Source organism: Gadus macrocephalus, chromosome 4 (genome assembly GCF_031168955.1).
Source record: "Gadus macrocephalus chromosome 4, ASM3116895v1".
NCBI lineage: Eukaryota > Metazoa > Chordata > Actinopteri > Gadiformes > Gadidae > Gadus > Gadus macrocephalus.
Window position 1 is genome coordinate 16,933,989 of NC_082385.1, and position 67,171 is coordinate 17,001,159.

General features: G+C 43.5%; 3 protein-coding genes across 4 annotated transcripts; all 3 read right to left on the minus strand.

Annotated features, from left to right (window-relative positions):
- Window positions 1-2,033: 2,033 nt before the first annotated feature.
- LOC132456253 (proteinase-activated receptor 2-like) lies at window positions 2,034-6,577 on the minus strand. The gene is made up of 2 exons (XM_060050579.1): window positions 6,145-6,577; window positions 2,034-3,339 (listed from the first exon to the last, which is right to left on the minus strand). Exons 1-2 carry the CDS (start codon window positions 6,218-6,220, stop codon window positions 2,276-2,278), a joined length of 1,140 nt encoding a protein of 379 aa, XP_059906562.1. The 5' UTR covers window positions 6,221-6,577; the 3' UTR covers window positions 2,034-2,275.
- Window positions 6,578-7,510: 933 nt separating this feature from the next.
- Window positions 7,511-9,753, minus strand: LOC132456251 (proteinase-activated receptor 1-like). The gene is made up of 2 exons (XM_060050578.1): window positions 9,492-9,753; window positions 7,511-9,145 (listed from the first exon to the last, which is right to left on the minus strand). Exons 1-2 carry the CDS (start codon window positions 9,556-9,558, stop codon window positions 7,878-7,880), a joined length of 1,335 nt encoding a protein of 444 aa, XP_059906561.1. The 5' UTR covers window positions 9,559-9,753; the 3' UTR covers window positions 7,511-7,877.
- A 5,222-nt stretch (window positions 9,754-14,975) lies between these two features.
- On the minus strand, window positions 14,976-43,319 carry LOC132456254 (synaptic vesicle glycoprotein 2C-like). Of its 2 annotated transcripts, none has more exons than XM_060050580.1 (13): window positions 43,159-43,319; window positions 37,807-38,654; window positions 33,031-33,211; window positions 32,091-32,242; window positions 24,375-24,508; window positions 23,672-23,761; window positions 23,461-23,571; window positions 22,951-23,039; window positions 21,588-21,752; window positions 19,715-19,848; window positions 18,810-19,013; window positions 18,096-18,255; window positions 14,976-17,778 (listed from the first exon to the last, which is right to left on the minus strand). In XM_060050580.1, the coding sequence occupies exons 2-13, from the start codon at window positions 38,420-38,422 to the stop codon at window positions 17,595-17,597; spliced, it is 2,220 nt and encodes a 739-aa protein (XP_059906563.1). In that variant the 5' UTR covers window positions 38,423-38,654; window positions 43,159-43,319; the 3' UTR covers window positions 14,976-17,594. The 2 variants fall into 2 exon arrangements, with proteins under 2 accessions (XP_059906563.1, XP_059906564.1); XM_060050581.1 differs by having other exon boundaries at window positions 37,807-38,651; window positions 43,159-43,312.
- Between the last annotated feature and the right edge of the window lie 23,852 nt (window positions 43,320-67,171).

The following is a 67,171-nucleotide window of genomic DNA, read 5'->3' on the forward strand; positions in this document are numbered from 1 at the left end:
TCACTGAAGGAGCTTTAATAGGAATATGAGTTCCATCGATGCACCCGATGACACCCGGTAAACCTACAACATTACAAATTAATTTATTTGATTAAATAGTGCACATTATTTATTAAATTAAAACGTTCCAAGAAACAAATAGGCTACATTATTGCTACTATACCTGCAATTCTGTAGAACTCTTCCTTGATTGTTCGTATGGGTCGGTGACTTGGAAACATCACAAACGTGTAAAGAAAACGTTTCAATGCCAAAGTCACCTTTGAAATGTGCTCGGCGTCACCGACGTTGTAAAGAAAGCTGCCATTTGCAAAAAAACGTAGTGCCACACAAATCATTTGTATTGAACTTAAAAGTATGCCCCCGGTGCGTCTGACAGTTAAAAAGGGGGCTGAGAAGGTGGGCTGAATAAATGATAGATGGCGCTGAAAAATGATTGCGCTCGTGAAGAAAATTATCAGGAAAAGAAAGTAGGCCTATATCCAACCGGGGTCTTAATAATCGTTCCTCACGGAGATTCCTTCTGAGGATCGCAGCCTCTACGTCCACGGGCTCTCGTAGAAAAGGACATGCCATTTCTAACACTTCCTTCTGTCGGAGAGCTGCCTTCAGCCTTATAGACAACAAACTCAGAGTAGGTCTAACCACCTCCCGACTCAAGTAGGTTAGACCCACGGCGTATGTTGCCGCAGCAACTAACGGTTGCGCTGAACCTGCTACCTGAAACGGAAAACCCAGAGTTTCCACTAACTCAGAGCGAACAAACTCGGGGTTGCCTCAAAACCAGCTACCTGAAACAGGGCTCTGGGCTCACCCTGACTGGTGTAAAGGCCCCATAGCATTTGTAGGGCTTTTCTGACGCCTCTCTCATCACCAACGATAGGCTTTTGTCATCGAGGAATTGAATAACTCTGCGTAGCATTCTCTGTTGTTTACAGGGTCTGGATGGGCGGTGGAGAGTATTGTGTCCTTCTCAGGTGGCCGAAAAACTCTACTTCCCAAAGTTCATAGTTATTTTCATCTCCATCAATAACTAACCTATGCCATCTTCCTCCTGTATCACGCCTGGGGCCTTAACCTGTTGGGCTTTCCATTCAGTTCTCCTTATCATGGAGGAATCACAATGTATTTTCTTCATTCTTTAGCGCTGGAAAATGTTGTCGCATGTTGACTGATGATTGTCCTCAGACAACACCCTGATTGCAGCACGCATCTCAGAATGTCCGGCAGACGTCAGCCCTTGGACGACTGCCCATCACCTTAAACTTTATCTCAACAAGACTGAGCTCCTCCTAATGCCAGGGAAAGATTGCCCTCACATGGACCTATTGGTCACTGTCGAGATCCTCACTTCTACATCAACTGCCAGATACCTCGGTGTGGTACTGAACAATCAGTTGTGCAGCAACAGCTCATGTAAATATAAATTCCTCTTCTTCTTTAATAGGTGGGCATCATGTTTGAACCAGAACCTATTTCTTATATAGAAAACAAGATGTGAACAAGAAGCTATCCAAACTCTGGTCGTAAACCACATAATACAGGAGCATATCATTTGAACAAATAGATAACTTGACATATAAAAAAATTTAGATTTAGAATTAAGCAGTAGATTTACATATAAAGATTTAGATGTGACATGTTGATATATGAAAAAATGAGCAGTGTTTTTCCGTACTCATTGAGGTACGAGTCCAAGGGCTCGTCGGTGGGCCTCTTCTCCGTGCATGTTAAGGCCAACTCTGGAGTGAGGACAATGAAAAGGTACCACCCCTCGTCGTACGATGACAATTAGTTTCCGGCCCATAGCGTCATGTTTGAATGCTTTTCAATTGTTATTGAGCCTTAATGGTTTTAAATACATCATTATTCATTTATTTTGTGGATAGAAAAAAGGGGCAATTTCAATTTTACAAGTGCATTATCGTGTATTCAATCGTGTGTCAAATAACGGAAACCAAACTAATAAGCTAATTTTCCTTATTGGTGTTGACTATCTGAAACAAAAAATAAAATCAAACTCACAGAAGGAATCTATTCGAGCAATGTGTTTTATTTAAAAGAATATCACATATTGGGGTAAAACAGAAACAGAAACAACATGCCTTATTTAGACAATATACTGCCAGTCGGATACCAGCAACACCAGGGACCTGATAAAAAACAAACAATTCAAATTCACAGTATATACAAATTCATAGGAAAACAAGCTCTTGTTAAAAAGTGTGCCGCGTTGTGAGGCAGCACCCGCCAAGTCCAACACGCCCCCCCGCGGTCAGCAGCTGCTGCTCTGGGTCTTCCCAGAGCTGTCAGAGCTGTACGTACTCTTCTTGGAGTTCTTGAGTGCACTGAAGGACACGCGCATGCGCTCTGCCTTGCGCTGGCTGCGGCAGATAAGCGTGTTTCGTACGTGTTCGCGGAAGTCCTCCGAGATAAAGTAGTAGACGAAGGGGTCGATGCAGCTGTTGAGGCTGGCCAGGCACAGGGTGGTAATGTAGAAGCCGTAGCCGTTGTTGGTCCTCTGGGCCAGCAGGAGGCCGTAGTGCACCAGCAGCATGATGTTACTGGGACTGAAGCACACCAGGAACATGACCAGCACGGTGATGATCAGCACCACCGCCTTGCGTCGCTTCTTGGCGATGGCCTCGTCCGTCATGGAGCTCCGCAGGGCCTTGAGCATCAGCACGTAGGCCACCACGCACACCGCCGCCGGCACTACGAATCCCAGAATGCCCATGGTCAGGAAGTAGCCTGCCGCCAACTCCCTCTGGCTAAGACGGGTGACGTCATGGCACGTAACGATGTCCATGTTGATAACCCTCACCGTTTGGTCGTACAGGAAGAGGGGCGTTGTTAGGACCCAGACCGCCAGCCAGATCACCACGGAGACGGCCACGCTCACGGCGTTGTCCTTTCGTTGCCGGGACAACGGATGGACGACAGCCCAGTAGCGCTGAATGCTTATGCAAGCGATGAAGGCAGTGGAGCAGTACATGTTGGCGTAGAAGAACCCCACCAGGACCTTGCACAGACCCTCGCCGTAGATCCAGTTGTTGCCGTTGAAGTGGTAGGCGATCTTCAGAGGGATCCAGATGACAAAGAGCAGGTCACACAGCGCCAGATTGGCCATGAAGATGGAGGACGGGTTCTTCTTCTTGGTCCGGAATAGAAACACCCAGAGGGCCAGAGCGTTGGCAGGCAGACCCACGACAAATACGATGATGTAGACGATGGGGAGGAAGACTGTGGTCAGCGGACTCTTCAAGACTGTCTCACCTCTGACGCCGATGCTCACACCTGCATCGTCCTCCACTCCAATGAAGCCTCGGATGTCGGATGCTGGAGTGAAATACAAAGGAAGTATTAACTTTGTGTCCAACTGAAAAGTTCCACTATAAGACACATGTTCACTACCTTAGTACTGGACAATCAGTTGTGCTGCACCGCAAACATCACCGTGATAGCCCAATCCTGCAGGTTTGCCTTCTACAACATCTGCAGGATCAGGCCATTACTCATGAGGGAAGCAGCTCAGCTCCTGGTCAAAGTGCTCGTCATCTCCTGCCTCGACTACTTCAACTCCTCGCTGGACTCCCTGCCTCCGTTATTGAACCTTTGCAGCGTATCCGGAACGCTGCAGCGCGCCTCGTGTCCAACCTGCCTAAATTCTCCAATGTGACCCCCCTCTTCAGGGACCTCCACTGGCTCCCTGTAGCAGCTCGTATCAGAGTCACGATGATGGTACTGGCATACAAAGAGGTCAATGGAACTGCCCCTGCCTAGCTCCAAGCGTTGGTCAAGTCACTAATCTAAGCTCACATACCCAAGCCCAAGCAGACCCAAGTGCGCCGCCCAACTACCTCAGCTGCTCGTCTGTTTTGGCAACACAGTGGTGGAATCAGCTCCCTGCCGATGTCAGGACTGCAGGGTCGCTCACCAGCTTCCGCAAAAAACTCTCTTGTACAGAGCTCACCTAGACTCTGCATAGCCGGCCCCTTCAACCCCTATGCACTTATTGTATGTCGCAAGTCATACAATGGGAGGACTTAATTCTGTAGTATCTTATCCTAGATATCTTTGTTGTGTAATGGGAAGGGGTTAACCTTACAATTGTTAGTGCTTTGCATAGGTTCTATGAACATCCTTACTGTACAGAAATATTGTTTCTCCTTCTGACAAATGTACTTATTGTAAGAAGCTTTGGATAAAAGCGTCTGCTATATTCCCGAAATGTAAGGTCAATGAAAGACAAGTTTTATTAAGATCGTTTACAGATCTCTCTTAAGTCAACAGACGGCAACAAGAGGTGTGAAGAATGGCCCAGTAAATTTTTTCACAACATTATGGCAACAACACAAACGGAAATTTAACGCACACCAAGTTGCAGGAAATAAAAAGAAAATGTCCAAACCACACGCATGCAACATTTGTATTGGCATGAAGCAAGAAATGGCATTAAGTTACAGTCAACAGTATATTATATTTCACAGAGGGTTCCACGAAAGACCGACTGAATATTTTATCAGGAACTATTTAGAAATATTTATATCATCTTACAGTTTTTCTCAGTCGCTTTGGTACATTTCTCAGATCAGAATTGAAATTCTCAAAACTACCTGTTCAATCTTCACATCATTGTGTCGTTTGTGCGCATCAAAAAAGCAGTTTCTCATTTCTTTGAATAAGTTGCAAATGCTTTGGTACATTCATGCAAATGATTATGTACAATTCTCTGCTCTTTCCTACATTATCAATTGCTTATGTCATGTTGATCAAAATGTATGGTAATGGTCTATATTGAATAGTCTCACCCCCACAACATTTAGGCATTAGTTCATTGCATAAGTCTTTGCATGCAAAATGGTTGAACAAGTTGTCCTAATATGTCAAGCATATTTCTATACGTTTCCATTAGACCTTTTTTCTAAATCTGTCCTGAATTGGTAAATTGCTACCAGGTGAATCTTGACTTTCTCTAAAGAAGGGAAAAGTGTGAAGTGTTAGATCAACCAACGATCAACCAGTTTTCTGGAACAGCTCAAAGGTGCATCTCCTGAACCATGAACGTATATATATAGCTGGAGCACAACACAATGTTACATTGTCTGAGAATTTGTGGCCCAAGAAACAGGAACATCAGGAGGATGACTGCACTGTAATTCCTACAGCAATGCATGTACAGTTTACCCTAAGGAGATTTTCCTATGTTCACATTTCTAGCAATGACATGGTCCGTCAACAAATTACAGTACAAACAGTCAAAGCGTAAATGTGAATCTTGTCCAGTCTCTTGCAATCAATCGCCCACATACACTAAGGTGTAACATACAATTTACAATAATCGTCTTCAAAACTTTAGCCATGGTTTACATCAGAACATCCCTCCAGAATACACTGTTATATTGACAACAGGGCTAAACTATTTGACTGTCTCATCCGTATACAATGACACAAGGGCTTGTCATTTTGATGGCACTGACTTGTTCGTTGACACAGATATTTACTTTGAGAAACAAACTAAGGATTTTGAGCGAGAGACTTGCTTTTGCAAGAAATCCGTGGTGTTTTGCTATTTGTACAAATTGTTTTGAGAAATGCACTTACTGTTTTGCAAATTTCAATTCTGATCTGAGAAATGTAGCTACCAAAGCGACTGAGAAAAACTGTGAAGTCAGCTAATAACCTTTCTAGGAAGGACTCCAGATTGGGGCGTGGTCTGAATCCCCGCACCACACCTGTTTATATTGGGTGGCTTGTACTCCCACACATGCAAACTAATGAGCCTTACTCAATCTGCCGTAAATTGGACACCGTCGTTTTTTCGTCATCTGCTTATTGTCACGAGGGACTACTCATCGATTTTATAGTCTTGAAGGAATTTGACAAACGAAAATAGGGCGAGATAGCAATGACTGATAGGACATCGTTTCACTGATGCACTCTTCAAAACAGGACCAGAAGTTATATCCGGATCACATTAATCAATAATGACGCAGATCAATGATATAGGCCTACTGTAAACAATATTTCCACCAATCACTGAGCATCGACACGGCCTGACTGACAGCCGGCCGGGTAGATCTCTGCTGGTTTTCTCAGTAGGTCTACTCAGGAGAAACTTAATCAGCCAGGAGGGACACTTACCATGATCGGCCATAGACTTTGATATGTTGAGGAAAAAACATAGTACCAGGAACTTAGAAACACAGCCAGGCTTCATCGCTTGAGAGACTTTAACCAGAGACTTTTAACATAAAAGCGTTCGATAATCAGAGGCTCTGTTCCGGTCTTCCGCAGTTATCTTGTTTCACAACTTTACCTGATCTATATAAGCGTGATGTCACTCAGTCAGGTGACCAAACGTTGACAATACCATCTACGCCCAGTTGCTGGAGATGTTATTTCATGGATTTAGAATTCAGACAAATAGTTCCTCCAAGTTTGTTTCCCACAGAGGGGAAACAAATTCAGCATGGCAATACACGATTATGAAACAATAAAGCCTACTTATTTCAAAGTTATGTTTTGAAGATATGTTATTATAAATAAACTTTAATCTTGGCTAAATTCTGGGTGAAACCATGGGTGAAACTGACAGACACGAATGGAGACACCATAACATCGTTTAGTACATGGCACGTGACCACTACGTCGTGGGCCCTACCTACTGGCAGACATGATGATTGACAGGTGGTTCAAGTAATAAACACTATACTGTAGCAGTACCCTCTATTGAAAGCAATCAGTCTAAAGCATTTCATTATAAAGCAATCAGTTTAAAGCATTTCATTGTAAAGCAATCAGTTTAAAGCATTTCATTGTAAAGCAATCAATTCAAGAAAATACAGTTTTTGTTATAAAGAAAAGTAAAATACAGGAATCATGTGTTCCGTGTTTTTTTGTAATGATTTGATTTTTTCAGCTAACTTCAAGCCCTATTAAATAAAGTTAGGATTATGAGTGCATGTGGACTTTGTAAGAGTGGCGGCTTGAGCAGATGACGGCCAGCAATTCTAACGATGCAGCTCCCTCTAGCGATGACAATGATAAGGTACCGCCTCTCGACGTTCTATGAGTTTCCGGCTCATAGCGTCATGTTCGAATGTTTTTTTAATTGTTATCGAGCCATCATTAATTTATTTGGCATATATTCTGGGAAATTGAAAATGGATTTCGTTACTGCAATATTTACATTGATATATCCAATGGCGTGTCAAATAACGGAATACCAAACTGATTTCCTAATTTGCGTTGACTATCCGATGATTGTTCAAAAAAGCAAAAATCCAGCTCTTGGAAGAAATCCATTTGAGCATTGTGGTTGATAAATAATAGGATGTCATATATTGGACTTGGAAAACAACAACATGCTGCATTTACACGGCTTCCGGTTGGATTAGCAGAAACACCAGGGACCTGATAAGTAGTTTTCTGTTGGTAGCTTTAACTCACTCACTCACACACACACACACACACAGTTTTAAAGAAGATAAAATACAGGAATCATCTGTGTTACATGTTTTTTTGTAATGATTTAGTTTATTCAGCTCACTTCGAGTCCTATAAAATAAAGGAATATGAGTGCATGTAGACTTTGTAAGCGTGCAAAACTAATATCGAGGGTCCATAGGCAGGAAGGCCTGAATAACGTGTATGACGTAGATACTTATAGGTAGATAAATAGAAACATTTTCAGTTATCTTTGATAAAAGCTTCTAATAAGAAAATAATACTTTGGTTTAATCACATTTATAAATCAAAGCAAATTTAATATATACAATCAATTCACTTTTTTACAGGTTCAAAGCTTTGTTTTAATTTCCTATGTAAAAGCCTTTGTGCCGGGGCTAACCAATCCTGTACATTCAGGTTTTGATCTAAACAAGAAGCTTCTTGTACTGGCTTTCGAGGCTGGCCTGGAAAGAGTCCAGTTTGGCTCCCGGAGGTTTGGCCTTCAGACTGGTGAACCCGGCGTGGCTGGACCTCAACACAGTTCTGGAGGAGGTCTCAGAGCATGAGTATCTGTTCTTCCTGCCACTATCAAGCCCCTTCCGGCAGCCAAGCGTGGCAGAGAGCTGCTGCTGGCACTGAGACGAGCCAAAGTAGTAGACCAGAGGGTCCAGACAGCAGTTGAGGCTCCCCACACACAGGAACACCAGGTAGGCCACGTAGGAGCCGTCGGCGCCACCCCCCAGGGGGCTGAACTGGAGGTAGTGCAGTAGCAGCAGACAGTTGGTGGGGGCGAAACAAACCAGGAACAGCATCAGCACGATCAGAGCCATGGACATGGCCCGGGCCTTCTTACGCGAGTGATGGCCCACTTTGTCCGGCACCCTCCGCAGCGCCCAGATGACGAGGGCGTAGCACCCCAGGGTGACGAGCATGGGCAGGAGGAAGAGAGCGACGGCCACGGTGGAGAAGTACACCTTGTAATACCACTGCAGCTGCTCTATCTGCTGGACGTCGTGGCAGGTGGTGATGCCCAGCTGGTCCAGCCGGACCGTCTGCTCCGTCAGCGCCAGTGGGGCGGAGCCCACCAGCGCCAGGGTCCAGGCTGCACCGCAGGCCGCGGCGGCGTAGCGCGGCCGGCGCCAGCCCAGCGAACGGATGGGGTAGACGACGGCAAGCAGGCGGTCCACGCTGATGCAGGCGATGAGCAGCACGGAGCAGTGCATGTTGCAGTAGAAGCTGGCCGTGACCACGCGGCACAGAAGCGGGTCGAATGTCCAGTCGTTGCCGTTGAAGTGGTAGTGGATCTTGAAGGGCAGCAGCAGAGCAAAGAGCAGGTCCGCCCCGGCCAGGTTCAACATGAAGACCACCGCCGGTTTGACGGGACGCACCTGCCGTGCGAACGTCACGAGGGCGAGGCCGTTGAGGGGCAGGCTCAGCAGACACACCAGCGTGTAGAACGACGGGATGAAGACCGTGGACAGAGGACTGCTCAGAAACTGCCGGGCCTGCTGTGAGATGTGTTCGCTCGGAAAAGTCTCGTTTGCTGAATTGTAGGAGTTGTTTTGCAGCTCTTCCGGTGCCCAAATGACGAAATGTTGCCAGCTTGTGTCACCGTACGAGTCCGAGTCAAAGGGCTCGTCGGTGGGCCTCTGGACCGTGCGTGTTATGGCGAACGTTCTCACGATGGAGCTCCCTGCAGTGAGGGTTTAGATCATAAATCATATGAATAAATGTAATATATTATATATGTTTTAAATAAATTTAAATAGTTCAGGTTTAGACCTTTATTATAAATCAGTTTTATAAGTGGTCCAAATACATGAATTGAGGATAGGGTATTCAAAAAAAATTTACCCATGTTATACCGAGTTGGCAATATCAACAACACATTAGTAGGCCTACACCTATTTAGTATTAGTAACTACAATGTATCAGATAAGACAAGACAAATCCACACACAAGCTAGTCATTGAATTCCACACACTAACTCAAAAAGCATTTAGCAGATCACCGAGGGCGCGTGCGTCACCATAACTCACCGTTATGTATCGCAGTCGAGGCCACATGCGCAGACACCAGGAGCAACCAAAAGGTTGTACAAAACATGCTGGCCGACTATGAAGTTGGGGAAAAAAAAGCACACAAAAAAAGATGTGATTTGTACGGCCACTTAATTCCCTGTTTCTTCTTAGTATGCTACCTCGGATCTTGGGACAGTTGTTTCTACTGGGAAACCAGTGCGGTCGAACCCTCCTTAGCCTCTTGCTTACACTGTGAAGCAGAGCGCGCAGTGCACGCGCATTCCACCCCTGTGATGTCACCTCTCCAGCCAACCCGTTTTCAGACCTTATCTCAACTTTTGATTCTTCCAACAACTCATGTTATGGCTGTGACTTTAACTCGTTTTTGTATCCCAGACATGGGAGTGCTTCATATGAGATAGGTAAAAAAATAAATAAAAATACGTAGGCCTAATTGTAAAAACTTAAAGGCACCCAGTGCAACTTTATGTAAACATTCAATGAAAAATAAACATTCAATTTCTAGTCTTTTTTACACGTAGTAAGTTTCAATAACTCCATACCATTACATATCGACATTCAAGGAGCAAAGATGAGACGTCGTTGTGTGGTGAGAACTGATAGAAAATCGTAAACAACAACAATCGCCGGTGGGGAGAAGCCATTTTTCCATTGACTGGAAGCCTGCTTTATTTATTGTAGGTTACAAAAAATAAAGAAAATGGCGGCATTGTTGTTGTTATCGATTTTCTATCAGTTCTCACCACACAACGACGTCTCATCTTTGCTGCTTGAATGTCGGTATGTAATGGTATGGAGTTATTGAAACTTACTACGTGTAAAAAAGACTAGAAATTGAATGTTTATTTTTAAGCCTCGAAAGTTGCACTGGGTGCCTTTAAATACGTAATTGTCCTGAGGAAGAACTTAAGCAGTAAAACCAACCCTAAATCTGTGTAGGCCGTCCTAGACCGACGATCTAAACGCGGTAATACTAATAAACGATGAAAAACAAAACAAAAAAAGGGGCTAGGGATCATCAGGCTTATTATTTTATAGTAATAGGCTAATAATTAGGCTAAATACACATTTATGTTTTGTAATTTTTATAAAAGCCTACACATTAAACAAACAGAAAATGGGACAAAAAATAATTATTCCCCAAAGTTTTTTTTCTTTATTTATCCTCTGTTAAGTACAAATTGAGTTTATCAGTTGAAAGATACAGGGTATCCTCAGCACCAGAAAGATGCAGGTTGGTTTATGGCCACATTTTGTTGACCATACTTGTAAATGAAGACACTTTATGTAGAAAACTCCAAGGCTATTGGTGATTCAAGAGGTTTATCCTGAGGTGACGCATCTTAAGAAGGTTTATATTACAAGGTATTTGTTATGAGTATCCAGATGCATCCCCACTCGGCTTCTCGTTCTGTTTGGGTCTCGTTTCCCTGTAACGTCAACCAGCTGGGTTCGGTTTCATTTAACGTCACAACGCCTCCCTGGAAATCCCAATGGTAAATGTTTTTTCTGTATGACAACACACCAACATCCTAGCGGTCGGCTAAGTCTCCTTTCAAGTCCCATAGATATGGACTTCCCCCCTTTGTAGTATAGATGAGACCTACATCTTTTTACTTCATGACTCCTTTATGTATGAACAACTTTTGCAAAATTCCTCATTACCAACAGGGATTGCTTTCCTCCTTATTTTTGTTTAGATTGTGGCTGGGCGTCTACAAACAAATCACATTTCCCTGGGCTTCATTTTCTTTTTATTTTTTAACCACTTTCCTGTTGTTGTTGTGGTTGTGTTGGTTCCCTTGTTAAGCACATAGGGTCAAGCACCTTGCTGTTTTGCACAAAAAAGTGCTCTATGAATAAAGTTACGAGTTGATATCTAAAATATGTCGTGGATGTTCTTCAACTACTAAAGTTTATGCTTTTAAGTGGAGGGATCGGAGGGGGCCCTCTTGGAATGTTTAGACACTGAGAAAAACACTGGCATGGATCCAACCAACGGGCTGTTCCCGAGTAGGCCTACAGGGAACATGTCTTGGTGAGGTGAAGTGAGGTGTTCACAGTTTATCTGTGGATACCTATTGTTATTGCCCGAATTCCTATTATTGTTTGGTAAAGTAAAAACGTTTGGAAATGCGTCCATGATATTTGTATCCCGGAAGAGCATGGCCCATTCGGAGAGTCAGCTCTCCTAACCTTTATGCCACCTTTCCTTAACCTTTGTGTATAAGGTCATCGGGTCAAGGTGCGTCCTTTCGAACATGTTTAAAATGAATTTGACTCCACTTTTCCCTACCGACGTCATTGCGCGATGGCGGGTATTGCTAATATTATTTGTCTCTAGTGTGAAATTTTTCCGAAGATGGACCACAAAAAGCCCTCTTTCGATCCATGCCTTCTGGTCATATTGATTTCAATCAGGTTGTCGCCAACAGGGAGAATCACTTAGGTTGGACTTGGCCAGCGGGAACATTTTAGACCACCTGAACCCCAATACAGATTTGAAAAAAAGAGGTTAACTTTAACCTGATGTTGAAATTAACTGCATCCAGTAGTCTTTCTTAAATGGGAAGTTAGCATTTTATTTTCTTCTCTTCTCTTCTTCTGCTTTACCGCGTCTGTCATGCGTCTTCGCCTAGAGTCAGTTAACTTTGTCGGTGGCGTTGCTTTAAATATCGCTGCCGTAAAGGATTATGGGTAACAATTATCCCCTTTCCTTTCGTAAAGTTTGGTCAGTAGTAGTCTGTGCTTACGGTGGGTTGCATCAAGGGACCTTTCCTAAACATTTTTAGAATACGAACAACCTTTCCTCCAAGTATTTCCGGATCATCTAGTTAGGAAAGGAAATTTCCTAAGCAAAAAACAGAATCCGTAGAGGCCTCGGGTCTCCAAAATGTTTGGCGGCAAAAGTCCAATATTGGGTGCTATGACTTTTGGTCTAAGGGTTAGGATTGGGGTTTGTCATGGCCACCCCAATGGATACAAAAATCTGAAACTTGGTGTACATTATTTATTTTGCATGCTAAACATTTTTGCCATGGGACCAATAATGTCGGTCGGATAGATTTTGCTGTTCAGTTACAATTTAATCAAAAAGAAATCAGCTTCTTAAAAATCATAGCTTGAATTGAAAAAATAGTTTGGATGATCAAGATCTATTGACTTGCATGATTAATAAACTGATTGTGTAAAGAATGGTAGAGTTATGGCAAATTCAATATTTGAAAATCTGTGAACAGTATCATATTGTTATATATACTGTATATATGTGTGTGCTTATGTGTGCATGTGTGAGTGCGTGAGTGTGCGTTTTTGCGAGTGTGTTACAATCCCCTGCCGGAAGCAGAGTTGCGTCTAGGATTAATGAATACCGGTATATCCTTGATTCGCTTGAAAAGGGTGGCCGCTGGGATAGGCGGTGCGTGGGTGACTAAGAATACCTCTGGGACTGCTCACAGTCCCAACATTTATGGTTTATTTAAGGTTTCCTTTTTTTGGGGAACATACTAGACAATTAAATACAAGCTGATGATTGTATGTGTCCCATAATATCTAATTTCCTTTTTCTTCTTTAGAAAGTCTTCTGCAATGAATTTGCTGTAAATGTTTATTGACAAGAAACCGGCAACACAGCATTTAGTGTAGGTTTGTGTTACACAGTCATAAAGACGTGTGTGTAAGTGTTCATTGGGCAGCTCTAGTGCCACAGGAGAGCTGGGGGGAGGAATGTCAGAGAACAAGCGACTCAGTGGGTACTGTAATGTGTTATCTGTGGGAAACGGCCTTCCATCATGAGTGATGAGAGGGATGGAGACCTTGACATGGAGAACATGGGACAGGGGCGGAGCTTAAACAGGTTGTGAATACAAAGGGGCCAGGTGCATGTAATGTTTATTCTGTGGCACACTTTCTGATGAATAAAAGTAACTCCACGAGTGATCCGTATCAGCGTAACGTGTGACTTTATTCATTCCAACTTCCTGGATTGCGCTCCCATTCCCTGGTCTCGCGGGAATACATAGTGCCTATACTATGGCAAGTGGTTGTGTACAAACAATCCTATGCTGTATAGCATATGAGAGTGTTACAGTGCAGATGGGGTGTCAGGGTGGCTTATCTACCAGCATCACGTACACAATACTCCTGTTTATCTAAATGAGTTGGAGCGAGATAGTCGCTGCTGCTGTGAACCTAGCCTGCAGTTCTGGAGAAGAGGAATGGACCTTCTGTTGGTTGTCTTTCTACTGCTCCGGGTAAAGAATCAAGGAGTAGAAACCCTCATCGGGCTTCAATGTAAACAACCTCACTACAAGGGGAGATGTACAATGTGTGTGGGTGTGCGTTTACAGTTGTGTTTTAATGCTGAGAAAGTGTGTTTTCAGGTTTTGATGAGAATGGAATTACTGATTTCATGGAGCAGTGCAACTCTCTACTTTGCATTGTCAAATCTTTTTCATTTAAAAGGTTGTGTTAGGATTCTAGTTGATTATAATTCTATATTGAAGTTCAAGCAGTACCATTGATGATTACATCGGTATGAATCAAAGTTAATACACACTTGAAAAAACTCAAAACTATCTATTTTTGTTTGTGAATATTTGAAGGGGTTGTATTTCTCGGAACATTGTCTTTCAGGTCACCAGATACGGCTGAGTGGGAGAACTCTCTGCTCACTGTATTCAGTGAGTTGGTTCAGACCTCCGACTCAATGCATTGGTATTTCCTGTCAGACAGGGAGCAGCTTCCTGCCGTTTGATTCGTCAGTGGACACACTAACATTTCGCCCCGGAACAAGATTGAAATCAAAGAAACACATCACATTGTTGAGATAAAGAGGCAGTCATAAACAGTAGGATGTTATCTATTAACTCCATAGACATTATCATTCTATAATATAATCAGTGTATAGAGCTGAAACCATGTCTACTACCAAAATGTTTCATCTATTAATTCCAGAAGTATGTTAAGGATGGTCTGTAATTACAAGGATACACAATTATGTGATGAGCTGTAAAAGGACCATCAACTTTTTACTTCCTGCCAACATTTGAGTTTGCACTCAAATGTTGGCACATAAGTGTCTTTCTGTCGAAAATAACTCTGAATTAAAGTGACAACATACCGGGAGACTTTTTTTTTTTTTTTCAGCCCAAAGATAAATTATAATTAGGTACAATTAAGGAAATAATGCAGTGTTGTAGTGGGCCTCTCCACTAGCAACGTTTTAATGGATCTCAGGTGACAAGTAATGTTTATGCTGTACTTTGTTGACTCGCTCCATTTAACAGAGGGAGAAAAATATCCAAATTGGGATTTATGTAGATGTAATGTGAATAAATGTGTCCTCTGGGACACTGACATCTAGAATAGATATGGTGCCATCTGCTGTTGATCTGCATAGGGAGGCTGGTCTTGACTCAGAGGGTTTCAGATCTTCACATTGGGAGATTCCCCTTGTGGAAATAAACATCCTTACGACCCTTAAGGATCTTGACATGTTTTATTTGGTTTTCTAAATGGGTGAACATGACACCACAAGGTAAGACATGCTCATCATTGACGTCAGGAAGTTGTGATCAATAATCTATCGACAATGAAGCTCTGAGGTTTAAAATACCCCAGTCTGATTGGCTCTTTGAGCATATAAAGCCCTCCCCTCACAAAGAGCATGCCATGTCCACACTTATTCAGAACTCAAAACAAGAGTAGAATTAACCCACGGTCCACAATAAACCGAAACACAAAAATAGAACAACACAAGAATAGTTATTAGGGAACCAAAGAACAGAGGACACAACAACAGAACCACAGAATGCCTTGAGGAACAAACATGCAGGTTGTTTTTTCTTCCACAGGGATCAATATATCAATTGGGCTTGGCACATTAAGTGTTGCCTTGATGGCACAGCGGCTGAGAAGTTCAAGGACAAGCAGACACGAAAAATGTACACACAAATTACAACCAGAAACGGGAAACAAGAATCCTAATAGGTTCGGCTCGTCTTTTAAGTTCAGGAAAAATATGAAATGAAAACATGAAACGTACGATTTAAAGTTGTAGCACAGATTTAAAGGCATTTACTGAGTTGCACAAATGTTGCACAAATATGCAACTCAATCCACTTAGAATCAATTCCCCCCCCCCGCCCCCCCCCAAAACCATGCCATATTTGCTTATTAGAATGAAAACGTTACTGTTAATATTATAACATCAAGCATGGATATTAATAACCAACAATGTTGGAAGCATGGCTTTTGATTTCACTCAAGGTTGGGCTACTTTCACTTTGGGGCCAAATGAGAGGAAAGTGTCACTGCTTGGACACATTCCATCCCTTAAAATACGTGGCATGTTTGAGAGTGAAAATAAAACATACACAATATAATGTTTTTGGGCGCATGAGTTTCTGAAGCCCTTAACAGTAGAAGGCGATGAGTCAGCCACAACACCACAGACACCTGCTGCTTCAAGAAGCGTAGTCATGCATCCACAAGGACTGACACAAACAAACACACACAGAAACTAACCTTCACTGGTAGACACACACTCAAAGTCATACATACACGCACACACACATGCACACAAAAAGAGAGTCTGCTAGGTTTTGAAGAGCGAGAGACATGCTTGAAGCGAGATTCTTCAAGAAAGGCCTTTTAGTTCCAAGGGAGCCGAGCAGCAGAAACAACAAGAGAAGCTAAAAAGAGCATGGAGGGAGACATTAAGATCCCCTCACCCAGACATAGAGGGAAAGAGATATAGATAGATAGATAGATAGATAGATAGATAGATAGATAGATAGATAGATAGATAGATAGATAGATAGATAGATAGATAGATAGATAGATAGATAGATAGATAGATAGATAGATAGATAGATAGATAGATAGATAGATAGATAGATAGATAGATAGATAGATAGATAGATAGATAGATAGATAGATAGATAGATAGATAGATAGATAGATAGATAGATAGATAGATAGATAGATAGATAGATAGAGAGATAGATAGATAGATAGAGAGAGAGAGAGAGAGAGAGAGAGAGAGATAGAGAGATAGAGAGATTGAGAGATTGAGAGCGAGGAGCCAGACAGAGGGTGATTTTCTCAGGGGGCTCAGAGGTCAAACGGAGGCTGTCCAATGTGGATAGAGATCCAGACTAGTTAAAAGCGAAGCCCTTAACACTGAGCAAATTGCCATACCACACAAACACACATACGAAGGAACAGAACATTCAGACAGAAAGGGTTGTGAGGTGTAAAAGTTCCTCAGCAGGGGAATAGAGAAAGTGTAAACGTTGTTTTACTTTGCATCTGCAGCAGAGTCTGTTGGGACTGTATTAAATGAGAGGATGTCTTTAGTCAATGTCTCATTATGCAGTCAAGCAGGCGGACAGAAACTCAACACTCAACAAAGAAACCTTAACAACGTACAAATTCAAATTGTTAATTTGCCTCGGAATTATATGACCTATGTCATTGTATAATAAGGTCTTTGATATAAAAAATAATTTAATTAGACTCATCACAGAAAAAGGCCCTATGGGTGAGGCTATGGCCCTCAGCCTATGGGCAGGGTTGACTCCCATAAGATCATTGTGGACCCCCATAGGGTTAGGCTTGACCCCCATAGGGTTGACCCCCATAGGGTCAGCCCTGCCGAGCTGTGAAGATCCCTAGTTCTAAGCACCAAATAAACCTTCACCCAGACCTAAAGGGAGAATTCAGAGGACCGTCGAACATGTTGATCCATACTGTCCAGAAATAAGATGTAATAAGGATCACTTACTGTATATATTTATACAACTCCTAATATAAACACAACGATGAGCCCCTGTGTATTTGCGACCGCAAATAACGGTGACTATATTTCATTGTTCCATATTTTCTGGTTAATATCTGCTACTGATTTAACAACAGATTTTGAGCATTTTGGCACTTTCATATAATGGACTTAAGCAAGATTAAATAAAAACATTAATAAAAGATAAAAAAAAAAAAAAAAAAAAAAAAATGCAATTACTAATAAAAACAATTAAATAAGGAAAACCAACAAATAAAATAAATCCCTAAATCCATTTCAAGATCAACCGCCCCCCTTCACATGAGGACATTGGGGCGTGTGTCGGGGAGCCTGAGGCCCACCAGGCCCCCGGTCACCAGCACGGCCGAGGCCAGCAGGATGGGCACCGCCTTGCTAACGCCCACCAGGGAGCCGAAGATCAGGTTCCCCAGCACCGCCGCCAGCTTGCACATGGCGTTACAGAACCCGAAGCCAGTTCCCCTGGGAGAAACACATAGCGCACGACATCATATAAATACCTTTCATGTATAATAAAAAAGTCCAACCTACAGTTTGATAATCCACGTAACAATGCCAGAGATTCAGTTCTGTGTGGCGTACTGTATGCTGGCCTCATCGTGTTCACTCAACATGACCACCACATTCCTATCACCTCGTTGTTTTCAATGTACAAAGTAGTGGTTCTTGATGGCGCCCCATGTTAGACACATAGAGGCAGGTCGATGAAACACGGGTGGAGAACTGGTCCTTATGACCCACAACTACACCTACTACACAAAAACACACACAGCACCCACCTCCTGTCAGTGGGGTAGATCTCCGCCGTGACGACGTCCAGAGAGTTCCATGCTGAGATGCTGAGTCCGTTGTAGAGACACAGCATGAAGATCATCATGGACTCGCTGGTGCCGAACCACAGGAAGAAACAGCTGATACCTGACAGCACCATGGATCCCCCTGTGGTCGAAACATGGTCAGCAGCTCTGCATTACATTTACTGAGCTGACACTAATCCAAAGAGAAGTACAATGAGGGCATTAATTCATGAAGATACATTCCAGAAAGTTTACGGATCATGTGAGATACATAATATTAATCAAAAAGGCAAACTGTTTCCTGTGCCAGATTATAGAAACAAGTGAAAAACAGACTCAGTTCCGCTCAGTACGTTATGTAATATATTATAATAATAATATTATAGTATATATCATGTTTCCACATTATATTCTAGCTTCATATCACAGCATATTATATTGATATATTTAGTACATGAATTATGTATTCATATATATTCGGTGTGCGAAATAAGGGGAGGGGGCTTTCAAACCAGATTAGTTGCAGCGGTTTACATGGGCTTCTAGATCTACAGTCAATCTGAACTCTTTCAAACCAGATTAGAGGCAGCTGTTTACATGCGCTCCTAGATCTATAGTAGATTGTGTCTCTGGCCAGTAACCACAAGCATAGATCTGAGCATCATACCGGAGCAGATATCAAACCGAGTCTCCTACCCAGCATGCTGAGGCGTCCAATCTTGTCCATGAGCAGCGCAGAGACGATGTTGCCAGGCAACACGGCCAGAGTTCCCAGGAAGTTTACAAAGTAGACCCAGTAGGCGCTGTAGTCATCGTCAAACGTCATCTGGCAGCCCGTCTTGTTGTGGTGGAAGGAGCTGGTGATCACACGGGAGTTGGTGAGCTTGGAGTCATCGATGTCTGCCATTTGACCAGAGGGAGGGAGGAAAGAAAGAGGGATTTCACAGAATTGAGTTCACACTCACACTAAACACTTGTTCATATTCAGGAATATATTCACAATGAACACAATGAGAGGATATCAGCTCTATACCAAACAAAATAAACGTGTGACTTCAATCTAACAGTGACACAGTTTGATTAACAGGTTGTTATTCTAAAAGGCAGGACCCCACAACATCTGAAACATTTACCCTTCCTTGATCCACAGTAGTAACGATGGATTAATTCAGTGACATAAATAACAATCATCTCACAAAGTATGGCCTCCATCTCTACTGTACATCCACTTCTTGCCCTCATCAGTATCTTCTACTGTCTCTGCCCACTGCTCCATAGAGGAGAACCAATCAGCAGCCAGACAGGCTGTTATCATCTCCTTGTGCTCAGCTGCTCAGCACTGGACGGTGCTGGACGGAGGCCATTCAAATCTCTCTGGTAACATTCCTGAGAGTGTTCTGCCCTACGTCTGGTACAATACAAAGTTTAGTACACTACAAAATCCCTGTCCGCCTCGAAACCATTGGGTTGAGCGTGGTACTGACCGGAGAGACAGACAGACAGACAGAACAAACACAGAAACAGATGCTCCGACAGACACAGACAAAAAGACAGGTAGGCGGAGGGGCAGACAAACGGACGGTCTTTCCACGTGGACTAACCAGTGTTATAAAAGAAGGATTCTATAAAGGTACAGTTCTTGAAGGAGGTGCCGACGGAGGAGACGTCTTCAAAATAACAGTTGTCGAAGGTAGAGTCGATGAAGGTCACCGCCTTGAACCTCATGGCGATGAACCTGTGGAGCGAACACACAGCGTGATCAAAGACATCAAACATCACGTATGATGTCCCAGGTGCTGCCGTACCCCATTATGACCGTACATCTAGATTGCATCACACCACTGATGCGGCCATCCTTGTCATTTGAGAGTTTTTCAACACTCAATGGTGATGACACAGAATGAACAAGCTAGACTAGAAACTAGAAATCCATTTTACAGACATGTGTGTGTCTAAAGCCATGCCAGAATTAAAACATTTGCCCCAACATTTCACTTTAACCAACCAGTCGCAATCGGGCGCAAAACTATGTCAATTTGTGATATTTTGTTATTGACTGAGGCTTATAGCTGGGGTAGGCACTGAGGCTTAAAGCTAGGGTAGGCACTGAGGCTTAAAGCTAGGGTAGGCACTTAGGCATATAGCTGGGGTAGGCACTGAGGCTTAAAGCTAGGGTAGGCACTGAGGCTTAAAGCTAGGGTAGGCACTTAGGCATATAGCTGGGGTAGGCACTGAGGCTTAAAGCTAGGGTAGGCACTGAGGCTTAAAGCTAGGGTAGGCACTGAGGCTTAAAGCTAGGGGAGGTGTAACACCAAATTCGTACCGGGTGCCAAATTTGTACCGTAATCAGTAATCAGTTGTCCGTTGCCAGGCAACGGACAACAGATTACATAAGGGGTTGCCCGTTACCAGGCAGGTTTCAAAAAACAATCGCGCTCATGTTGCCAAAGACGAAATAATTTAATACAGATAACAGATCGCTAGATAACACTTGTTTTTACTTTATATTTGTATTGCATTTAATTGTTTAATCGAATTTAGCTAGTCAACTGAGTGTTTAAAGCAGGTTTCAAAAAACATTTGCGCTCATGTTGCCAAAGATGAAATAACATAATACAGATAACGGATCGCTAGATAACACTTGTTTTTACTTTATATTTGTATTGCATTTAATTGTTTAATCAAATTTAGCTAGTAAACTGTTAAAAGTGTATCATAGTCTAGCTAGCTTGTGTTAATTTAATTTCCTTAATTTAATTTAGAGAATAGATCATAGGTAATAGATAGATAGATAATATATAGATAGATGGGTAGATAGGTGAGCAGGCATTTACTTTTTTTTATTATTATTCACGTATTATTATTTTTTATTATTATTTTTATTTTTATTATTATTCACGTAATCCCCATAACATTTAGCTATTACTGTGTAGGGAAATAGATAAATACAATACAATACAATACAAATATAAAGTTAGGAACGCTAATAAATGTAATTTGTAAAATAAGTGTTATCTGTCTTGTCGCGCTCAATGAACGAGTTTGCGAATGTTCTTGAACCTTCCCACGTCATTCGAAGCAACGCTTCGAATGACGTGGGAAGCGAGCGATTGGCTTTAGCAGTGGGTTGGCCTAGACTTGTGGACACTCCGGTGCAATAAGTGCACGGGCACAGTGGGCAGGTAAGACAGGTAGGTAATCCAATCATTTAATTTGGCTGTATGAAATGATTGGATGGGCTTATAACAGATCAGATACTCAACAATTTATTTTTCTTGTCAGAGCATATAATTTATTGATTACTTTCAGCAGAGAATTTCAACAAATATGACAAAAAATGCTACTAAGACAAATTACCTACCCCAGCTTTAATATCACCATATAAACCTAATACAAATTCCTGCTCCACAAGGAGGCAAGTTTATTCATATAGCACCCTCAAACAGAAAGGCAGGAATCACAAAATAAGTCTACCTGTCATTTTGAAACACTCCGTTCCTGTGGATCTGGTTCTCCAGGGTGAAGTTGAAGGTAAAGTCCTCGGTACGTTCTCCGTTGTGGATCTTCACCCTGGAGGCATACTCATCCGCCTGGAGGTGTTTGATGACGTCAGGGAACCACACCGACAGTCCATAATACCTGCTCACACCAGACACCAGAGGAAAGAGATTTTACTACCAGTTCCTTACTGGGACGTTGCATTAATCATTAATGGTCAAGAGCATCACGGAAAATAATTCATTCAAGTGCACCAGTCGGCTGCCAGCTCTGTGTTGTTTGAAGATAGGACGGGACTCTGCATATGGAACGGGTCACAAACTAATGCTATGGCCTTTAACTATGGGGTTTGGAATGTGATGTGTGTGTGTGTTTGTGTGAGTGAGTGAGTGAGTGAGTGAGTGAGTGAGTGAGTGAGTGAGTGAGTGAGTGAGTGAGTGAGTGAGTGAGTGAGTGAGTGAGTGAGTGAGTGAGTGAGTGAGTGAGTGAGTGAGTGAGTGAGTGAGTGAGTGAGTATGAGAGCGATAGCGTGTGTGTGAATGAGTGAGTGCTTGCGTATGTTTGTGTGTGTGTGTGTATGTAGATGACATGAGCATATACATTAATATACATTTGCATTAAGCGTGTTACGTGTTCTCAATAGAAAAGCATGTATGGATCCCTACACACGCTGTACAACACTTTACACAAGACCCGCCCCCTAGGGCTGATCTGGACCAATGAGGACATTACAATGAGATGACTTGTTGACAAGTGGCAGACGCCACCATTTGCCTGTTGCATCACACACTTCAATTATCTGTCATCCATCACCACTAGCATTACAGGCTTATGACCAAATAAAGGATGTATCTAAACACAAACCACACAAAGACACAGACATACTGAGACAGACACACACACAAACGCTCAAGACAGGCACACACACACACACACACACACACACGCACACACACACACACACACACACACACACACACACACACACACACACACACACACACACACACACACACACACACACACACAAGAACACAAAGAAACACTCAGACTCAATCACAATGACACAGGCCCACTAGCACATGCACACACACAGCCACACTCACAGCCTGCTGTGACTTATTGAGTGATACCAAGGCAGACGGGACCTGGCACATTAAAGAAAGACAGCCATTGCTTCTTCCCACATGCGACCTGTTCCCAGAGGAGGGATTATGGAGAACAATTATGAAAAACAAAAGCGTTAGGTCGCCATTCAACACTGAATGCGGGGACATCAGGAGGAGCACAGGGAAGGGCAGGTCGAATAAAGAGCAGGAGAGTGTGTGTGGAAGCTCACCCAAAGGACAGGGTGAACCACACCACGGCCAGCTTCACTGTGTTGTCCCTCACCGGGTAACTGAAGCACCTCATGAAGGTCATCCACAGCTGGTAGGGAACAGGACAACCGTTTGTAAATGGTAGATGGATATTTATCCAGCGTTTTGTGACATCACGAGTGGGAGTGTCGACCCAGTGCAGCGATTGGCTGATGTTGAATCACCTCACTGGTGGACTGGAGCAATCTGGTAGGCTGGGGTCTACCTCTAGATCAATCACACCTAGCTGGACTCTCACAGTATTGATGTCCCAAGTGGAACGTTTGTTTAAGTTGACTTGGATTGGCTTTGGACTGTTCTCACAAATCAGACTTCAGGTTCTATTCTGAGGTCTGATTGCAGACAAGCTCAAAACTTGGTGAACGATAGGCTTCATACATGTTACACAAAGCAGTCCTGCTATTAAATTGCAGGACTGCTTTAGCTCTGATTATATGCCTGGCTGGTAAACCCTGAAGAAAGCAACCTACTCCTCTGATCTCGGCCCGAACCTTCATGAAGGCCTTGGCCACAGGGTTGGCCGTCTCGCTCTGCATCTCCACCAGCTCGTCCAGCTGCCTAGGGACCTTGATCCTGTTCACCTGTAGGGGGAGACAGAGGTCACTCCTGGCCACCACACTGAAGCCTTACTTGGGTGGAGGCGGTGGTGGTGGAGGCGGTGGTGTCACTGCACTCACTCACAGTGAACACTCGCTCGGGCTCTCCGCGGGCGCGCATGTTGGTGTCGTGGATGTGCTTGAGCACCATCCAGGCCTCGTCGTGTTTGCCGTTCTGGAGAAAATCAGAGATGAGAGGAGGGATGATGAAGTGGAATCAATACAATGAGAAAAAAAAACAGCACAATAATTACTGCAGAAAATTTGTATATAGAATTGTGCAGAAAGAAGATCATATAAAAATAAGAATAAGAGTTCAATGTCAGCAATATATCTGAAGCAAATAAAGCAGATAAAGAAGCCAAGGTGCACAATGTTAGAGAATTTATAGGTTTGACCTTGGATTTAGAATGTTCGCCACTGAATTTAGAAAATTCGCCACTGAATTTAGAATATTTACCACTGAATTTAGTATGTTTGCTACTGAATTAAGAATGTTTGCCACTGAATTAAGAATGTTTGCCACTGAATAAGAATGTTTGCCACTGAATTATAAATGTATGCCACTGATTTAAGAACATTTGCCACTCAATTTAGAATGTTTGCCAGCGAATTAAGGATGTTTGCCACTGAATTTAGAACATTTGCCACTGAATTAAGAAGTATTCACCGAATTAAGAATGTTTGCCACTTGATTTTTATTGTTTTCCATTGAAATCGGAACGTTTGCCACCGAATTTACTTTTAATTAACGTTTTGCATTGAAATTAGATTTTTCCACCCCTCACCTGTAGGAAGAAACGTGGGCTCTCGGGCATGAAAGTGAGGGCCACCACAGCGGAGACGCAGGGCAGAGCGCACACCACAACGAACACCCTCCAGCTGTGGAACTGGTAGGCTGAACCCATGCTGAAACTCCACCCTACCACCAGCCATGTAGACAGAGGAACAGACACACACGCGCGCGCGCACACACACACACACACACACACACACACACACACACACACACACACACACACACACACACACACACACACACACACACACACACACACACACACACACACACACACACACACACACACACACACACACACAGTGTGAGTTTATAAAACAGAATACTAATCTACAGTTATGCCCAATGCAACACATGATCAAATCATAGTTATAAAAGTATTGTTAACAGCAACTTTCGCCCCAATCCCGCTGTATTCCCACTTCACTCATACACTGCTGAGGAACAATAGGGCTTGTACATCACAACGCAGCATTTTGATGATGATATAATCATAATAATACTGCCATATTGAAAGGACTCAAGACTTCAAAGTTAATATTCCATAACTTCCGTTGAAACGATGATGATGCATTAGTAAACAAAGAGTCAAACACTACTATCAACACAATAACAACAACTTCGATGAGCCTTTGATTCCAATATGGAGTTATGGGTTATTGTGATGTGACGCTGTGTTGCGAGGTTTCAAGCCCTTTCTGTTACCAACAGTCTAAAGTCTAACAAAATGCCTTTAAGCAGATATCAACTCCTGTGGGAAAGAAATGCTGAGAACTGCTTTAAGAAATAATGAATTTATTCTTGTTATCATGAGCTCACACCAGGCAACCTCCATAATGTATGTATATATATATATTTCCGCCCCTCAAACATACACACACAGACACGCACACGCACACAGACACACGCACACGCACACAGACACACACACACACACACACACACACACACACACACACACACACACACACACACACACACACACACACATATATATATTTCCACCCCTCACACATACACACACACACTTACATATATTTAAATATATATATATATATATATATATATTGTGGCAACCCGGTCCAAACCCATGCGGCCCCGGGGAGAGGTGGTGGATGGCGTATACCGCCGATATCGTCCAGTCGGAGCCAGAGAGCGTCCATTGCGTCACCCTAATCGGCGCAATGGAGAACACCTGTGGCGGAGGACGTGCAAGACCAGGTACCCCTTTAAAAGGCTGTGACATGTTCTCATACGGAAAGGAAGCTGTAAGCAGGAGTGGACCAGGGAACCTCCAGGAGTGGATCTAGTGGACCTTTTCCCCAACGCTCGCGGGGACGATAGCATTGACTCTTTCGTGGCTCACAGAGCCATCAGTATTATTTCTCGTTTTTCCCGCGTTGGGCACAGACCCACGTGTTTTTTCCATTGTTCCTTGAATAAATGCCTCTTGTGGCTTTGAACGGACCTTGGCGGACCCACTACTTTCCAGAGTGACAGAGACATTCCTTGGGCCGGGTCGCCACAATATATATTTGTGTGTGTGCATGCGTATAAACACACTCCTGGATAGTAATCATACAGCTATGCTACCCGGAGCCTACTAGCTCTCAAACAATACTGCCAACGATGCATTTTGATTTGTTCAGATACTTCCCAATATAGTCATGGGAAAGTTTGAGTGTGTGTATGAGCGTGAGCATGAGAGTGAGTGAGTATGTGTGAGAGGGAGTGTGTGTAGGAGTATGAGTATGAGAGTGAGTGAGTGTATGTATGAGGGTCTGTTTGTGTGTGTGTGTGAGTGAGTGAGTGTGTGTGTGAGTGAGTTTGTGCGTTTGTGAAGGTGTATTTGATAAACTGCTTTTGTCCTCTCCTGTATGGATCTCATTAGACAGATTATGGGTCTAATGGACTGGAGGGATGGATGACTGATTCAGGAACTCAGACATTCTGCAAGATTTATGGACTTCCTATACAGTAAATAAGCAATCTGTACACACACTCTCTCTCTCTTTCACACACACACACTCTACCACACACACACACACACACACTCAAACACACACACACACACACACACACACACACACACACACACTCTACCACACACACACACACACACACACTCTAGCACACAGACACACACACACACACACACACACACACACACACACACACACACACAAACATGCATGTGACACATGCATGTGCACATACACACACGTACATACACAACAAATAGATGCACCATGATGCAGAGAGTGTGGCTTGGCTATCAGTCAGTGTCTATTAAAACCCTCAGGTAAACAAACATCACACAAACCCTTCAGCTTGATTCCACATACCAATTAAAATACTGATTTTCCAAAATGAGGCACTTTAATTGGAATCATTTAATATTATTCCTCAAAAATTAAAAGGGTAAAACAGAAAGCTACCCAAATACCACATTTCCCTGGCATACACACCCACGTGCACTTGCTTACACACAAACATTCACACACACACACACACACACAGACGCACACAAAGGCACACACACTCTCTCAATGTGCAGTCTGTGTTCCAGTCAATGGAGAAAAGTACTGCAGCAGAACCGATTTTACACACGCACACGCACACACACACACACACACACAAGAAGAAGGAAAATGTGCTCAGTGTACCAGTGGTGGATCATTGGATGTCCACCATGGGTTCTGTCCAGCTGTACGTCGTCCACCATGGGTTCTGTCCAGCTGTACGTCCACCATGGGTTCTGTCAAGCTGTATGTCCACCATGGGTTATTTCCAGCAGTATGTTACTGTACGTTATCAGCAGCTCATCTTGGATCAGTTCACTAAAAGTCAAGGGCTTGTACCTCAGAATGCATCATGAGATTTTTTGTTGCCACTTCTCCGCCATGTGTCTGATTATTCGAGGGAGGTGTAGTATTGTAAAATCCTAAATCCGTATTACTAATTTAGTTTGACAGCGCAACAAAGAAACGCAAAAACAAATGGCAGTCCCACCACACAACCTCTACCTATCAGAGCGTGACCAATCAGAGTACAGCTCTGTTTGACCTAATGAACCAACATACTACCCAGACCCCCCAGGGGCCTGTACTATGAACTTCGATTAGAGGGTTAGCAAGGTATGTTGAGCTGAAAGCCTGGGTTAGCTGTACCACGAAAGCCGATCTCTTTAAGCGTCGCTGTATCACCATGGTGACTTATGCTCGCAACCAAACCTGGTCGGGAGTAGCTTTTCAGCTTATGCTGCTATCCATTTTGATGGTAGGCTGGTACGAACGACCAGCTTCAGCGAGAACGTGACGTATTTCCCTTGCTCCAGCCTTCCAGTTTGCTATTTGTGTCCGACGAGTTTAAGAAGAAAACTATTTTGGAAAAAAGAAATAATCAAGTGTATAATGGTTGCCAGCCATTGCAGAAACATTAACATTGCAAGCCAATTTTTATTTCAACAAGTGCTGTCGTGTTTCTGTCGAGCCACGAGGGGTAGTAGCGGGCTAGTCATCATTAGCAACATAGCCTCTTTGGCAAACCAGCTTGAAAACACAACTTTACATTATATTTCACGCAAAGCAAGACCATAAATTGGTGACCGGATTAAAGCAGCAATAAAATCAAGTGTGTAAGAGGATTTAAAATCGACATTACAACCCCCAACGTGGTACAAATACAAAGAAAATACAGCTCGATCCCCATTGACTATGGGCGCAGCCATCTTGTTTGCTAGTTGTACAGATCTGCTCGCTCTACTTTGAAAGCGACGAGATACTACGACCGAAAGGGGGCGTGCCTCAGTGAAATGCCGCAAGAAAGCTGGGAGATTGGCGACTTTACCACTTCGTACATCCAAATGGATAGCAGCATTAGTCTACCCGGAGATCGGCTACTTAAATCGGCGTGCGCAGCTTCCTAGCCCCTCCTCTGATAATGGCGTCACCATTTGTGGGTGTTCCCATGGACCTCGGCGCACTTATCGTACAGGCGTCTCTCCGGAGACAGAGGGTTTTTCAGGACAGAACCGATCCCTTGGCATTGTCTGACGATATTCTTTATGAGAGATACAGATTCTCATCAGAGGGTATTCGTTATTTGATCTTCCTTGTTGGACCGTATGTAGTCAATTCTACACAAAGAAGCCGTGCACTTAATAGCCGCGTTTACATGGACACATCTGATCCGCATAGATTTCTATGCGGAATAGAAAATTATACGCCTCATTCGGAATGCAATTATCTGTTCGGCATAGAATCCTATGCCGAATAGAAGAGGTGGAGTAGTCCGTTTTAATCGACATGTATACACTTATTCCGAACAGATTGGGGTTTAACTTAGAGCAGCTGCAGTAGTTCGCAATTGGTCCACTGAGCTCCGTTGGTACTTTTATGCACACCGAACTTGACCGCTGTCAAGGAAAGTGGATTTATAGCCTGATTCACATCTTTGTTCGTAAGTAGTCCGGTAAGCGTGTCCGGTTGCTAAGCGACGGGACATGGGTGTTTATTAATGATGTGTTTGCGTATCGTAGTGTCCGCGCGAGTCCAGGATAACTGTAAATGAGTAGGCTACTACTAGTACTTTTGCAGGCTGAACGTTAAAATACTTCTTAACTTAGAGAGACCACTCTCTCCCACCAGTCTTTCCTGCGGACTCGCATTCAAATTCCTCTTGTTTGCGGCGGAGGTGGGGGTAAATATAAAGATCAGACGTAGCTGTGCTGTCCTCCTTCTTAATTGAAGGAGCAGGCAGAGAAAAGCTCTCTCCTGCTGTGCTTTCATTAAAATCAAATTCACAATGCCAAATAGTGATAAGACGTCCATTATGTCGCCGCCGATCAGAGATGTGTCAGGTGTGCGCGAGAGACATAACAGACACTTTTGTTACTGCCATGTCTACAGCAGGGCATCACATTTTAGGAACAGATCTATTCCGCATAGAAATCTATGCGGATCAGATGTGCCATGTAAACGCGGCTAGTGTTGCGCAGTGTGTCTGTGTTTCAAGTTCGAAGGTGGCCCCGCACGTTCAACGTACAGGTCAAGTCAAGTCAAGTCAAGTCAAGTGTACTTTATTGTCAAAAATCTATGTAACAGGGTTAGCACAGAAGTTTGAAATTGCGTTTGGCCAGTCTCCAATGTGCAGTTAAAAAACATTGAAATAAGACATTGACAATAATCTCTCACTCACACACACACACACACACACACACACACACACACACACACACACACACACACACACACACACACACACACACACACACACACACACATAGCAGCAGAAGTACAATCAGTGGTCACAAGGTGCAACAGTAAAGTAAAGTGCAACAGTAAAATGCCAGTGGCATGGTGAAGTGACTATGGAATGTTCATGTGGTTTTCTTCAGTGTGTTGATGAGTCTGATGGCTTGTGGAAAGAAGCTGTTACTCAGTCTGCTTGTGCGGGACCGCAGGTTGCGGTACCGCTTCCCTGATGGTAGAAGGGAGAACAGACTGTGTGCTGGATGAGTTGTGTCTTTGATGATGTTCATTGCCCGCTTGGAACAGTGTGAAGTGTACAGTTCCTGAATGGCTGGTAGGGGTGACCTGATGATCTTTTCTGCTGTCCTCACCACCCTCTGCAGTGCCTTCTTGTCTGCAGCTAGACAGCTGCCGTGCCAGACAGAGACGTTGCTGGTCAGGATGCTCTCAATAGCACCTCTGAAGAAGGTGGTGAGGGCAGAAGTGGGGAGGTCAGCTCTTCTCATCCTTCTCAGGAAGTGGAGTCGTGTCTGCGCCTTCTTGACCAGCGCGGTGGTGTTGGTAGTCCATGAGAGGTCATTCGTGATGTGCACTCCCAGGAACTTTGTGCTTTTCACAGACTCTACTGCACTGCCGTTGATGATGAGTGGGATGTGTGTTGGTTGTTTCTTCCTGAAGTCTACAGTAATTTATTTTGTTTTGTTGACGTTGAGAAGCAGATTGTTCCTCTCACACCAGTTGATGAGTAGCTGTACCTCCTCTCTGTATGCATTAACCTATAGTCAAGTGCCATGTTGTCCATTATCCCTTATAGAACCGCTATGTCAGTGACACAATTAGGCCTAGGCATTTTTTATTCTACAAATTCATATTATAGCTGTGAGAATTGTTAAGAAAAATCACCTCCATAGTCGGAAAACCAAATCATAGGCTAAATTCACCTGAAATTATTCAAATGGATGCTTACAACTTACCACATTGAATAATATTTTTATATTTATTTTTGACTTGGCCCCATGTTCGTAGGAGCAAACATGGGGCCCCACATATATGGGGGTAAAAGGGATGATGATACATAATATTTTTTAGACAACATGCAGAATCTTTTCACTTACGAATTAACACGGTCGTCTATTTTTTGCCAGCACGCCACCCTAGCCATATTATAGGCAACCGTGTTCCCCTTGGCTGTGATTTGAACTTTGAATTCATCGTAGGAGTTCATAATAATACACTGCTCGCCTTGGATGAAATACACCGCTCTCGCGCGATTTATTTTGCATAAGGGTGAGTCAAATGACGCGAGAAACGCCCCTTTTATGTGAACGCGCATTGAACCTAAAGCGGAAAACCTGGTTCAACTAATTGAATTTAAAGTGAGCGTCGTGGTACCATTTAACTCTGATTGCGAGTTGCAGCTCTGTCGAGCCAGGTTTTCCCAAGAAAGCCTGGGTATGTTCAGCGAGGTTCGTGGTAAACCCCCCTGGTATGGTGTTTTGTTTTTCTAACGTGACTAGTTGTTGCTAGACAGCAGGTGAAAAAACCACAACTGCCAAGCCAAAAGAGTGTCATCGCGCGATAAAATAATTAACGCTGTTAAAATTGGTTTGTGTTAACGCCGTTAATAACGCGTTAAACTGGCACTAATATATATATTTTTAAAAACATACAGCGCTCTTGGGGGCCCCCTGGCGGTCGGGGGCCCTAAGCGGCCGCTTAATTTGCGTATAAGGAGGGCCGGCTCTGCATGTCATTGAGTACACCGGTTTTCTGGGAGACATGTGAATGTGAATGTGAATGAATGAAGGACGCTGGATGAAATAGGCTGGATGAATGAGGCTGGATGAAATAGGCTGGATGAATGAAGGAGGCTTGATGGTAGGCTGGATGAATGAAGGAGGCTTGATGGTAGGCTGGATGAATGAAGGAGGCTTGATGGTAGGCTGGATGAATGAAGGAGGCTTGATGGTAGGCTGGATGAATGAAGGAGGCTTGATGGTAGGCTGGATGAATGAAGGAGGCTTGATGGTAGGCTGGATGAATGAAGGAGGCTTGATGGGAGGCTGGAATGAATGAGGATGGTAGACTGGGTAGCTCCGCCCATTCTGCCGGCGATTTGAGTTCACCCTGCACAAGGGTCTGGAGAAGAGCAATGCATTTCTTTCTGCTTCCGATATGTTTTTGCGGGAGCCAATCACCAAGCTGGCTTGGTGTGGTATTGGCTGGTTCAACACAATGATGACTGGGATGCAACGGCAAACAGCCAATCGCGTACCGAGTCAGTTGAACTAGGCCCGTCGATCACGCCTCTTGTGCTGAAGAAAATGACAGCAGCTTCCCCAGACCAACGTGCAATCTACGATTGAGCTTGGTCTGGCAATAGCCCGGCTATGAGGATGGATGAATGAGGCTGGATGAATGCGGCTGGATGAAGGAGGCTGGCCGGTACCAACCGTAGTGGGGGATGATGGCCCAGGCCATGGCCGAGGCGTAGATCCCCCCTATCATCCAGAACATGCAGAGCCAGCTCAGGTGCTCGCCCCTCTTCTCCCGAGCCAGTACCTCGGCAAAGTAGGAGAACACGATGGGCACCGCGCCACCAATGCTGAGGACAGGAAGGAGGGGGGCGGAGACAGGAAGTAACATCAGCATTAAGATATGTTTTACTTCTCAACATATCAGATGCGTCATAGCAGTGTCGAGTAGAGTAAAATAGATGTAGATAAGAAGGAAGTAGAAAACTTTGAATAGTGAGGTGGAGTAGTTTACTGAAGGGAAGTATTATAGTAAGAGTAGAGTAGAGCAGAGTAGAAGAGTAAAGTATTAAAGTAGATGAGTAGTGTAGAATAAAGAAGAGTCGACTACAATAGATTAGAATACCATAGAGTAAACTTCAGTAGAGTAAAATACAGTAGAGTACAACACAGAAGAGTAGACTTCAGAAGAGTCAAATACAGTAGAGTAGACTTCAGTATGATACAGTAGAGTTGACTTCAGTAGAGTAAAATACAGTAGATTAAAATAAAGTAGAGAAGACTTCAACAGAGTAGACTTCAGTATGATACAGTAGATTAGACTTCATTAGAGTAATGTAGAATACAGTCGAATAGACTAGTACATTAAAGTAGTGTAGAATACAGTAGAGTAGGCTAGTACATTAGAGTAGTGTAGAATACAGTAGATTAGACTCGTACAGTATAGCAGTGTAGAACACGGTAGAGTAGACTAGTACAGTAGAGTAGCATAGATTACAGTAGTGTATAATACAGCAGAGTAGTGTGTAATACAACAGTGTAGAATACAGTAAAGTAGACTTCAGTGTAGAGTAGTAGAATACAGTACAGTATAGTCGAGTAGACTAGTACATAGAGCAGGATAGAAAAGTATTCTCACCCAAAGCCTGAGACCATGCGACAGAGCAGGAACATGCTGTAGCCCTGGACGAAGGAGGACAGGAAGGCGAAGAAACCATTCACAGACATGGCGATTAACAGGCACTGCTTGCGGCCAAGCTTATCTGACAGGCCGCCCCAGAAGAATGCTCCCAGCATCATCCCCAAGTACACGATACTACCTAGAGAAGAGATATGGAGAGGGAGAGGGAAGATGAGATCAAACTACCACCACCACTAATAAGTGACACATGGTTTTACACTGAATTGGGCCTAAATGCGGAACATTCTTATAGAAACGCCTTGTTTAACAAACTGACTGGTACTGAGAGGCCACATATGGCCAAGTGGCGACCAACACGATGGATTGGCGTAAGACAGACAATGCTTACCGGTAAACACAGAGAGCCGCAGCGAGGAAACAACTGAGTTCTGAAACCAGTCACAACACAAACAAGTTCAAGGAGGTGTGGGCCGCTAACAAAGCCGCTGCTGCCTCCTTCAGGTCCCAGTGATTCAATGTCTTTGATTTACTTGTGACTAACAACCTAACAAATAGACATATTTTTACTACATAAAATGTTGCATTCTGTTGCCTTGTAGTCTGTATGAAAATACATTTTCTTGAAAAGAATAAGGCGAAGGGAACCGGAAGTTATTTCTTCTCCCCGTGTGTCAGGGTGATTCCTCCGGATAATGCAGAGAGCAGTTGGGGTGTGATGTTGGACCAGCCCAGTAAACACTATGCTCTACACCCGACTGTGTGCTAATAATGTGCGAATAAAAATGCTAATGCGTTTTGGAGGACAGGGCACCACAACAGTGCGGCAGAGAAGGTAGCCAAAGACCCTTTTTTATTTTCTCTCTGTCTTCCATCCCCCTCCACACACACACAAACACCCGTCCTGCTGTGTTTAAGGTGATGAAATAGATATGCTAGTGAGCCTTATCGAGTTGTGCAGACATGACGCAGGGAACTGGTGTGATTCACCGGGTCCATGATTAGCATCTGTTACGGCCGGGCCCATTCATTTTATTGCCCCTCTCACAAAGGGTTATATCTGTAATAAAACGGTGAGGCGGGATCATGCTGGTGGTTGTTGTGGTGGGGTTATGTTGTTGTTCAGAGAGTGTGGTGGTGGGGGTCGGTGGTGCCTGGGGGCTGGTGGTGGTGTGGGATGATTTAGTTGTTTTGGTCTTTGTTTTCTCCTTCAACAAGGGTTAAACGGGAGGTCCGATCTTTAACAGGATCAGCCAAAAATATACATACCACAGTTATCATCTAAAACATATTTTTCAATTATATTATTTTCATATTCCCTGATTCCCCATCTGGGAAGAAAATTTAATGTTATTTTATTTGGGACCTTTTTTTGGAGACAATACAACATTTCGCTATTTTTTCTTATTAATGACGTCATCAAACGTTTGGTTCAATACAAGCATTTTCCCTTGCAGATTGCTGTCTAAGTGCTAGAGCTGTGTTGTATCAGAGCCACGCAGGCCTTGAGATAACACCCAGTTAGTCTCATTATTTGTGTGCTTGTGTGTAAACACAGCGCCCTCCGGACGCCTAGGAGGTGTAATTACCACCGCACACAACAACGTCTCATCATGCTAAAGTGAAATAAGAGTGGAGTTAAGCAAACGGTTGATCCAGATAATTCCCTGATAGCTGGAGAATCTATGAAGGAATTCCCACAGCATGATGGACGGAGAAAGATTTAAACGGACGAGTATGTTCAAACTGAAATGGTTATCAGTTTTAGACGGTGATTATCTTTTATTCATCTTCACTGTGTACACAACGATTCCTATTTCCATGGGATTACACACTAATTAAAACATATTCATTCATATTATAACATGGTGTATACCTTGAGATACCCATAATTCTACCCATGCACCTGGCCACAGTTTATTCTAACACATGATTTCTCTGTTAGCACTCATTAAGGGGGGTAAGAAACGCTCAGGCCCTCCCGTCTTCAGGGTAGTTAAAGTGAATGTTGCCTTGAGTGGACATTTTAATTAGCAATTTCCAGGCTCCAGCCAAGCCTATTAGTCAGGTCATTTTGGGGACTGAGTCTACCTGTGAATGGCATGTGTGGTCACACACACACACACACACACACACACACACACACACACACACACACACACACACACACACACACACACACACACACACACACACACACACACACACACACACACCACACACACACACACACACACACACACACACACACACACACAGACCACAGGAACCAAGACACACACTTGTAAAAGTGTGTGCGTTGGTTTGTGTGGTCCGAACCAACGCATCTAGTCCTTTTCTCTTTCTTGCCTTAAATCTCTCAGGACTCTCCCTCACCATAATGTGATGTAACGTAATGTAGGGAGGAAGAATGGCCTCCCGTCCCTCCATCCTCTCCCCTGTCGCTCTACACCCCTCCCTCATCTCTCTCTCTACCTCACCCCTCTGTACCTCTTTATATAACTCAGCCAGTCTGTCTCTCCCTCGCCCTCTCTCACTTCCTCCAACGGCTCCCTCTCCCCGCCTCACCATCAGCGTCTGTCTCTCATTCTCCTCTCTCTCTCTATGTCCCCCCCTCCCGTTCTCCTCCTCTCTCTCTCCCCTCGTCCCTTCCCGTTCTCCACCTTTTCTCTCTGTGTCCCCCCCTCCGTTCTCCTCCTCGCTCTCCACCCCTTCCCTCTCCTCCTCTCTCCCCCTTCCCTTCTCATTCTCCTCCGCTCTCTCCCCCCCTTCCCTCTCCTCCCTTCTCCCCCCTCCCTTCTTATTCTCCTCCTCTCTCTATGTCCTCTCCCCTCCCGTTCTCCTCCTCTCTCTCTCTCCCCCTTCCCGTTCTCCTCCTCTCTCTCTCCCCCCCTCCCGTCTTCGCCTCTCTCGCCCCCTTCCCTCCCGTTATCCTCCGCTTTCTCTCCCCTCCCGTTCTACTCCTCTCTCCCCCTCCCAGTCTCCTCCTCTCTCCCCTCATCCCCTCCCGTTCTCCTTCTCTCTCTCTCTGTGTCCCCCCCTCTTGTCTCCTCCTGGCCCAGCTGCAGTAATAAAGAACGGTGCTGCAGACATTAACTCTCCTCCGTGCGCTCGCCCTGCATGCACAACACCGTGAGTCAGTATGTGTTTTAGATATACATGCTGTGGGTGTGTGTGTGTGTGTGTGTGTGTGTGTGTGTGTGTGTGTGTGTGTGTGTGTGTGTGTGTGTGTGTGTGTGTGTGTGTGTGTGTGTGTGCGTGTTTGTGTATATGTTTTTAGACTTGCCTGCTGTGTATGTGCGTTAGGGATTGCGTGTTTGTTTGTTTGGGGGGGGGGGTAATATAGACATTAGTAATAACCATTGTAAGACATACTTAAATACAACCCCATACTACAAATACTCCAATCAAGATAACAAGTAGAAAGAGCAGGAACAATAGACCAACCAACACATCCAGTTCACCATGTCATTAAAACACACACATACACATACAAACACACACACACACACACAGTATGTGTGTCCAAAACATCTACACAAAGATGCGCGCGCGCACACACACACACACACACACACACACACACACACACACACACACACACACACACACACACACACACACACACACACACACACACACACACACACACACACACACACACACACACACACACACACATTAACAGCATGTATGTCTTAAACTATACACAAACACGCCCACACACACAGAAACTCACATAAACAGCAGGTGTATCCAAAAAATATACACAAACATGAACACATACTCCCACAAACAGAAAGCATCAATGTCCCAAGCATACACAAATACACACACACACACACACACACACACACACACACACACACACACACACACACACACACACACACACACACACACACACACACACACACACACACACACACACACACACACACACACACACACACACACAGGAGATCCATCTCCCTGTATGATCCTCCTACGTGTGTATCCAAATACCTGGTGCCATGACAACCCACTGGCTGCCCTTAACAATGAGATTACACTTTCAGATGTCTCATGGCTGGGCTGCGTGCCAAGAACCCTGCATTCATCGGGCCGTTTCGCCGCGGAGAGACATCTATTCACTGTCACTTCCCGTCTTAAGCCATCGATCTCAACGAGGTGTGTAAAATACACACGCTGCACTCAAGATCTAAACAACAACCATTCCACCCTATGATGGTAACACAAGTTCATCTTTGTGTGAAATGGGGCAATGGATGGTTTTAGAAAATCCATTGAGTAGGATTATTAGCCGTATTCAAAATGAATAATGTGCTGGAGATTACATATACACATATTTCATGGTGTTTATGGACTAAATATAGTCCTAATAATAGTATTTGAGTTTGAGGCAGCAACCACAGCAGTTGTTTGCCCAGAAGTGTTGCAATAGATTGATTGGTTGGAGGAAATATTGGGTGCCACTTCAAAGGGACGGTAAATCTCAGGGATTTTACACAAACAGTTTATGGTGAAATGTTAACGGGCCTGATTTACAGGCCTTCCTGAAAATGATACTCTCTTGCCCTGTGTAATGTCATGTAATACCCAGTTATATAGTGACAACTGCATACTCGTAGATTCAAATTCACCACAATGTTGTCTAAAAACGTCTCCATTAGAGTGCAACTGTGGGTTTTCTTTCACCAATAATAATCCTAACCCATGCCGATGTGACGTGTGACCTCACCTCATCAACATCATCATCGTCACAGGACCACATACCTAGCCACCCGGCCCCAGAGTTGGGCACGCACATGTCGGTCTCGGCGCTGGGCAGCACGAAACCGACCACGAACACCTCCACGCCGTCCGACATGAGCGCGAGGCCCAGCACGAAGAAGAGCTGCCACTGGAACCTCCCGTGGCCGCACTCCTGCATGATGAGCTCGTACTGCTGGGCCATCTCCTCCTCGTCCGCCTGCCGCTCGTTCTCCAGCTCCTTGCGGTCTTTGGCGCTCTCAGGTACGGGCTGGCCCAGAGCCACGCGCCCGTCCCGGGGCTTCCCGTCCCCGTAGGCGGGGGGCACGCCCTGATACTCCCCCTCGTAGATCTCGTCCTCATCATCGTGTCCCTCCGTGGCGTCGCTGGATGCCCCCTCGTCTTCCTCGTTGCCGGCGCCTCGGCCGCTCTGGCCGGGCGGGGTTGGGGCATAGGCCCGGCGGTTGTCGTCCATCGCCTCGTCGTCCTGGAAACGGTCGTAGTTGTTGTGCTGCGAGAACTCGTCGGAGGCGCGGTCCACACTGCGGCCGACCGTTCTGGAGGCATGGCGCTTGGCCTCCTTGGCGATGTCTCTGGCGCCCTGGACTAGGGAGGTGTCACCGCTGTGGATCTCATCCATGGTGTGCTCCCAAAGATAACTCCCCCAATGAAAACTAGTTTAACAGCCACAGAATCTCAATGTATTTCTTAGTAAGGAAAACTAAACATGAGATCTTTCTCTGCTGATGTGGCAAATCATTCCAGGGTGTAGAAAACAGTCAATTTGTATTGACCAATCAGCAGCAGGGTGTGAACAGTAAGTAGTTGTTGACACAGGACGCTCCGAGCGCAGTCGCAGGGGTCATATACTGCTGCAAAAACAATGGGAGAAAATGGGAAAAAAAAACAGTTTATACACAATGCTACTAATCCACGACCCAAGACTTTACGTATGAATCAACACAGAGAGCACTACAAAATAAGCACCTTTCTTCTAAAATGTGTTAATAAGCACATATTATGATAAAGGATATTGTTACTCCAAAAATTCGACATCCATTAACAGCAAATTAAAGAGCAACTATTTTAACCCGAAGTGTGATGTTGATAAGCCAAATCCATCTTCTAGATACACTAGTGACATCAGATTATGATGAATCGACCAGTTGGTATAGTCCACTGCACGATGTTTCGTATTCAATACGATATGAGGTGTCTGAATGGCTGCTCTCTGGAGGTTGTATGTGTGGGGTGGGTGCCCCAATCTTCTTGGGCCTCAGAATACAGTTTGGCCCAGGGGACTCTTAGGACAGCACCAGACCTCTTTGAGAAGATATCCCCCCTAAAAAGGCCGGACCACACCCTACACACACATATAGCGCCAACATATACAGCAGCCTGACTCCACATACACTGGGAACCGGGCCTGAAAACAACCAATCTAACAATAAGGAACGGTGAGACGATGACGGAGTGGATTCACAAAGGAGAGCCATGGACAGCTAGCCTTTTGAGACCATCCCAAGTTCACATTCTGTCTCTCTGCTGGTCAGTCTGGACGTGAAACTATTGAAATGCCCTCCAAAAAATTAACAAACTGATAAGACCAATCAGCGCTAGGGGGAGGGAGTCTCAGTTCACGTCGAACAAGCAGCAGCGAAGACCGCGAAATAAAACAAAAATGGCGCAGTTCGTGAGAGCCAACACCACAACTGGACAGTTGCAGATGGGTGTGTGTTGTTACTGCTGCAGGTGTAATCCATGCAGACACAAAGCAGGGACCAGATCTGTCATCTGAAGATAATCCCGGAGGAGTCAGATAGCCGTAGACCAGTCATGGATACTCTGATGCATCGTAACAATAAGATGAACTGGTAATGGAAAGGAGTCTTTTGTATCAATGGGAAAAATGTCCTGTCAGAGCTGTAGCAGCCGAACAGTCATCAGTGTTACGAGTCGGACACATGTAGCTAATGCGATTTTATGGCCAATGAACACAAGCCACCAGACAACACAACGCTGGAGTGAAGTCGTACTTTACGTGTCATCATTTATGTTGAGATCTGGCCCGATTTCAATTATTAAGAGTGACAACATTAAAAGCGCAAAGGGCCTTTCATTGAAAGATGAGGAGCAACACACTGTCTCACCAAGTGTTTAGGGACTGCAAAGTAACTGCACCCACCCTGAATTCACTAGGAAGATAGAATCCATTTTTTCTCTGTGCAGAATATGAACTAATCCAAACATATGGTTTCACTATAGCTAAACAGAAACTGAAGAAGGTGATGAAGGTTATAACGGCTGATAAAAAAGCCATGGAAGTTGAGATCTGAAACCGCTTAGAAGATTACCAAGACCCAGAGAAGAAAATACACTATAAATGACCAACGTCAATTTATATATTTTTGGACTGTAATTGAAACAGTATAATGGTCTGAATGGGATGCATGACATACAATAAAGGGATTCAGGAACCTAAAATGTTTGTTATAGTTGAAGAGATTGAGGTTCTCATTACAGTTTGGGGAATATATTTGATTATCTGTTGTCTTGGAAACACATCTGCTCTATTTGGTTTTTTTTCACCAAAATTGTTTGAGGGCAATTTATTTCCCACTGCATTTCCCCTGACTATAAATAAACGGTTGTTTTGGTTCTTTCATTCATATTAATGAGCATTTGGCTGCTGCTTGGACCGTAGTGCTGCTTGCACAGACTTCAGCTGCTTACAGAACCCTACTGTATCAGCCTGAAATTGTCGACTTATTGCTGGGATAATATTAAATTTAGGTTAAATATGGTTGTTTGTATTATAACAAAGCACATTTTTGACATCATAACTTGTTTGTTTTAAAGGTGACCAAAAAGAAGCAGAATCCACGCCAATAACTGAAATTTAGCAAATCTTCCGCACTGCGATAACCACTTCACGATAAAGAGTAACATACATGATGTAAGGGATGTCACTTATCTCTACCCATGGTTGAGGAAGTCATTCAGTACTATTCATATAAAGTGACCCATTGTTCAGACTAAGGACTGACTAAGGATTGCATCACAAAACGCTGTCATCCTGGACTTTGAGGTTAATATAACATTGCCCTCATAGCATGTTTTTTTATCTATCAGCAAAATTCCAGCAAACTCTGATTCAGCAGCTTGCCCGGGGAAGGAGCATGAGAAATGGATTCTCGTGGCCTTCCACTGTCATGGCCCATTGATGCCATCAGACCACCTTCATTAATCACACACACACGCACTCTGACAACTGCTCACACACCATGCACTCTTGCACCACACGCATGCACAGACTTACACCAATGCACACATTGCACAAACTTGCCATGATGAGCACCAACACATGAGATTACACATGTATGCTCACACACACAAACATACACACATTGCACTGGGATTTACATAAGAATGTAACATCATGTATTATCACATGCAAACATGACATGGTGATGTGACTTGATGACCCAATCATGCACCGCACACAGAATGATATGATATCCTGTAGGTCCGAGGTGCTGGTACAACACGAGGCCTTTACTGCTCTCTACCGTGACAAGGCATCATGTGTCCCCACACCTCATCCAACCCTCGTGGAACTATGCGGTAAGCACTGCAGATCCTGAGAGTTGCAGGAATATGGATTCCAGTGGGCAGGCGATGAGAAGGCTGATTGACGTTATTGGTTAATTTGGGGGAATGGGATGGTTTGGAGAGGTTTTACTCGCAAAGTCAGATTCGGCTGATTCGTTTTTTCCCGGTTCACATCACAAACAGAGTTTAACAACGGAGTGTCTCTGTAAACATTTGTGGTGAAATAAATGCAGACTCAGGGTGTATTTCTATGAGAAAAAGGCCAGCTGGTTAACATTAGACCAAGAAACGCCTGATTTACTAACCTTATCTCCTCTTTGACAGTTTCAAAATTCCTACCTTATATGTGCCATGAACAACACATCACATAGTAAATGTATACCGTAATACCCTATCTTATCTATTAAATAAATGCTATACATTTCTATGGTAAAAACTAAATATGTACAACTGATCAATAAATATGAACAATAATCACCAGTCTTGTCATGTTAATCTGCAAAACAAAAATAATAGTGCATAATATGGCTATGATGTGAATGAGGGGATGATTGGTACAAATTATATTAATCCCTAGGGGGCCAGAACCAGTCATCACGTGACGTCACACAAGTGATAACATGCAAAACGACTACGACAAAATGTCAAAGAATATAAGGAACATAAACGCACAGCTGTACGCACAAACTCTCTCAGAAGTACACGTTAACGCTAAATAGTTGCATCCACAAAGATTGCCTACTAACAGACAAAGGGAAACAACAGAAATATTGAATAAAAAATTTAATTTAAAACGGGTATTTACTAGTTCTCATGAAAAGCATTGTACGCAATTCTGTGAGGGAAATATTTGAACCTCACGCTTCCCCACACAATCACATTTATCATTTCATGTCATATATCACAACTACATCCCGCTCGAATCTCAGCCTACTGACGCAGATCTCATTCAGTAATGGGGTTCTGGTTCTTCCTGACGCCTGGGGATCAATCCCCTGGTGTAGCAGCATTAAATACGGTGGCAACATGAATCACGTTAACGACTCTCCACAGCGGTGAACATTCACGGGGACGTTCACCGCACGGATAGTTCTCCTCGATGTAGCTTTACCGCAGAACCCATCATGAAAGGGGAGTGATGGTTTGAACGCACAAGTCCGCCGACCTGAAACAATTCGTAATTACACGAGCACTCAGACGTGAAACGACATTTAATGACATATTACTAATTTCGGCATCGTCAACCTCAAAAATGGCAAATAAGTTGTGTCTTCTCTCGATGAGTTTAATGAACTGCTCGTTTGCGTTACAATGAGCCACTCTGAAACGTGTCGTGTTCCTGAAGTTCTCTTCATCATGAGGCAGGGTCCTTTTCCTCCAGGGTGGAGAAGATGTTAGAGGAGCTCCGCAGTACCTCCGGTCCTCATCTCCTTATGCAGAACCTCTTAATGCTAATTCATAGCTCGAGCTCAGCTTCGTGCTCGAGACTGAATTCAAAAAGTTCCCCCGCGTGCAAACTTTTATTTAACTCAAGCGCGTGAGTCCGTCGCAATATTTATAACCAAAGCCCGAAACAAATATCGGTATGGTGAGCAAGGTAGGCTATTTGGTTAAATAGCCAGGTCTGTCGGAGGACTTCGTTATCCCAGTTGGGGAGGTTGATCCAACCCCAAAGATGGAATCCAGCGATAGAAAAATGTACCAATGCAGTCCGTTTGAGTTTGATACAGTAGGACCTATCTACAATTATGAAAGACCACTCACCGTGCGAAGAGCCTCACATTGTACGGGGATACCCGGTGCCGATAAGGGTGGCGCGATGCTTCCCGGGCTCGTGCGGTTCAGGGACACCGAGGCTGTTGTCCGCTCGTGCAGGTTTCTCTCTCCACTGATGCAGCGCGTTCGCTGCAGCAATCCAGAGGAGATAAAGGCTGTACAGAGAGAGAGAGAGAGAGAGAGAGAGAGAGAGAGAGAGAGAGAGAGAGAGAGAGAGAGAGAGAGAGAGAGAGAGAGAGAGAGAGAGAGAGAGAGAGAGAGAGGGCATGAGAGTGTGCGTGCGCGGGAGCGCGTGTGTGTGCGTGTATGTGTGTGTGTGTGTGTGTGTGTGTGTGTGTGTGTGTGTGTGTGTGTGTGTGTGTGTGTGTGTGTGTGTGTAATAGGGACCAGATAAAGTAGCAATAGCCTTAATTCTATAGACGACCATTATATAGCAAGAAGGAATAGACGCATCTTTCAAGATGCTGAATGATAAGGCTGAACAAACAATTCATCAAGTTTAAGAGTATAGGGTTTTAGTATTGTATGACTATCTTACCAACTCAGCACCACGGACAGTGCCATTTTCTTTAAGGTGTAAAATTACGACATTTACTGCGATGACGTACAGGAATTGTACATAATGGTGATGAATGGAACCTGCGTGTTTGTGTGTGCGTGTGCGTGTGTGTGTCTGCCAATATGTGATTCATGAAGCCTTTCGGTTGATGCTGAAGGCATTACCAACACGAAAAGGCTAGCACATATCATTTGCATAATGGGTCAGAAAAACGGATCCCCAGAAAGGCCATCTTTCTCTGTCAAGGACCCTTAAGAGTCACAGTGAATGGGTATTTTCCTCTGCCACCAGAAATAAACATCAGGGGTAAGGGAATACTAGAGAACTAAAGAGGGAAGTGTAGAAAACCCTCTCTTGGAAAACAAGCTAATTAATTATCAGTTTTATCCAGCAGTTGCTGTATGATGTTGGAATAGAATAGAAACACACACACACACACACACACACACACACACACACACACACACACACACACACACACACACACACACACACCTGTGATAAATAGCACTAAAAAGCACTTTAACCGCCTCAATCATTGAAGATGAACAACCCATTTTTATTCACCAGAACGTAGGATAATTCTATTCTCTTCTAAAAGACTGTATAAGTCACATTAAGTGAAAAAGTAACACAGTGTACAATGACACGAATGTACTCATAGAATGCTTCTTGTCGAAAAGGTTTCTGGAAAACAGTTGAGGCTTTGTTACATTTCTATCTGAAATAGTTTTGATGGATAATTGCACCGGTGCTGAATACAAACAAAAACCTTTTCCCATAACAGTAGATTCTTGGATGGCTTCCTGGTCTTGTCTGAAAGGTTTTCCATCACCTTGTATTGAACAGCTTGCGAAGGTTAAGACATTTAATTGTGTTAAGTAGTCAGTAATTGCATGCTAGCCAAGACTGCCAATGTCTGTGTGTAATGTTACCTAGGAGGTTACAGAATCACTGGGGTGGGTCTCTGTGCTGTGATCTGATCCTTTCATTTTAAATTGAAAGGATTCAGAATAACCAAAAATGTCCACAGGATCCCTGTCACAAACCCACGCTCTCTCACACAAACACACACACACACACACACACACACATACCCGCTCTCTCTCTCTCTCTCTCTCTCTCTCTCTCTCTCTCTCTCTCTCTCTCTCTCTCTCTCTCTCTCTCTCTCTCTCTCTCTCTCTCTCTCTCTCTCTCTCTCTCTCTCTCTCTCTCTCTCTCTCTCTCTCTCTCTCTCTCTCTCTCTCTCTCTCTCAGACACACACACTGGATGGATGTGAGTGGTTCTGTTGGGACTCTCAGATTCACCAGGGATCCTGGTCAGCTGGACAGTGGATATTCATGAGGGGAAAATGGAGAGAAGATCTTCTAAATTGACAAAGAGATGGCAGGGACTCAAGGAACTGCAATCCACATCATTAATAAAGTAATTTATGGGAACTTATAATTTGTATACTGTGGGGGGACGTGCGACTTCTGGCCTGCAGGGGGAGTATGGGCAGGTTTGGAGCGCATCGGATTGGCTGGGGGGATTGGACCTGAGTGCGGGCAGGTGTCAGCACTCAGGCCAATCAGGGAGCGTTTGTACTTATGTGCCTGCTTTGTGTTGTAGTGGGGAGAAAGGGGAATCCAGGAAGGATCGGGAGCGGAGAGAAGGGGGCGATCGCCGACAGAGATCGCATTGATCGAGTTATAATTTACCTTTAACCAAGTTGTGTTTTGTTGAACGTTTTTGAGTGGAAATAAAAGGACTTCCTGTTCAAGAAGCAAACCCTGTGTCCAAGCGCTCACTGAACCCGTTACATATACATTTGATGAAGACGAGTTCAGCAGCTGTGATGATGGTCCACCGTCCACAGAACTTTGTTTGGAGAGTTGTCTGACAGACACCAAGTCGGATGCAGTGCTGCTCCTTTGTCATCTAACATTAGGACGCAGGGTAAGAGATGGATTGTGACAGTGATGCTTATTGCTTTTCCTCCCCCTGTCAGCCGAGAGTACTAATGGATGAGGAACACAATAAGCTGTCTTTACTGGGAAGCACACCGTGCTCTGCTGTATTGCCTCTGCATACGGCCGTCCATCCCTATTCTGAAAGTCCTCTTCCATCTCCTGCCTAGACAGGACCTTTAACTCAGGTACGTCATTGCTCCGTTTCCTTTGGGCTTCCTTGAATTCCTTGAAATCCTCGTAAGCCATCTGTTTGAAGTCAATCGATACTTCTCTCTTTGATAATTAATAATAGCAGAGGCCGAATAGCAACGCAATTATTGTACATGTCAGGCTTATTTAAGTCTGCACTATGTTGGTCCTCCCATTAGCGGCCTCTAGTGGCTTGACTTAATATAACTCAAGTATTTAGACAATCCTGAACAACGTCCACACACTTTATTTAAGACGGTAACAAAATCAGCTTAATTCTGAGATAATATCTTCCAGCCTTGCAACACCAGAATGCTTTTTACATGACCTCTGAATGCATAGGTACGATTTGGATGCATCCACAATACCACCGCAGCCCTGATTATCCAACCCGGTATCACGCGATTTCGTGCTCATGCGCACAAACGTTAATCTATTGAAGCGTGTTCCAGAGCAGATAGTCCGACTTTTTTCGTGCTACACAGAACGAAATATAAACCAATGCATTCTGAATGGGAGTGTTCTCAGACAATTAACGTGCTCCACAAAACGGTACGAGAGAGAGAGAAAGAGAGCGAGGCAGGGACAGAGAGATAGAGCGAGAGAGAGGCTTCAGAAAGGGTGTTCTCAGATAGTACAGTGCACCCTAGTTATGTTTATGCCAAAACCACAAATGCTATATATATATATATATTGCCTATATAGGCTATATATATAATTAGGCTATAATTATATTATTTAGCGTGAAATTAGACAATCTATAGCCAAATTGTCGAAGATGCCCGGGAATCTCCGGAGATATCAGCATGGGAAATCGGCGCATCAGACCCATGAACCTAGAAAGAAAGACGTCATCTCAAGCGGGAGAGAACGTTTGCGGTGCTGGTTTGTGTCACGTAAGTACAGGGCTCTCATGCATTTGGCGTGAGACACACGCAATTCAACCCATGCACACGCTCGAACCTGGTCTCACGAAAATACGTGACACTGTCACGTTATTTAATCTATTGAAACGTGATCAAGGCCTATTTTCAAAATTTTGTATTTCAATGGAAGTAGGCTATTTGTCGTGTCACTAGCACGACTTCCAAACTAAGGTTCTGTCCCGGAGCGTTCTCCCTAACGTCCCTTATGGAGCTCCGTACAGATCATTCATTGTTGAAAATTGTCTGTGATAACTAACAAATGACAGCTTTTGGCCACCCGTTTCTACTGAAGATTGTCTGTGATAACTAACAATATGACAGCTTTTGGCCACCCGTTTCTACTTTCACCTTTGATACTGAGAAATTGCGACAATACACAGATATATTAAATGCAGGTGCGCTGCTCTGTAGGCAAACCGCAAAGGAAAAAAGGGTAGCTGCTTCATCTGTTCTTTTTAGAATTGTAGATGTCTTGATGTTTATTTTATCGAGCCATCTATTCTCTTGTTTGTGGCTATGTGAATGAACGTCCGCGTCGATGCCTCACAAGTCCAGTATCGCGAGCGGACGTTGCCATGACATCTAGAAATCATACCGTATTTAATGGGTTGTAGTGATTGTAACATAATTCACCTACAGTATTTTGTTATGTGTTGTTCTTTCAATTGTGTTAGGCATGTCGTTTACTGTCTTGGTGGTTCAGGGATCGCTGTCCCTTTAAGGATTACGAGCGTCTCATGACGTCAGAGCCCATGCGGGATTTGTTTACTTGCAGCACGTTTTGATTTCCTGTTTCTCTCTTACTAAATGAACGAGTCACACAACTGTGTGCTCAACGTGCGAAAATGTATCTCTCACTTATTGCAATTTCCACAGGGTTATCATTAATATTGATGTGTAGGGGTTGATTATAACTCGTGAATAATATTGTTTAGAGTAGACCACGGTCTGGGGGAATACTCGTATTCTGATTGGCTGCTGTGCGTGCATTAACTCCTGATATAGCACTGCAGACACCTGCTAAGTAGTTCCAGTCAGTGTTTAGATTCTCTGCCCGAGCCCGAGCCCGACGCGGCCCGGATCGGGCCGATATTTCCCACCACTATACTCGGGCCGGGCCTTTGATCGAGCGTTTTTATTTTAATTTTACCATTGGTTTATTGGCCTAATCTGGTTTATTGGCCTAACAGAAAAATTATAGGCCTTTATTACACGGGTCTTCTCAATGCCATGGAACGCTCCGTTCACTTGCATGGGTAGTAGTCCGGTGACTTGTCTACCCCAGCGTCTTCCGTTGCTAAGCGACGCCACCGTCTTTGCGGACAAATTATTTCTCTGCTGATCAACACTACGAATGGCCAAAAGACTTGTATCCCCCCCCCCCCCCCCCCCCCCCCTTAAATAAATACTATGGCAGAATTATTATTATTATTATTATTATTATTATTATTATTCTCATTCAATTTGAACATGTGTTTTTACGGGACTCTCTAAATCGACGCCACTTCGACCTGGGCGGGACTTTACGTCCTACGTCACTCGCTATGGGTGTGCATGTGTGCGCATAGCCGTCACTCGCGATGGGTGTGCATGTGAGCAAGGTTTTGGCTTTTAGTGTCTATGGGTTGGTAATAACGGTTCTGATGATTTTTCTGATGGAAAAGTGGTCTTTTATTTCCATAATCTTTGTTCAGTGAACGCATAAACCCGTTTGGCAATTTATACCCTTTATGGGGATCCGCAATTTAAATACAAGGATAGATCGTAATAATATAATCAGCACAAATCTATATCTATATATATATATAGTGATATATATCAAATTGTGTGAGTGTTTAAATATGGTCGCTAGTGTTTACATGTGGTCGATAGTGTTTAAATATGGTCGATAGTGTTTAAATGTGGTCGATAGTGTTTAAATGTGGTCGAAAGTGTTTGAATGTGGTCGATAGCGTGTAAATATGGTTGATAGTGTTTAAATATGGTTGATAGTGTTTGAATGTGGTCGATAGTGTTTAAATGTGGTCGATAGTGTTTAAATATGGTTGATAGTGTTTAAATATGGTCTATAGTGTTTAAATGTGGGCGATAGTGTTTAAATGTGGTCGATAGTGTTTGAATGTGGTCGATAGTGTTTAAATGTGGTCGATAGTGTTTAAATATGGTTGATAGTGTTTAAATATGGTTGATAGTGTTTAAATATGGTCTATAGTGTTTAAATGTGGTCGATAGTGTTTGAATGTGGTCGATAGTGTTTAAATGTGGTTGATAGGGTTTAAATATGGTCGATAGTGTTTGAATGTGGTCGATAGTGTTTAAATGTGGTCGATAGTGTTTAAATATGGTTGATAGTGTTTAAATATGGTCTATAGTGTTTAAATGTGGGCGATAGTGTTTAAATGTGGTCGATAGTGTTTGAATGTGGTCGATAGGGTTTAAATATGGTTGATAGGGTTTAAATGTGGTTGATAGGGTTTAAATGTGGTCGATAGGGTTTAAATGTGGTCGATAGTGTTTGAGTGTGGTCGCTAGTGTTTACATGTGGTCGATAGTGTTTAAATGTGGTCGATAGTGTGTAGGTGTGGGCGAGAGTGTTTAAATGTGGTCGATGGTGTTTGGATGTGGTCGATAGTGTTTAAATGTGGTCGATAGGGTTTACATGTTTAAATGTGGTCGATAGTGTTTAATTGTGGTCGATAGTGTTTAATTGCGGTCGATAGGGTTTACATGTTTAAATGTGGTCGATAGTGTTTATATATGGTCGATAGGGTTTACATGTGGTCGATAGTGTTTAAATGTGGTCCATAGTGTTTAAATGTGGGCGATAGTGTTTAAATGTGGTCGATAGGGTTTACGTGTGGTCCATAGTGTTTAAATGTGGGTGATAGTGTTTAAATGTGGGCGATAGTGTTTACATGTGGTCGATAGTGTTTACATGTGGTCGATAGGGTTTACATGTGGTCCATAGTGTTTAAATATGGTCGATAGTGTTTAAAGGCACCCAGTGCAACTTTATGTAAACATTCAATGAAAAATAAACATTCAATTTCTAGTCTTTTTTACACGTAGTAAGTTTCAATAACTCCATACCATTACATATCGACATTCAAGGAGCAAAGATGAGACGTCGTTGTGTGGTGAGAACTGATAGAAAATCGTAAACAACAACAATCGCCGGTGGGGAGAAGCCATTTTTCCATTGACTGGAAGCCTGCTTTATTTATTGTAGGTTACAAAAAATAAAGAAAATGGCGGCATTGTTGTTGTTATCGATTTTGTATCAGTTCTCACCACACAACGACGTCTCATCTTTGCTGCTTAAATGTCGGTATGTAATGGTATGGAGTTATTGAAACTTACTACGTGTAAAAAAGACTAGAAATTGAATGTTTATTTTTAAGCCTCGAAAGTTGCACTGGGTGCCTTTAAATGTGGTCGATAGTGTTTACATGTGGTCGATATTGTTTAAATGTGATCGACAGTGTTTAAATATGGTCGATAGTGTTTAAATATGTTATTTTCCCTCACTCTCCACCTCATCCCTAACTCTCCACCTCAAGCTGGTGTGTAGTGAGCGTTCTGGCACCGATTGGCTGCCGTGCATCACCCAAGTGGGTGCTACATATTGGTGGTGGTTAGTGAGGTCCCCCCTTCACTTTAGGCGTCTTTGAGTGTTATTAATTATTATTATTATTCATGTTTAACCTCTGTTTTCCTTTTATTCCTAGTCTGTTTTACATAGTTTTGAATGATGACTATATGCTCTGTAAGGTGACCTTGGGTGTCTTGAAAGGCGCCTCTAAATTAAATGTATTATTATTATTATGTTTGTTAGTTAGCAGTTAAACAAAATGCGATCTCTTTGTTTACAGTTACCAACGACCAACGTTTAAAGACTGATGATTGGGGGTTCGATTCCCTAGTGATGCAAGGTTTTTTCTTTCATTTTGGACTGCACACACATCGCGAGTGACGGATACTCGCACAATGTACACACATCACTGTCTTTACAATTTCTAGGCAACCGAAGTTTGAAGATTGTCAAGTGGTTAACTCTTGAACTAAGACCTGATGGGTTAGTGGTCAGAGGACAACTCATTGACGCGGGGATAAGGGGTTCGATTCCTTAATGAAGCTAGCTTTTTTTCTTTCATATTGGACTGGATGTTTGCATGCCATTTTGCGTAACTTGTAGTTTATGATGAAGAAATGTTACTGGGGTTAAGGTTAGGGTAACGGTAAGGGTAAGACACAAAGTGTTTTTGCAACACAATATTTCTTACAATAACAAAGTTCAAAGTTTTGATGACTCCAGTAATAATAATAATAATAATAATACATTTAATTTAGAGGCGCCTTTCAAGACACCCAAGGTCACCTTACAGAGCATATAGTCATCATTCAAAACTATGTAAAACAGACTAGGAATAAAAGGAAAACAGAGGTTAAACATGAAGAATAATAATAATTAATAACACTCAAAGACGCCTAAAGTGAAGGGGGGACCTCACTAACCACCACCAATATGTAGCACCCACTTGGGTGATGCACGGCAGCCTATCGGTGCCAGAACGCTCACTACACACCAGCTTGAGGTGGAGAGTTAGGGATGAGGTGGAGAGTGAGGGAAAAGAACATTTAAACACTATCGACCATATATAAACACTATCGATCACTTTTAAACAATATCGACCACATGTAAACACTATCGACCACATTTAAACACTATCGACCATATTTAAACACTATGGACCACATGTAAACCCTATCGACCACATGTAAACACTATCGCCCACATTGAAACACTATCACCCACATTTAAACACTATGGACCACACGTAAACCCTATCGACCACATTTAAACACTAACGCCCACATTTAAACACCATCGCCCACATTTAAACACTATGGACCACATGTAAACCCTATCGACCACATGTAAACCCTATCGACCATATATTACTCAGTAGGAAACTTAAGATACCTAGAGAAATGCCTGAGTGCTCACAAAACATCAACAAGTCAGCAGTGTGGTACAGGGTGATAATTTCTGATATACAGTACAAAAGCTGAAACTATTAGCCAGGAGTGGGAAAGATGCAGACGCAGACGTGGGAAGCAATAAGACACACCAACACACAGTTGCCTGTTGCAAAGTGGTTCAGAGTTTAATAGAAATAGTTAGGGTTAGCTGGTATGGCGTTATCTGGTACGGCCAGGGCTGTAGTGGAGGGTAAACGCACGTAAACGCCGTTTACGCACCTCTGGAATTTGGGAAATTGCGTTTACTCACCTCTAAGTGGCGTTTACACACCTCAAAGTTCCCTGTGCCTTGTATTCTGCCGTTGGAATGATCGGAAATAAATTTAGCATTATTTTAAAACACCTAAGACAAAGTTTCATATTGTTGAACAAATAAACGCTGTAATCTGAATCATTTTCATCTGCGCTGTAGGCCTATGCTATTATGGTCTGTGACCCTCCAATCAGTGCCTTGCGGCTGCGGCGGTGAAACCAATCAGGATCCAGGAAAATATGTAAACAGGAAGTATGTAAACACATGGCCCTACGCGTTGTGGATTATCATGCCTGCCTTCCTGTCATTAATTAGCCATGGATATCAGGCTATTTTTGAAGAGACCTCCGAGTGCTCCCACTCCAACAGATGCCCGAAAAAGGCCTCAAGTACAAAGTAAGACTGAAGATGAACAATTCACATGAGTTGTTTTTGTGATTTATAAATCAATTTTACTTGACGAACTATTAAATGACTACGAGCATTCAGATTGGCCAATGCGTGACATGCTATCCGTGTACTGCCCATGTCAAAATGAGCGAAAGTCAGTCAGAGTTTTACTATCCATATCAAACTTCGGTTTTGGCGTATCAACTTCGCTATAGCTCGGTCGCTATGTTAAAGCCTCAATTTGGAGATGCGAGGTGACAAAAATATATATTTTAATTAAATTCGGGCGGTTGGCGGTTAAACCAATAAAAAATAAAAAGATTTATAAATATTTTTATTTTATATATTATAAATATTTTTATTGTATTATTTATTTTCTTTAAAGTTATTTTCCCAGCAAACTGGCCTGTTCCCCTACAGGAACCGTATGGGGAATCCAAGTTGAAACAACTTGCCCAAAGGTTCAGACTTGATGACAGAAAAATTCTTGAAGGCTATAGGGATTTTAAGGATGACTCAAGCATCATTCCAGAAAACCTTGCACCACTCCTGAATATCGACCATCTCATTCCAGTTAGCAGTGCTGAGTGTGAGAGGGGGTTCAGCTTAATGAACATCATAGTGTGCCCCCTGAGATGCAGTCTGCACTTGGTCACAGTGTCGTCCTTGATGTTTATTCAACTGAATGGCCCACCACTCACAAAGTTCAATCCAACACGTATGTGAAGTCCTGGCTGGTGAATAACAGGGGAGCCATGAACCCCAGAACACGCCCCTGCAAGGCAGGACCTGACGTGGAGGACAAGGAGGCCCTCTGGGCACTACTGTGAAAAGCATGCATACTAATACACACACATACACACATGCCATAGATATAGTTCTTAATCTACACATACTTTTCTTTACTGTTGAAATTTGAATAACTTGAATAAACTACAAACACATTCATTGACTGTCATTGATTGATATAATATGACTTTAATTGATAACATAATGGAATATAGCCAGGCTAGCCATACAGAGTCGCAACACTTTGCGTTGCGTTGCGTTGTGTCGAGGTCGGTCTGATCACAAAATTCATAGTTTACCCACCTCTAATTTGACCACTACAGCCCTGGGTACGGCTATAGTCTAATGTTAGCTTAGTTTGTGTTGTTTCGTCATGTCATTTGTAGAAATATAGCCTATCATCACAGACTGTAGGAATGTCACCCACCCTCCATCGCGTACGACACTGACGCTCGTAATCCTGTAGTGCAAGGGAGTTCGTGCACAGATCCCTGAGACAAACGGCTACGCGCACACATAGCGAGTGACGTAGGACGTAAAGTCCCACCCAGGTCGAAGTGGGGTCGATTTAGAGAGTCCCGTGTTTTTACAGTAGAGTGGTGGAGGGATGACGTATGTTGGCCAATCCGGAAGTGAGCGTCGCCCTGGATTCCCTCGACAAAAAGCTGACGGGTTTTGCCATTGGATTTTGGATTATTGCAGAAACATTTGCATCTTTGAAGCACCTCCTCAAAAACTGAAAATAAATAAATAAATAAAAATAACCGTGCTTCAAAGAACGAAATGTAAACCAATGCATTCTGAATGGGAGTGTTTCTCAGATTTTTCCATGCTACACAGAACGAAATGTAAACCCATGCAAATAAAGACTTCATGGTCATAATAATTTAAATATCATTAATCTCCTGAGTGTGTAGGGTGGTATTCTATTTTTTTCAACGGGGCTGCATCCAGTCACTTGACCGTTATGGTTGCTATGGTGGTTGCTATCGACCGCCCCCTCTAATCCTTACATGGCTCTAAAAACCACGCGGCAAAGGAGCTGCCGTCAATCGTGTTGTTTTTGTCGTAAACTAGGGTCCGATGGTTATAAAATAGACAGATACTCCAAGGTATCCATAAAAGGCAGCTTGGATGTTTTTATTTTCCGTAAATTTACGGAAGCACGGATACGAAAAACATACGTATGTGGAAACGAGGCGTAAACGTTTAAGCCAGCCCACATTTAGGGAAAATTTAAGCCCCTCCTCGATCTGCGAGCTGCAGTCAGGGGTTACTGGCTGTTTCCCAAAGTGAAGGCTGCAGCCTTGCTAGGACGCGTCCTTGCTCGTCGCGTCCTATGGAGATGAGAATAGAGTTCTAGCTCGAGTGCTTCCTAGCGTTTGTAACGTTCAGACTTTGGAACGACTTGGTAGTGTGGAAGCGCTTCCGCTTCTGCTTTTTAATACTGCGTGTCCGCTTGTAGACACATGTGCGCTTATGAATAAAACATGGCAGCAATCAAGCTGATCGATATTTATTTGACTTTTGTCTTATGAATGCGGTCATGTCTCCTTCGCATGGAGCCTCTTTGGGGAAGTCACAAAAGCTTTGTTGCGGTTGATCGAATCGTCTTTATTAAAAGGAAAATCCATTCAATTTTTATAAAACTAAGTGAAATTGTCTGAGAACTTAATTCATGCATCACATTTACAGTACGGTTGATTACTATTATGCAGGGGGGAAAAGACAAAGAAAGATGATAAACATGTATTTATTTGGATATATTATTTAACTGATCTGATTCATTCATTCATATATGCCTACAATCTACCAGTGCTTTGAACACATAAGTATATCATATAAAATACAATTATATACGTTCATTCAAAATTACAAACATTGCAAATGATCGGTTGTGCATTTGTTTACCTTCCACCGGTAAACGAATGTTTGTGCGCCACCCTCAGGCGCACAAAAGCCTCAGTTTGCTGGGCTGACCCTAAAAAAAACGATTCAACACAAACAGGTATACATAAATAATGTAATCTTGTGAGCGAGTAAATTGACATTGGTGACAGTGGTGTTTAACACCAGCTACGTCCATGCAAAATATAGCAACGTATCATTAAGTTGCAAAAACGTTTGAAAAGTGGCACAGGTCTTTAGGCTTGATTATTTGCATTAACATGATGAATCTATAAAAAGCAATACGGCACAAAATATTTCTGAAAGCTAATATAACTTCACTTAATTTGAACGTGTACTGCTCCGCTGCCATTTTCAAGAACCCGCCCAGTGAACGCAGAGGATTGTGGGTAGTTTTGGCTCGTCTAGGATGCAGCGATGCATCCTTGAAAAATCTCGGAATTCTCAAAAACAAAGGACGCAAAAATGGCGCGGCTTTCGAGTGTCCTCAACATTGGAACAGTGCTTGTCGGCGTTCTATGACGTAGCGTCCTTAAAAGGGCGGCCGTTGAGCATGCTTCCTTGACATTGGGAAACAGCCACTGTCTATGGTTACTCCCTTGGCGTGATACCGGGTTGCAACCAGGTTGCAACGGCTGTCCGTAAATAAATTCATGTCCTTACGCCTTGTTTCCACATACGTATGTTTTTCGTATCCGTGCTTCCGTAAATTTACGGAAGGAGTCGCTAGTGTTTTACGTACGGACATGAATTTATTTACGGACAAAAGATGGGGGAGCGTATGATAATGGCCGTTTTTAGGAGACCGGTACTTTGGAACATGAGGATCGACATATACAGAGATAAAAACAAAACCAACCAGGCTTGGAAAGAGATCGGTGAGGAGTTTGGCCTGCCAGGTACTTACATGTTTTGTGAAAAACATAAAAACTTTCATACGGTATCTCCGTAAAACGACGGCGAAAGTTAAATTTTTTGAACGTATATTACGGACATACCGGACAGAAATTTTACGGAGGGGAGGAGTCTCGGAGGAAAAACTGACATTACGGAGAATCACATAGGAATGAATGGACTTTCGGTCGGAGACGGTTGGATCGCATACGAGAATGTACGTATGTGGAAACGAGGCGTTACGTAAAACACTAGCGACCCCTTCCGTAAATTTACGGAAGCACGGATACGAAAAACATACGTGTGTGGAAACGAGGCGTTAAGAGTCATCATGTTTGTCGTCCATTAATTTCTTCATGTTAAGAAGAGCAGTTCCAGCTGTCATTATAGAAAATATCAAGATGGAATCAGTTGGTTTTAATGATTAAACAAATATTGCTTTTCCCTGAAGTAACTTTTCAAGCTTTGCCTTGAAATGCTGACCATTATATATTTGTGGTTCCAAATCAAAGTCTCCTAGAAATGTACAGTATCTTTCCCAAATGTATCGTTCTACAAGTATATTACACCTCTGCCAAGTCCTGCTTTAAGCTCATCTGCCACATTGTGTAAGCAAATGGAATATGGATCACCTGCTCTTGATTAAGTACTCTGATACTTCCCAAGAAACTGCAGATAAGATGATACTTTCCTTCTGCGACAATCAAGTCATTGACTCCAGCAAGCCTCAGTCACAATTCTGTGTCTTGTTGAGCTATATCAAGAATCCTTTTAGATGTAGTCAAGACTTGGATGTCCCCAGGCTTATCTTTCTGAAAGATCTTTCAGAATTTTTTTTTTTCCAGGACACTGAAGGCATCAAACTTTTAGTTTTGAACGACCGGCAGTTGCTTGCAAGATTTAGTGACTTCATTTCACTTTCAAAGCACCGCATAGCTTGTTATGTGTCATTTTATCTTTTCAGGTTCTGTTATGTTATGAAGAAGAGACACAGCGTCGGCTGATTATTAATTCATTTAATGATAATTTCAACCCTTTAACAGGTAAATACTGATAACAGATGGCTCCCGGTCGATTATATATGTGTTGGGCATAATGGGGAATGTATTGAAGTGCATCAGCATGTTGAAATGGTCATGTTAGAGGGTTTATTCAGCTCAAAAGATGATTGTTTGAGAACCACATGGTGGCCGGCGCCATCTTTCACAATACAGTCCATGGTCGCTGCATGGCGTGTAATCCTGGTTTACATGCATTTAATCCATTTTGGTTGTGTATAAGTACAATGTGAAGGTCAAGTGTAGGCTACAAGCTAAATACATTTGTCAAGTGGAAGCTAAAAGCACTGTTGCATTTAAAAGGGAATGAGCAATTCTTTAAAGAACAAAAGGGTCATGTAAAATATAAATAGAAAGGGATGAAAACAGTTTGATGAGTAATGCATTTATAATAGTACAGTTAAAATGGAACAATACATGATGTTGACAGATGCCATTTCATTTAAGAACATCTGCTGCACTTAATTATTTTGTTCTGGTATTGTAACACTTGCGGTGTTAAACCTATACATAAGTGCCTTCTTTAATGGGCTAGTGCCTTTATTAATGTTCATGAGTATGATGCCAGAGTTATAGAATCAATGGTACTTTGTACAGTTGATTTAATTGAGGCTACGGATATTTTCTGATGAATGTTATTTTGGAATAGGTGATGATAAAATGGAAACCGGGTTATTACAGTACTGTTGTTGACATGATGCTGCTAAATAATTGTGAATGTATATGGAAGAATGTGAAATTGATTATTGTGAATGTGTTATTGCCATGGTGAATTTGTTATATAAAAAGATCAACTCATGTTATGAAGAAGAGACACAGCGTCGGCTGATTATTAATTAATTTAATGATAATTTCAACCCTTTTACAGGGGTGCTACAGTACCGGGAGGGCAATCGTGCAGATGGGGGCTTGGCGAGGGACGAGTAGTCAGGCAGGCGGAGCGGAGGTCCGGTAGCGGGTAGTCAGGCAGGTAGAGGGAGAACTATGGGGAGGGGAAAAGGGGTTACCAGAGGGACAGGGAATTCAAGCAGGACTTGGCAATAGAGCTGGTTTGACGATACAAACTTGCTGGTGAACTGGTGCCGACTGGCTGATTGGGGATCCCCGGCTGAAGTAGGGAACGTAGATTGGAGATTGCCAACAGGTGGGTTGAGGGAAGGGGGACCAGTTACGACCTGCAGCCACTAGAGGTGGGTGTTGGACGGTGTAGCGGGACGTGGCGTAACACATACTATGTTTACTTGTTGGTAAAACACCATAATATGTCTCATTTTAAGCTGTCAACCAGGGTAGAACACATGTTAAGGGGTGTTACGCCCCCCTGGTGGCTCGGAGTAGGACGCAACATAAGGGCAACAGGTTTGGGCAAGTGAGGGTGCGGTCACACAAAATCCAAGACAAAAGGTGAATTCAATATAAAGTGTTTATTTACAAAAAAGGCAACACAGGGTATCAACAAGGACTGTCAGTGGCACCAAAGAAAAGAACATAACAAAACCCACCCCCCCATTGACAGGTGCTTTGCACCCAAAAAGTACAGTGGGTGGTGCTCACTCTAACCTAGGGTATTAACAACAGGTAAACCTACGTGTATGAAATATGTGAACCCCAGGGTATCTTACCTATCCTTATTGACCCTGTGCGCACAACAAAATAATTAACAAAGACAAAGACAAAACTAAAGTAGGCTGCTAACAACTAAAGTAATAAGGTTTAAACAAATGTGTAATAACTAAAGACAATACAATAAACTAACAAAGAAACCAAGCACTCGCAACCACTAGTAAACACTAGCAAATACACTCCAAAAAACAAGCCAACAGAGCTCAACCAAAGCTCTGCCACAGCTCAAACCAAAGCACTCAACCCTGACAAACAAACACAGGACTATTTAAAGGGGAATGGTTGATGGGAGATCTGGAACAGGTGTGGTGATTGGGACCAGGTGTGCACGCCTGAGAATTTGGAGAATGAAAACAGGAGGAGGAGACAGAACAACAACACAAACATACTACTCAAAACAGAACACAATACATGTAGGCCTATGTCATGTATAACATATAAGACATACAGAACACTGTACGTAACACTCCCCCCCATAAAGAGTCAGCCCATGGCTGACGATACCTCAAACCATCCCGTAAACCCAACTTTAATAGTATAAAAAGCAAAATCAATCAAAATTGCCCCCAGTAACTACTGACCCACAATAGTTACACACGAGACAGAGCATCTGCAAATACATTCTCGGTGCCCTTTTTGTGGTGGATCACCAGGTTGTAATTCGTGATAACCAAAGACCAACGCATAAATCGCTGGTTTTGGTTGTGCATGCGATGCAGAAACACCAGTGGATTGTGGTCTGTGTAAATCACCACAGGCTCCGCACTGGACCCAACATAAACCTCGAAAAATTGGAGCGCTAGCAGCAAAGCCAAACTCTCCTGCTCTATTGTAGAGTAGCGCATTTGGCTACTATTAAATTTCTTTGAAAAGAAACCTACAGGGTGGACCAAACCCTCAGAATCCATCTGAGTTAAAACTGCACCAGCACCAATACAACTCGCATCTAGTTCAATGGCAAACGGTTTATTAAAATCAGGAGCACTCAGTACTGGGGCATTACACAATAACGCTTTGCAGCATTCAAAGGCGAATTGACACCGATCTGACCATACAAACTTAACCAATGGACTGATCAAGTCAGTCATTGGGGCTGCAACAGAAGAGAAGTTCCTACAGAACCCTCTGTAGTAACCTGTCATTCCTAAGAATCGGCGTAACTCCCGCCGAGTGGTGGGTACTGGGAAAGACGTAATAGCTGCGATCTTGGCCTCCAAGGGACGCACTTGGCCTCCGCCCACCTGTTTACCCAAGTAGGTCACCGTTGCCTTCCCAAACTCACATTTCGCGAGGTTCAGTGTCAGAGACGCATCAGCCAGTCGTTGAAACACGGTTCTGAGCGAATCCACATGAGCAGGCCACTCTGACGAGTGTATTACCACATCATCCAAATATGCAGTACAGTTAGGCACACCACTAAACACAATATTCACCAACCTCTGGAAAGTGGCCGGTGCGTTTCGCATCCCGAAAGCCATCACGGAATACTGTAGAAAATGATCTGGAGTCACAAAAGCACTGATGGCAGAAGCCCGTGGTGAAAGGGGAACTTGCCAATAACCTTTCAATAGGTCTAACTTTGTTACAAAGCGAGCTGATCCTATGGTATCCACGCAATCATCTACGCGGGGCATAGGAAAAGGGTCCGGCACAGTGACATTGTTTACCTTCCGATAATCTGTACAGAATCGGACAGTCGCGTCAGGCTTTGGAACTAATAAGCACGGAGAACTCCATGGGCTAGAGCTGGGCTGTGCTAAATTATGTTCCAATAAATAATCAACCTCTTTCTTCATCAGAGATCTCTTGTAGGCATTTACTCTGTATGGGTGCTGTTTAATCGGTCTGGACTCACCCACATCTATGTCGTGCTCTAACACCGTAGTGCGGGTAGGCACATCTCCAAACAGACAGGGGAACTCAGAGATAAGGCAGAGTAGGTCAGCTTCCTGTTCCCTGCTTAAATGATGCATTAAAGACGGTAGTTTTAACAACATTTCTGAGTTTGCCAACCGAGGGGTCTGTTGCTGGGCATTGCGCAAAATCAGGCCATCCTCATCACTCACTGCCGTAGGGCTCACAGCTACTGACACCGCAGCCGCAACAGTGGCTACAAGAGGCGCACTGCGTGTCTCAAGCTGAGCGTCGCCTCTAGTGTAGTACTTCTTCAACATGTTAATGTGACACACTCTGGTTTTCCGCCTTCTATCAGGGGTTCTGACTACATAATCAGTCTCACTCAAACTCCTGTCAATAGTGTACGGTCCTGAAAATCGTGCACTCATTGAACTACCTGGAATGGGCAGCAACACTAAAACCAAGTCACCTGCTTGAAAAGACCGCGGAAGTGCTTTCTTATCGAAATGCCGCTTCATACCCTGTTGTGCAACAGAGAGACTTTCCCTAGCGATACTGCAAGCCTCGTGCAGTCGTTCTCTGAAGCGACTCACATAGGTCAGAACGTTTCGCTGGGTGGGCGAACTCTCGCCAGTTAGCTGGTCTCTCAACATTCTTAAAGGGCCTCTCACTGTGTGACCAAATACCAGCTCTGCTGGACTAAATCCTAGTGACTCTTGCACTATTTCCCTAACTGCAAATAAAGCCAAAGGGACTCCTTCATCCCATTCCCTACCACTCTCCATGGTATATTTCCGCAACACTGACTTAAACGTCTGATGCCATCTTTCGAGCACGCCCTGTGACTCCGGGTGATAAGCACTCGAGATTCTGTGTGATATAGACACTGATGTTAAAACCTGTTAAAAAATACCCGAAAGGAAGTTGGTACCTTGATCGGTTTGCACGATCTTAGGGAGCCCGAAAGTAGAAAAGAACTTGATCAGGGCCTTTACTACTGACTGAGCTGTTATGCTCCTAAGAGGGATCGCCTCAGGGTACCGGGTAGCTACACACCTTATGGTCAACAGGAACTGGTTACCGGATTTCGTTTTTGGCAGAGGGCCAACACAATCCACAAGTACATGCTCAAACGGTTCCCCTATAGCTGGGACCGGGTGAAGAGGCGCAGGCTTTATAACCTGATTAGGCTTCCCCGTGACCTGACATACATGGCATGTACGGCAAAACAACGACACATCTCGCTTCAAACCTGGCCAGAAGAACTGTCGCAACACTCGGTCATAGGTTTTTGTAATACCTAGATGACCAGACCAGAGATGTTCATGAGCCAGAGATAGAACGGACTGTCGGTACGGTGTAGGCACAACAATTTGAAAGACATTAGTCCAGTCATTATTAAACTCAGCGCGAGATTTCCATCTCCGCATCAAGAGATCATTTTCAACAAAATAATCACTTTTTTTATTTTTAGCGCTCTCTGGAGCAAGAGCCGCATCAAAACACTTCACCAAAGTCACGTCCTCTTTCTGAGCAGCAATCAGATTACTTCTAATCATAGGCAACCTAGTTGTCTCTTTGGTGGAAGTATCACATTGAACCTTAGGCTGGACACTTGGCTCAGCAGTAGACTGAGGAAACACAGGTGGAGAAACAGTCTGGCCGGTCAACTCAGTCGCGAACAGAGTATCCGACAAAACAACTGCTTCACCCAAACTACGTGCTTGAGCACGGGTGACCACACACACAGGGAACACTTCAGGGAAGTCCTGAGCCAACACATCAGGCTGCAAAATCTCAGGTCGTTCTAGAACTTCTAAAACTGGCATCACTTTGCCACCAGCGATGTCATTCCCTAGTAGAAATGTGACGCCTCTAACAGGCAAAGACGGGCGCACACCCACTTTAAACACTCCATTTGCTAAGTCACAGGATAAATGTATCTCATGGAGAGGCACAGACACAAACCCCATTTCAATGCCTTGCACAAGCACAATAGAGCCACTTAAAGAGTCATTACTAAAAGGTAACACATCCGATAAGATAAAAGACTGTGCTGCGCCAGTATCTCTAAGGATACGCACTGGACACTGGTTCAACGCATTTGCGCTGAGAGAAACCAACCCGTCCAACATGAACGGTTTATAACAGGGTTCCAGATTGTCACCCTCCATCTCCGGGGCTAGGGACACTGGACCCACCAACGTTCACACTAACAAGACCTCTTTTGGTCGTTTGCTTGGCTGTGACAGCTTGCGTTTCAACATAAAACAGTCATTCTTTACGTGACCTGTTTGGTGACAATAGAAACACTCTCGTTCCTCAGTGGAGCGGAGTGGCAATGGACGTGGAGGACTAGACGGCATTCTAGCCGAGGCAGAAGGAGTAAAATACCTACTCTCATATCGGGGACTCACAAAAGTTTGTTTGTGCGATGAAACAAACTCATCGGCAAGCACAGCAGCCTCCGCTAATGTCCCTACCTTTTGCTCATTGAGATACGTCACAATACGATCAGGCAGACTATTCTTAAACTCTTCAATGAGAACCAATTGTGACAGAGTGTTAAAATTTATCGCGTTGCTTGCCTTGCACCATCGATTAAACAAAGTCTCCTTCTCACAGGCTAACTCAACAAAGGTTTTATTAGACATTTTTTTAAAAGTTCTAAATTTCTGTCTATAGGCATCAGGCACTAGTTCGTAGGCACGAAGCACAGCTGTCTTAATACTTTCATAACATAAACTCTCTTCTAGAGAAAGTGCAGCTAAAATTTCCTGGGCCTTACCTGTCAGTTTACACTGAAGCAGTATCGACCAGACCTCTTTTGGCCATTTCAGTGAGGTGGCAACTCGCTCAAACGCAGTAAAATAGGCATCTACTTCCGCCTCACGAAATTGAGGTACCAAAACAAAATTTCTGCTCACCTCAAAACCTCTCGGAGGCGCGGAGGGATCAGAATGTATGGACCTATGACCAGGTGATTGAGCTGAACTCAGAGAAGCAGCTTCCAGTTCTAGGCGCTTAAGCTTCACCTCTTTTTCTGCAGCTATCTCTAATTCAATTTTGCGGTTGGCGGTGTCCGCCTCCATCTCTAGCTCCATCTTCCGAATAGCCAACTTGTGACTGTATTCGGCGTCTCTATCTTTTTTCTGAGCCTCCAGTTGCAAATGCGCTATGCGTAGCCTATGGCGGGCATCATCACTTACCCTAGGTAAGGAAAACGGAGAGAATCGGGGCACAGAACGAGGAGGTTTAAACTCCACATTAGCGTCTGTATCTACAGGAACTGGCTCACTCTCAACCAGCCCTCTCTCAACTACTTCTTCCTCCCTGCTCTCCTTCTCTGAGCTAGAAGACAAGGATGGGGAAATAGTAGGCTCACTAGCAGTCGCACCGCTGCCAGTACCAAACACTTTTTCGTGTACTAACATCTGTACAACAGCTTCTTTCAATTCTGCTTTAAGCAGACCTGCTGATGCTTCAAATGAAAAATGTGCCGCAATGGCATACAAATCTTTTTTTCTGCAGCGATCAATCTGATCCACAGAAGGATCACTAAGAAAACCCTCAAGGTTAAACACACTCATTTTTTCTCAAATAGCCTTAAGCCAAAACTTTACCAACCTAACCAACACTTCCAGCCTACTTGACGTGTGCACTGCACACCAACACTCATCAAACCCGTTGCTTAAAAGGATCAAGGATCCCGGACGAGCCCCCAATTTATGTTACGTCCCCCTGGTGGCTCGGAGTAGGACGCAACATAAGGGCAACAGGTTTGGGCAAGTGAGGGTGCAGTCACACAAAATCCAAGACAAAAGGTGAATTCAATATAAAGTGTTTATTTACAAAAAAGGCAACACAGGGTTCAACAAGGACTGTCAGTGGCACCAAAGAAAATAACATAACAAAACCCACCCCCCCATTGACAGGTGCTTTGCACCCAAAAAGTACAGTGGGTGGTGCTCACTCTAACCTAGGGTATTAACAACAGGTAAACCTACGTGTATGAAATATGTAAACCCCAGGGTATCTTACCTATCCTTATTGACCCTGTGCGCACAACAAAAGAATTAACAAAGACAAAGACAAAACTAAAGTAGGCTGCTAACAACTAAAGTAATAAGGTTTAAACAAATGTGTAATAACTAAAGACAATACAATAAACCAACAAAGAAACCAAGCACTCGTAACCACTAGTAAACACTAGCAAATACACTCCAAAAAACAAGCCAACAGAGCTCAACCAAAGCTCTGCCACAGCTCAAACCAAAGCACTCAACCCTGACAAACAAACACAGGACTATTTAAAGGGGAATGGTTGATGGGAGATCTGGAACAGGTGTGGTGATTTGGTGATTGGGACCAGGTGTGCACATCTGAGAATTTGGAGAATGAAAACAGGAGGAGGAGACAGAACAACAACACAAACATACTACACAAAACAGAACACAATACATGTAGGCCATATAAGATCATATAAGATCATGTATAACATATAAGACATACAGAACACTGTACGTAACAAGGGGTTAAATATTAAAGGGGACATATTATGAAAATAACACTTTTCCTGGGATTTAGTGTTGCTTTGGGTCTCTGGTGCTCATACAAACTTTTGAAAAAAGACTACATGATTTTTTGAGTGAGATATGCATTTCTGAACGTATCCCGCCTACAGTTACCGAACGATATACGAATATTACCTCCCACTTCCCCAATCAGAGCATAGCTAAGATTTTGTGGACCAGCGGACGAGCAGCTCCGGCGGGGGGACTCGGCGGCAGCCCTGCGGCTAAGCTCCGGGAGTACAATTCCGAAGCTTCGGCAGCAGTCCGGCACTCCGGGAGCTGTACTGCCGCCGAAGCTGGCAGGTCCGGTGGGGGATAGGTCTCGGCGGCAGTCCGGCAGGTCCGGCGTGGGGAGCACGGCGGCAAGTCAGGCAGCTCAGCTCCCGGAGTACAATCCCTTTCGCCTCCATGTCGCAGTTCATGGACTTCAGAGAGTCAAGGCCAAAGTTCCTTTCCCCCAATTCCTCTAAACCATGGCCGAGATAACCCCCACTACGAGTCTTTTACTTGTTGTGGAAGTGCCAGAGATGTCATATGCAGTCTTTATGATTCATAATATCATCCGGGGCGCACATCGCTTCTGGCCATGATATTAGATATAATATTATATAAATAACCATATATATTATTATTATTATATTATATAGATATAAAGCTCCAGGAGTCCGCAAACGGCAGCAATCCCTTCTCCTCCATGCTGTGGTTCAGTCTGACAGCTCATTGGGTCAATGGGCAGCAGCTCCGAGGCGCCGCTATAGAGGGGAATAGCGGTAGGCAAGATTTTTTTTTCCTAAAAGCTATTTCCAGCAAACAGCTTCAAAAACATGTTTTGTGGAACTCAAATACTATGTTTACTTGTTGGGAAAACACCATAATATGTCTCATTTAATACTGGATAGGCTGTATGCTTGTTCCAAAAAAGTGTTTGACAAAGTTTTAATATTAGTTTTGGCCCCCTGACTATAAAGAGGGCTTCGCAAAGGCAAAAGTGTACGGTAACACGCTACCTCTCCGTGATTTTCCAAAAGCACCACTAGAGAGCGACACAAGCACGCGTGTTGGGATGCATTAACAACTCCTTTGGTACACAAATCAAATAAACACTTATCCTGGTCTAATGAATGAGGAAAAGGGTCCAAGTCAGTAAATAAATTGGTATATATTATATCTAATATCATGTATCATGAATTTTATGTTAAACCAATCAATCTATTCACATTCAGATACATAATTACTAATTATGTATCTGAATGTGAATAGATTGATTGGTTTTAACATAAAATTCATAGACAGAGAATTGCTAAATCAAGGAAAAGGATTTGATTACCTTTCTACCTGTAACACTTATCTTTTCTCATTGTCTTTAATCAAATGACCTAGCCTGGCCTCGAGCTAAGGTGATAAGATATCCCTCTGATTATGTGAAACTCCAGGGGATTCAAACCTGTTTCCCTCTAACTGTCAGACCTGCTAATCTGAATTGGCTGTCCTAACTTGTCCAATGACAAGAAAAAAAAACTTAAACAAATATGTGTGTGTGTGTGTGTGTGTGTGTGTGTGTGTGTGTGTGTGTGTGTGTGTGTGTGTGTGTGTGTGTGTGTGTGTGTGTGTGTGTGTGTGTGTGTGTGTGTGTGTGTGTGTGTGTGTGGGTGTTTGGTTCTTAAAAGGGGTCTTGTGGTTTCCCCTCGTATGTCTCATGGGACCAGGAAGTTAGACCGAAAAAATGTACATGACACTGAACTAGGCGTCGATCAGCCTCTCAAGCCCATTACAGAACTATATATAAACATCACCTTTTATTTATGCGCTATTTTGGGGTCAAATTTGGGACGGACGTAGCTCGTTGGTTAATGTCACATTATCACATTGGATTGACGTTTGACTTAGAATTACTCTATACAATTTCCGGTACGTTTCCCTGTGATTTGCATTGCGGAATCATTGAGGTCCAGTTATTACTAGTTTACAACAAACGACACACGATG

Excerpts from the sequence above, each read along its gene's own strand:
- LOC132456253 (XM_060050579.1), bottom strand. The coding sequence starts at position 6,220 with ATGAAGCCTGGCTGTGTTTCTAAGTTCCTGGTACTATGTTTTTTCCTC. Across the intron at positions 3,340-6,144 it reads AAAGTCTATGGCCGATCATG|CATCCGACATCCGAGGCTTC; the intron begins GTAAGTGTCCCT and ends ATTTCACTCCAG.
- LOC132456251 (XM_060050578.1), bottom strand. The coding sequence starts at position 9,558 with ATGTTTTGTACAACCTTTTGGTTGCTCCTGGTGTCTGCGCATGTGGCC. Across the intron at positions 9,146-9,491 it reads CTCGACTGCGATACATAACG|GGAGCTCCATCGTGAGAACG; the intron begins GTGAGTTATGGT and ends CCCTCACTGCAG.
- LOC132456254 (XM_060050580.1), bottom strand. The coding sequence starts at position 38,422 with ATGGATGAGATCCACAGCGGTGACACCTCCCTAGTCCAGGGCGCCAGA. Across the intron at positions 23,572-23,671 it reads AGCCCGAGCGAGTGTTCACT|GTGAACAGGATCAAGGTCCC; the intron begins GTGAGTGAGTGC and ends CTCCCCCTACAG. Across the intron at positions 23,040-23,460 it reads TTCGGGCCGAGATCAGAGGA|CTGTGGATGACCTTCATGAG; the intron begins GTAGGTTGCTTT and ends GTTCCCTACCAG.